At 40.9% G+C, this 72089-nt stretch overlaps 6 gene segments (V, D, J or C); all 6 read left to right on the top strand.

Annotated features, from left to right (window-relative positions):
• The first annotated feature begins 26816 nt into the window (after positions 1 to 26816).
• Positions 26817 to 27321, top strand: LOC136695359 (probable non-functional immunoglobulin kappa variable 6D-41). The segment is given in 2 exon segments: positions 26817 to 26880; positions 26984 to 27321. Coding segments are annotated over 2 exon segments (387 nt in total).
• A 4307-nt stretch (positions 27322 to 31628) lies between these two features.
• Positions 31629 to 32130, top strand: LOC136694940 (probable non-functional immunoglobulin kappa variable 6D-41). The segment is given in 2 exon segments: positions 31629 to 31677; positions 31793 to 32130. Coding segments are annotated over 2 exon segments (387 nt in total).
• A 7654-nt stretch (positions 32131 to 39784) lies between these two features.
• On the top strand, positions 39785 to 40287 carry LOC136694939 (Ig kappa chain V-V region L7-like). The segment is given in 2 exon segments: positions 39785 to 39833; positions 39962 to 40287. Coding segments are annotated over 2 exon segments (375 nt in total).
• Positions 40288 to 44374: 4087 nt separating this feature from the next.
• LOC136694938 (Ig kappa chain V-V region L7-like) lies at positions 44375 to 44971 on the top strand. The segment is given in 2 exon segments: positions 44375 to 44513; positions 44634 to 44971. Coding segments are annotated over 2 exon segments (477 nt in total).
• Positions 44972 to 47671: 2700 nt separating this feature from the next.
• On the top strand, positions 47672 to 48107 carry LOC136694937 (Ig kappa chain V-III region MOPC 63-like). The segment is given in 2 exon segments: positions 47672 to 47720; positions 47836 to 48107. Coding segments are annotated over 2 exon segments (321 nt in total).
• A 17345-nt stretch (positions 48108 to 65452) lies between these two features.
• On the top strand, positions 65453 to 65969 carry LOC136695492 (probable non-functional immunoglobulin kappa variable 6D-41). The segment is given in 2 exon segments: positions 65453 to 65516; positions 65632 to 65969. Coding segments are annotated over 2 exon segments (387 nt in total).
• Positions 65970 to 72089: the final 6120 nt, after the last annotated feature.

Genomic DNA, 72089 nt, shown 5'->3' with positions numbered 1-72089 from the left:
TAGATATTAACAGTATAAAGTAATAATAAATGACAGAGAAAACTAAAGATACTATAAAAAAGATGAAAATGGAAAGTTATCTGTAACTTATGCCTTTTCATGGGGGTCTAAAACAAAATTCAATTCAGAATTTCAGCCCATTTTATTGCTGCCAACAGCCTCACATTTCCACTTCAAAAATACTAGGAACATTAACACATGCAAGATCCACAAAGTCCCATCAAAAGTCCCACAGCTACAGTTACAGCTGAACCTCTTGAACCTGCCCCCTGCTGGCAGTTTACACAGCTGCAGGGCCCTGAAAACAATCCAGTCTCCCTTAAAATCAGTCACCACATTCATCTGGACTACAGAACCCGCTTTGATATTCTGCTGTGTCATGTTTTATGTGAAAATATGGGCCCTCCAAATGAATTAATTGGCTGATACAGGTTCTAGGGGAAGATAACATTGCTGCTGTCCAAAGAAAAACATATATCTCCATTTTCCTTGTATTTCATTTCAATCATTTCAACACATCAGCTGCACTTTACACTGTATGAATTTCATAAAAGATGGATAGATAAAACACGCCAAATGTATTGTTCTGGAGTCTAGACATGCATGATTTATGTAGTTTTTTTGGACAGTGACAATATTTCATGACAAAAATGACTGTGAAAAAAATCTGCTCTTTTAATCAGACATAACATTACAATCTACTCATAATAGAATGTTAAAAAGTGGTGTAAATTGACTATTCGTTGCTATCTGTGTCAATAGCCTGGACTAGGGTTACCAGAACCCCACCCTAGAGCCAGGCCCGATTCTAGACCACTTTGACAGGGAGAGCAAAACATAAAAGGTGGGTTAAATAGTCTTTAGTCACATTTAGAAAGCTAGAACTGTATTCTGGGTTTGATTTGAGAGAGGATGCCAGTTAAATTTAGGGACTGCATACTACATAAAACTTGAAGAAACTGGTGTTCAGCGAAAAACCAGAAGGATGTTTGAATGTCACACATGAAGGCATGATTAAAAGTAATTCAGAGATTTTGGGAAAGAAGACAACAGGATGAAAATGTATCAGTTTTATTTATGACTTGCTTCATGAACAGCTGTTTTACAGATTTAAAAAATGAAATACACTTTTCACCATGATTAACATGAGGCTAATTTTTATTACCACAAGCCTGTCAGACCATTATTAGCCAAGCTTCAAAATATCTCTGGATTATATTGAGCTTCTACTTCAAACAATTCAGCACAAAACAATTCAGTTTTGCGTCACACCTTTATCACGTCATCTTAATCATTGTTGTGAAAAAACACATTTTTAAGCTATGAAGAGATTGTTAAGCTTGTGGATCAAATGACTGTTCCCTTTAGAAGTGAACCTGGGCTGTTTTGGAATTGAAAATGTTTCAGAGATACCTTTACTCTTGGTTCATACACACCCCAAAATGAATGGGAGAGCATTAGGAGCCACACTCAAATGGTCACCCCTTTGGTGGACGGCACAGGTGAGGGTGGCTGGCAAGTGGATTGCAGCTTTGGATGTCTCCAAGCAAAAATTCAGACGTGAGAGAGTTTGACGAGGACAAGGTAAACAACTTTCAGTCAGTTCAAGAAGATTCTCTCACATGTTCATGAGCTTTGGCTGAAATGTGTTTCCTCCCCAGGGTGTCTGGAGTCTCCTTTGGAGGTAAGGTAAGAAACTCTGTAGGCTGCAACAGGGGTAGGGGTGGGATGACAAAGGAAGTGTGTGTGTGTTGTGTGTGTGTGGGGGGGGGGGGGGGGGGGTGAATCGTAAAGGCAGATGGGATGGGATGATAAAGGGAGGGGTGGGATGATAAAATAGGGGTTGGGATGATGTGTAGAGAGGATAAGAGAGAATGAAAATAGCATGGAGGGCTGTGTCTAAATGGGTGTACTGCTGTCAATCAATGCAGTGTTTAGAGGGAAGGAGGAGCCTTTCTTTTCCATCATTTCAAATAGGACCATCTTGGCAAGCAGTGTAGGCGAACTAGTGCCCTGGTGATATGCATAAGTAACTCATGAGGCTGGTTGCCGTGGGAGAAGCAGGAGAGCAGAGCACTGATCCAGAACGGGAAAGACAGCAGAGCATAGAACATTCAAAGCAGTTTGCAGGCGCGACAATAGCCGAACATAACAAATACCAGGCAGTCCCATAGTTGTTTAGCTGGAGAATGGGAAAAACAGGAGGCTTGGTGGGCTTGATAATGGCCGAACATGTCTCCAAATATGGGGATCAGCATAAATGACCCAGCATGGAGGATTGAGCTGACGTAGTGAAGCAGTCGAGTCGAGATCCATCTCCTGAACTAAATGAAGCAAGTTTATCCGGGGAAATGATGTGAATTTGTGGGGTGTGGTGAAGATGTTGGGTGTATCAATAACTGGCAGAGGTACAGTCACTGCAGAGTAAGTTTATCTTTTTGTTTTATTGGGTGAGATTACCAAAACAAAGAGAAAAAGAGGGAAAAAAACATCAAAAGAAACCACAAATTTCTTGAGCTATCTTGGGTGCAGCCTCTCCTCAAGCTGGCCCACTCCATCTCAACTTTCGTCCTCACACCCCATGCTTAAATACCTTCCCCTCATTAACCCTACCTGGGATATACCATCCATGAAGGTATGGTAAGCCAGGAACATGCAGTTCCTAAAGAAACAAAACTCACTTTTCATCACTTTAAAATAACACCAAGCACCCAAATACAACACATTATTCATATTATTGAACTGAGAAATTAAACATGCACAATGTAAATACCACCGTCATGTTAGAGATAAATTACACCCCTCCTTCTAAAACCGACATCTTCCACCCCGGAACCTCCAATAAAGGGTCATTGAGCGCAGCGCGCGTGTTCCAACCCGGTCCCTAATAATGGATGTGGAAGTGGGAAACGCCCGCATCAGTGTGGGTGCAAGTTTTAACAGCGGTATTTTAAAACATGTTTCCATCGTTTAAATGGAGCGTGTGGTAGTGGGTACCTCACTAGCCACTCGTCCACCTATCAACATACAGAAAACTGCATTATGAAAACAAATGGCCACACGCTGAACTGACACCCGATGTTAATGAAAACTCTGATTCATATAGCATGGCGAAAACTGAAGCGACCAAGAGACCAACGCGCCCCGTGAGGAACAATGTGAGTTTTAGCAGGCACTTACCCAGATATTATTAAACAAAGTGACATTTATATATGAAATGTGTGTGTGTAAATAGTGTTTCATCTCTCACAAGCACATGTCCAGGCTCATGGGGCTGTGAGCCAGTGAGAGGGGTTTATTCACCCCTTTCACGGGTGTATAGTGTAGTGGAAATAGTTATGCATACGTTGCAGTGGCATAAGCACTACATAGTGGATTCAATGATAATGTCACGGGGGTGTGATGAGTGGAATTTACGGAAGCAGACACACTCGCTACAACACAGACCATTTAATAAAGAGAAAACACAACAAACAAACTTGACAAGAAACACGAAATAGCATGACTAATAAACATAGGAAAGAGCAGGAAACAGGGCAAGCTAGAGACCGAAGGCGAAACGAGAAAACAAGCTAGAGAAACAAACACTACAAAACACAAACGAACTAGAGGGTAAACACGAATGAGGCATGAAAGGAGTAAGAGAGACGGGCAAGAACAAGGATATAACAACTAGGAAACAGAACGAAACATAACACAAACACAATACAAACGACAAACGAAAAAAAAAACTAACGAAAACAAAATGACCGATACCAGGAAGTGAGGGAAGAGGACTTAAATATACGAACTAATGAGAAACACCTGACACAGAGGCGGAACAAAAGGTGGAGCTAGAGTGAAACGAGGGCGGAGATAGGAATAACAAACAGACAGAGCCACATGGAAGGGGAAAATAAACAAGAAAGTGCCAGGGTGTGACAGATAATTAATTATTATTTTATTAATAATTAATTATTTAATTCAGTTTGATAAGCTCCATGTTTGGGAGTCATTAAATTATATGTAGTGTCTTTACCTGTCCAATTTTAGCTTAGACAAGTAGGTCATCTTCACATATTATACAGCAGAATTAGCTAGAATTAATTATTATTAATGAATTATGCTCATTGACTCGCCGTGGGTTCTTGATTCTGAAATTGAATCTGAACTAGAAGTAATAATTCTATACAAGAAAGGTGCACACACAAATAACCAAGGATTGGTTTTCTCACACAACTTGTTTATTAATTGTAATATCAAATAAAATCAAATAAACGAATATTGATTATACATTCATATAATGAAATGGATTAGAGCGATATATGAGGGAACAGGGAGATTAATATATGGGGGAATTTCTATATGATAATTACTCTAAATTCTAGGAAAGACTATTGTTTATCCCAGCAAGCATTCAGCACCAACCCTGAGCAATGAAAGAAATGAGACCATGTGACCTTACGTATCCGTATTACGTATCCGACCTCTTCATCGGAGCTGGTGGCATTCTCCAGCATCGCTGATCCACTTGCCTTGTGAGAGACAGTCCAAGCAGGTCTCTCCTGAGCCCCATCTCAGAAGGTCATTCTGAGGGTGTGTGTGGCCGCCTTCATCGTTGCTGGTCCGGAAGCTTTGTCAGAGGTCTCCTTCATGCTCTGAGTGTGGCGTTGAATTCTTGCTAGAATATCTATGGCCCTGTTTACTATAGTTCTCTATTAGGGACAAAATTAATGTATTAATCTGTCTATTTGGACAATGTTTGAGGGGCCCAAGACTGTTTAAGAAAGCCATGAGTCTGACGCCTGCAGAGGAGCCTGCAGACTCATTTCAAAACCTGAGTCATTTTCCTCTTTAGCCTAGAAAAAGGCTAAAAGAGAAAAAGTGCGAAGTGAAGTGAAGAAGCATAGAGAAGAAGCAGAGGGGAAGAAGAGAAGAGTGTATCATTTGGCACCACTGGGTTTTAACCAGAGATTAGAAGACCTGCCTTTAATACCAATTGGATAAGATTGGAGCCTCTCTTGCTCCTGATTGGCTGCTTCCTGTACCTTGGTAGTGACATCATATACAATTTATGACCCTTGACAAGACAAAGGCTTGAAGACCATCTCCTTTGAATGAATCTCAGACTTCTGAATCATACTTTGCAATATTAAAGATTATATGTTAACACAAAGACATAATTCTTAAACACATAACACACATAGTACGTGGCTACCTTGGTTCTACATAAATTCATATAAAACAAAAATGACTTTAAACACATGTAAATTAATCCCACCCATTTTGATTGTCCAAATGGAAATAAATTCAAACAGTTGTGCACATATGTAACTTCAAATTGTTTTAAACAAATGGGAATTAAGGTTTAATTAAGGTTAAACTGATCCTCAGGAGTGTCTCTCTGCATTCTGCATTTGAGAAGAGTTCCATGATTCCCCAAGATCCCCAAGTAAACTTTCCTTGAAAGAGCCTATAGTGTCAGTTTTATGACTCTCTGACACAGATAGCCAGGCACCAATTTGGGGCCAGTTCTTTCTGAAAAGCTTATCTCAAATTCCAATCTTGGTTTGGAGATGTCTCTGAAAAATAGTGAAAGCTTGGGTATTTAAAATCACATCTTCAGCAAGTCAAAATTTCTTATTAGAAATTAATACACATTCATCATATCACACTACAATAGAGGGCTGAGAGGGGGAGTTCGGGTGTGGTCCTACTCCCAAAATTGTGTTATTACACAACTTCAATATTTGAAAAACGTTGGATCTAGTTTTTGCCAAAATGCCAAAAACTCTAGAGCAGGGGTGGGCAAAATACGGCCCGTTAGGCTATTTTATCCTACCCTCTGAGTACAAACCGGATTCCAAAAAAGTTGGGACACTAAACAAATTGTGAATAAAAACTGAATGCAATGATGTGGAGATGGCAAATGTCAATATTTTATTCGTAATAGAACATAGATGACAGTAGTGATGGGAATTTCGGCTCTTTTTGGGGAGCCAGCTCTTTTGGCTCGGCTCTTCATAAAGAACCGGCTCTTTCGGCTCCTAAATGAATCTTTGTTTTACCACTTATTTCCACTGGTACAGAAAAATATTACCTACATTTTACAAAACTATATGGACAAAATATTATTGTTTTTTTTAAAATAATAAATAGTGTTGCAATGGCCAATTTTTTATGGCTGTCTTGTAATAACTCACTGATTGCACTCACACATTCAATTGTATAAATAACTAGATTTTTATTTAAACACCTTAATAAAAAATCACTTGTAAACTCTGAAATATAGCCAATGGAACCCAAAAGGTGGGTATTACAAATTAGCTTATTAAATTAAATAATCATCCATTTCTGGGTAATAAAATAAACAAATACAAAGTGCAAAACAGCAGCATTCAAAGGTACAACCACAAAAACAACCACAACTGTCAATAAACATTTAACTGATTTAACATTTTCTTCAACTATTTTTTGGAAGGCAGATTGGCATTCAGGAAAACCAAGTGTCTCAGCTTGAAGGGTTGGAGGGTTGGAGCTTGCTTGTTGTTCTCTGATTGGTTGAATGACAAGCCTTAGAAAAAAATGGCTCGGTCTTAGACAGGAACCGGCTCTCATCGTTCACTTACAAGAGCCAGCTCTTTGAACCGGTTCGTTCGCGACCGACACATCCCTAGATGACAGAGCAAAAGTTTAATCTGAGTAACTGTAACATTTTAAAGGAAAAATATGTTCACTAAATTTCACAGTGTCAACAAATCTCAAAAAAGTTGGGACAAGTAGCAATAAGTGGCTGGAAAAAGGAAATTGAGCATATAACGAACAGCTGGAAGACCATTTGACACTAATTAGGTCAATTGACAACATGATTGGGTATAAAAAGAGCTTCTCAGAGTGTCAGTGTCTCTCTGAAGCCAAGATGGTAAGAGGATCATCAATTCCATCATTGTTGCGCAGAAAGATAGTGCAGCAATACCAGAATGGTATTACCCAATGAAAAATAGCAAAGACTTTTAAGTTATCATCATCAACCATGCATAACATCATCAAAAGTTTCAGAGAATCAAGGCCGTAAAACTCTACTGGATGCTCGTGATCTCCGGACCCTTAAACGTCACTGCACCTCAAACAGGAATGCCACTGTCAAGGAAATAACAGAATGGGCTCAGGAATACTTCTAGAAAGCATTGTCCGCTATTGCCAGCTGAAACTCTACAGTGCAAAGAGGAAGCCATTTCTAAGCAAGCTCCACAAGCTCAGACGTTTGCACTGGGCCAGGGGTCTTTTAAAATGGAGTGTGGCAAAATGGAAGACTGTTCTATGGTCAGATGAGTCACGATTTGAAGTTCTTTATGGAACACTGGGACGCCATGTCATCCGGACCAGAGAGGACAAGGATAACCCAAGTTGTTATCAATGCTCTGTTCAGAAGCCTGCATCACTGATGGGATGGGGTTGCATGAGTGCTTGTGGCATGGGCAGCTTGCATGTCTGGAAAGACACCATTAATGCAGAGAACTATGTTCAGGTTCTAGAACAACATATGCTCCCATCTAGACGTCATCTCTTTCAGGGAAGACCCTGCATTTTTCAACAAGATAATGCCAGACCACATTCTGCAGCAATCACAACATCATGGCTACGTAGGAGAAGGATCCGGGTACTGAAATGGCAGCCTGCAGTCCAGATCTTTCACCTATAGAGAACATTTGGCGCATCAAAAAGAGGAAGGTGTGACAAAGAAGGCCCAAGACGATTGAACAGTTAGAGGCCTGTATTAGACATGAATGGGAGAGCATTCCTATTTCTAAACTTGAGAAACTGGTCTCCTCTGTCCCCAGACGTCTGTTGAGTGTTGTAAGAAGAAGGGGGGATGCCACACAGTGGTAAAAATGGCCTTGTCCCAACTTTTTTGGGATTTGTTGACGCCATGAAATTTTGAAACAACATATTTTTCCCTTAAAATGATACATTCTCTCAGTTTTTTGATCTGTGATTTGTGTTCTATTCTGAATATAATATTAGACGTTGGCACCTCCACATCATTGCATTCAGTTTTTATTCACAATTTGTTTAGTGTCCCAAATTTTTTGGAATCCGATTTGTAAAACATTGTCCCAAAACTGCATTAATTTCACCTTTTTCTTGCAATACCCTGCATTCAACTAGATGGTGCACTAAAGCCATGTCTATTAGGTATACACATATTTGCCATTACCCCTCTGGATTCACCGATCACAGCAGTGTGATCTAACCCACTGGTTTAAGACATCACACATGAACATTTAACTTTTGTTGAATGTGCTGCTTTGAGCATGGTATTTGTTTTGTTTAGACTGCGATACACCAAGCAGAAATAAATATAAGACAAATATAAAACACATACATTACAAAATCAAATTCTCCCATAAACATTCACATAATTAAATGTGTCTGGCATTTAATTTATATTAAAATATTAGAAAAATATAAAATATATATTAAGGTAGGTATAACATTTAAATATACATGTAATTTATGTATATTAGTTCCCATTCCCCATAACCCCCACCTTGGCCTTCCTTTTAAATCACAGTGTAGGCCTTGAACTGGAAAGTTTCCCCATCCCTGCTCTAGAGTCTAAAACACAGATCCTCTACTGAAACAACTGATTAACAGAACGAAACAAAAAGGACAAACTCGTACTAGTCTTTTGATGTTTGTCTTATTTGTGTGGCATCTGGTTCACATAATGTACCAGATACAATTGTAAAGAAAATTAGATAAAAAAGTAGAGAACAGGTTCCAGATATCTGTACTGTACAAAATACTACGTAACTTAAATGTTCATCTATTTTTGCAATATATAGTGAATGAAACATAATATAAAAAAGTGAGATTTCTGGTGAAGTTCTGTTCTGAAGGTGTTTTGCATCGACAGAGGACACGCTGCACTGAGTGCTCCATGCTTCAGTGCTCTGGGAGTGTTTATAGTCCTGAATTTATATTGACTTTACATTTTTAAATTTAATTATTGTGACAACCAGTGTCAAGAAGAATGTCCAGCATCATAGCTGCCTTTAACACTTCTTATTAAAACTCTCTGAAAATTACATAAAGGAATAAGCAACAAGCAGCATTTGACTGAGGCTGGTAAAGAGACTCAGCCGGACCCTTACCAATGCTGCAGTTTCACCCTGAGGGTGAGGGCTCAGACAAAACACAGTTCTCACTACAATGAAAGACCTAATAGGTCCAAACAACAATAAACAACCGAACCTAAAAGCAGCATATATATTATTCCCACCCTCACAGCACAAAATAATGAAAATAAAACCTCAAAATGTAATTTAAAAACTCTTAAAATCACAAAGCTTTATTTGATAAGTTAATGATAAGTTAAGGTAAGGGACAGAAATGTTGTCATGACTTATTGCTTAACAGATGTTTTAAAGTGCACCATCTCTTTCATGGTAGAACATAGATCTTTACAGTTCCACCTTCAGTAACTTCAGCTCAATTTTCCTGACTTTGCCAGTAGCCACAATGAAATGTTTTGATGACCCATGAAGTGGGTGGTTAGTTTTTACTTAGCTATCTCTGACTAACACCCCTTCACCTCCTCTGAACCCTTGTACACTTCTGATGTTACAAATCTGCCCGGAGGTGGAGAAGGATGAGGCTTCTGGGTCAGGATCTTTGCTGAGGCTTTATGGCATCTGCCATAAAGTTTGGGAGAACCTCATGAGTGAGCCTGGAGGAGTTGTTTAGTACCAGCATGAAAACTAAAATCCACTGTGAAAACACAATCATTCTTATATAATCATTCACCATATGGGAAGTATGAGGCTCCTTGAAAACCTATGTGCAGCCTTTTTCACTGAGGTACCTGGACACCTTCCTGAAGTTACTGCCACAGTGTGAACAAATCTGTTGAACAGGTCCATTAAGAAAAAAAGAAGCTCAATAGGGCATTGATAAAACTGGAAGTATCTACTGACTCAGTCAGCTCTATATGCACTGCACAGATGCTGAGACATGTGAAAAGGACTGCCCATCTGCAGTGGGTAGACACCTTCCAGGGAACAAATTTGTCCAGACCCACATTTAAGAAGGGCACTGTTACAGCCTGTCTAGGTAAACTGCAAAAAAAAAAAAAGTCTCCCCCAACTCCTCCCACTTCTATCCCACCAGACTAAGAAAACCACACAATGTCACAAGATTCAAGTCTCAAGATGTTTTATTGACTGTACTGCTATAATGGAAGTAAAACGTAAGGAGTGATCTAGTCCCAAAATAATCAAAACCCCTTTCCACCCAACATATATAACTTAACCTAACCAAAAACAATTAAGAAAGAAAATACAAAAACATACAAAACAGTAACAGTAACAGTAAACAGTAAACAGTAACAATTCAACCCCTTTAAGGCAAAGAAACAAGGCTACACCCCCTACAGCTTCCAATTTAGTAGGATAACTACTGAATTAACCCTACATTAAGTAGTTGAATTACACACAATAGCAGGTCACCATACACACAATCCTTAGTCTGACAGGAAGAAGCGATGGTTAGGGTGAAGAGGAGAGGCCCCTTTTAGCCAACCACCAGGGCTTTATATCTGTTCCGCCTTAATCCTGTCAGCCAACCAGAGCACTGTTCCAGCAGTAAGTCAGCAGCAGCACCTGAGGTATTTACTGAGAGAGGAGAGAAACACAAAAATACACAAATACGTCACTAGACACAACAGACACTTCAGTACTTAAGCAGTCAGCCATTTTTTACTCAGCAGTTATGTAATTTTGTATTAGGAATTATGTAACCAGGGTGCTTCACTCCAGCGTGGTAATGGTGTATGAGAAGAGAAACAACATGACTATATCATGTTTGACCTGTTGAATCCAACCTCAAATTCTAAGCAGAAAAGCTTCATCCAAGAAGGGACTAAAATAACTACTTTTAGGAATGACCTTACTGTTTTCCAAGCTGCTGTACTCCAACTTGTAGGTTTCTCTTTGCACACACTGAATGGTAACAGCTTTTGCTTGAGCTATGACATCACTTGGGTATGATTTATGGCAGTGTTACAAACCACTACCTTCCTTCTGCTGATTATCTGCAAAAATCACCGACATCTGAATTGCCCTTGAGCAAGGCATCTTACCCATAAACTTCCCCCGGGCAGTGAGATGGGTGGCAGTGTGATGCTCCGGTTTTGTGTGCGTTTACTACCAAATACGACTTCACTCTATTCAGGTCCTGAAGATCCGTCCCACTATACTCAGATAACACTGAGATTCATAATATAGTCGTCCTACTTCTTCTCTGTTTAGTGAAAAAACACAACCTCCCCCCCAAAGATTCTGTGGAACATCTGTTCAGGTGCCCTTTACATCATGCTTTATTTTGCTGCAAATGTGATCTTAGTGAGTGAAAGGACAGAGGATTTACACAGCTGTTGGAGTCACGAATTACAAAAGTTTAACAGACAGTGTTTCTGCCATCATAATCCAATGACATCAGCCTCTGTCCAGCAACTAACTTGTGAATCCCAGAACAGCCCTGAGAATGTGCAGACACCTCTTTCATTTCTGATGCAGTTGAACATAAAAAATGAACATCCCAAAAGCAGGTGGTTAACAGGTTTTTCAGTTCCCAAGTAAACATTTCTTGAACAGTTCAGTAAAAGTTACATGAAATATTTTTTAAATGTCATGTAAGTTAGATTTTACAGTGTACTGTAATCCCTCGCTACTTCGCGGTTCATCTTTCGCGGATTCACTACTATGCGGCTTTTTTCAAGGGGGCTTATGACCGCTATATCGTGGATATTGAAGGAAAATCTAGGAAAACCGTGAAAGATGAATAGCCAAAATATTTCATTAATATTTACATGTATTAGACTAGGCCTGTAGGTGACAAAATATATCATTTACAAGTATTTCTTACATACAGTACATGTATTGTTCATGTCCACATCTGAGTGAAATTTACTTATGCTAAATAACAGCTTAGGAATTACTCTATTAAAGAAACTGGTGGGATATCACATGTAGTTCCAGCTGAAAAACATTATATAATGACTGTTTAATACAAAGGGTGGGTTTTTAACAGCACAGGGAGGGTTTTAAAAGTCCAAATACTCGTTAAATACTTAAAAAAATATATCTTTCCTCTACTTCGTGGAAATTCGTTTTTCCGAGGCATCGGAAACGAGGAACAACCGGAATCGGAACAATCGGAAACAAACGAGGGATCACTGTAATACCAATATTAACAGCTAATATCCATTTTTCTGTTTATGATTGTAGAGGATTCTGTTAGTATAACAGGTGGGAGGTGCAGGCGAAGTGCCCCTGGCGTAGAGTTTTCTTCACAGGCGCGAGTGAGCTCTCCTCACAGGCACGTGCGAGCACATTTACTCACCAGCGCAAGTGAACACATTTCACCGGCAATTAAAACACGTTCTCCCTCAGTTGGGAGTGTGGAGAAACCAGGAACAAACGCGACTGAGTGAGCCTTGGAGAGCTGAGCAGCAGTGAACTTGGGCTCTCCCTTGGTGGGATTATATGGTTATCTTGAATAAGTAGATTGCTTTGCTGCCAAAGAATATACTTATCTTGCTTGCCTGCTTAGGAAAGGTCAATTCTTATATCAAAAGGACATGAACTCAGTCACAGGATAACAGGGCATGAACCCAGTCACAAGGTGAAAATAGGAAACTCCTGAAGGCCACCGTTTAACCATAAAGATTATGTCCAAACGGGTGGCAACAATGCAAAACAGGAACAACGTCCTGAGTAGAAAATATGCTTACATCATTAACTAAAGTATTGAAAATGACAGCTTATCAATAGAGGAAGTCAAGGGAGGATAAATATGTGTGTGTAACAACTGCCTGTCAGATCTCACTCGTACTGCGCTGTGAAGTGACATCTCTGTCACAGAGATCTCTGTCCATTAAAGGTTTGAAGAGTGCACCCACTATCTCCGGTCTTTCTTCCACGCATCAAAAAGAATACGGTCCTGAACTTAAGTAAATGCCCTGGATGGAAACAACACACTGCCACTGTTCAGAGTCCTGTTGGAATCTTCTAGCAGTACTTTTTGTTCTCCAAACCGGAAAAGCCAGTCTAGTGTTGACACATCTTGTCTCACTCTGTAGCAGAGTTATGACACGGAATGGGTGCTAGTCCTTCACAGTGTGACACACACGTTCCCTCACACCTAGGGACACTAATATTTGTTTCAGTCACCAATCCACCTACCAACATGTGTTTGGACCGCAGGAGGAAACTGGAGCACCTGGAGGAAACCCATGCAGACAGGGGGAGAACACACCCAATTCCTCACAGTCACCTAGAACAGGCCTCGAACCCACAACCCCAGGTCATATTAGTATCACTTCATTAGTGATAGTCTAATGCAGATGTTCCCAATCCCAGTCCTGGAGATCCCGCACTGTGCACATTCTTCCTGCATTGTCTGACTGAGCACAACCAAGTAACAAATGAACAAGCTCCTCACGGGCTGGGTCAATCGTGTAGAGCTGGGAAAACACAACAACATGTTGCAACACATAAAGTGTTGCATGTCAACAGCAATAATCTGGTTAGTTCAGTCACTGTTTAGCTTCATTAGTAATAGTGTAATGCAGATGTTCCCAATCCCAGTCCTGGAGATCCCACACTGTGCACATTATTCACACATTATTGTCTCATTGAGCACAACCCAGTAACAAATGAACAAGCTCCACATGGGCTGGGTCAGCTGTGTAGAGCTGGGAAAACACAACAACATGATGCAACACATAAGGTCTCTAGGACCAGGACTGGGCCCACTGAACTAATGAACCATCCACAGGCCAAACAGAGTCACAACTAAACAACATGAAATACCCCTGCTGGCAGGTCACTTCTGTTGTGTCATGTTTATGGTTTTCAGTTCAGTTTTCAAGAAGAATAAATAGAGCAGGGGCGGCACGGTGGCGTAGCAGGTAGTGTCACAGTCACACAGCTCCAGGGACCTGGAGGTTGTGGGTTCGATTCCCGCTCCAGGTGACTGTCTGTGAGGAGTTGGTGTGTTCTCCCCGTGTCCGCATGGGTTTCCTCCGGGTGCTCCGGTTTCCTCCCACAGTCCAAAAACACACGTTGCAGGTGGATTGGTGACTCAAAAAGTGTCCTTAGGTGTGAATGTGTGTGTGTCTGTGTTGCCCTGTGAAGGACTGGCGCCCCCTCCAGGGTGTATTCCCAGCTTGCACCCAATGATTCCAGGTAGGCTCTGGACCCCCCGCGACCCTAAAATTGGATAAGCGGTTACAGATAATGAATAAATAGAGCAGACAATGCCATATTTTTTAAAAGAATGATCCCCATTCAGATGAGATAAGAAACTGTGTTCAGATAAAGATCTATAAAGCACATTTATTATATGCAAACAGATAAACTCAGAGATCAAGAAACTTTGTGAACAGACACACATCCTTCATTAACATCTTTCCTCTATTTCTCAGTCTAATCACACAGAGGTATTTACTGCAGCGCTTTTCTCACTGCAGGTTTGTTGGGTTCTTTCAACATCCCCCAATAAATTTAACCGCTGATATTTTCCATTGTCAAGCCCTTCACTTTGGCTTCAGACACAAAATAGGTACGTAAACCATTTAAAAGCACAGATGTGATTAATATGGATCAACACTACAATTGTACATACACCACAAATAATGAACATGTAAATAATCAAAACAAACAAACAAAGGTTTAGTAAAAGAATGAATCACTTTATTAAATCCTCACTACACTAATAACCCACCACAAACTTCATAGTCCTTTAGTGTCCTGCTCCATAATACTTGTTTACAATACATTGTTATAAAATACACTTATATTGTCAGAGTTCTCTAAACTTTGTCTTGCGTCCCACAATGGCTCTATTACAGTACAATACCATACACAACACATTAAACAAACAATACAAATTTCATTTAATTACATATATCACAATCAAAAACACTAAAACACCATCTCCATTCATCATATATTTGCTATCTTGTTCTTAGTTTCCCTCCATGTGTATATAGTCAGTTTTGTCTTTAAAGTTTTGTTTCTTTTTGATTTCTTGGTGTCTCAGTGTTTTTCATCTGGTCTTTGTTAGTGTCTTGTGTTATTATATTTCTAATGCACCTTCCTCCATCTCTGTTCTTAGTCCCTTGACCCTACCCCTACATGCCAGTAAACAGCTCGGTACAACTTAAATTTAAAAACTTTCATAATTACAGAACCTCACACATGGTTCTGGCCCTCATACATCTCTCTCACTCTCTTTCTTTCTTTATTTTCGCTGAAATAATTAGTACAGTGTTGTGACTTTCAATTTGTTCTTTTTTTCAATGACTCAATAATATAAGCAAACAACTGATCCCAGCACAGTTCTAAAATATAAATGACAGTATTACAGACTAGGCATTTATTTTCCCTCCTATTAGTTTGGATTCGATTGGATGATTGAAAATGTAAGAAACAAGATATATTGGCAATTTAACAAATTATTCATTTAACAAACACAAGCCTCAGTAGCGTGTGGAAGAACCATACACAGCCACAACAGCCTTACACCACCTCCTCATACTGGTCACCAGCCTGGTCACACACTGCTGCGGGATGGAATCCCATTCTTCAACCAGCATTTGTCGCAAGTCAGTCGACGTGGCTGTGTTGGTCACTCTGGCACAAACAGTATGCCCAAGCTGATCCCACAAGTGTTCAATGGGTTCAGGTCAGGACACTGGAAGGCCATTCCATCCTCTCCTCTCCCAAATTTTGGAGGTAGTCTCTGATATACACTGCTCTGGGGGGCAAGCGTTGTCATCTTTGAGCTATTGAGACTTTGAGCATAGTTATAACAAAGAAATAAACACAAATTTCTTAAAAAAAAAAAAAAATATATATATATATATATATATACACACACACACACACACGAACTGGAGTTCAGAATCAGAGAACAATTTATGAAACCCCTTTTTTAAATAGACATAATGTAATATATAGTTATCACAGGTTACACACGCATTTATAAGTGAATTATAGTTAAGACATTATAGGGCATCAGTCATTGTGATGTCAAAGAAGCTAGGTCCATTATATCTCCTGTTATGAAATCACAGCTGAACGTCTTGTCATGGCTTGAACTAGCTTGTAATCAGACACAGCGATGCTATTCAAGTTTTTAACACGGTGTCCACTCACTGTCCACTCTTTTAGAAACTCCTACCTTGCTGGTCCACTATGTAGATGTAAAGTCAGACACAGTAGCTTATCTGTTGCTGCAGTTTGTGTTGACCAGGATGGATACAGGATGCTTTTGGCTGGATATTTTTGGTTGGTGGGCTATTGTCAGTCCACTCGTACCACCACAACACGCAATAACACCACATCAGCGTCACTGCAGCACTGAGATTGATCCACCACACAAATCTCACCTGCTTTGTGGGGGTCCTCACTATTAAAAACAGGTCTAAAGAGGCTTGGTAACTGTAGAACTATAGAGTTCAACTGTATGGTCTGAAAATGTATGGTTTTTCAAAAAAGCTGAAAAAGTGGTCAATGTCTATAGAACCAAGTAGGTCATGGTTTGGCTGATCAGGGTTTGTAGTGAATAGAAAGGTAAAATAGATGATTAAGAGAAGTGAAATATCTGGTGAAGTTCTTTTGTTTTGCATCGACAGAGGATACGCTGCACTGAGTGCTCCATGCTTCAGTGCTCTGGGAGTGTTTATAGTCCTGAGTTTAACACTTCATCACTGAGAGCTGATCCAGAAACAACTTCACCCACAGCAGCCATGACTTTAATCCCCATCTTCATCTGGACCCTGATCTTCTGGACTCCAGGTCAGACTCTGTTTCAGATTCAGTTTGGAGCAAGTCCTAAAAAGGGATCTTTAAAATATAATTTATATGATTTTATTTACTGTGTAAAATAGTTTTTCTTTATGTCTGTTTTCCAGAGTCTGCTGGTCAGGTGACTGTGACTCAGACTCCTGCAGTGAAATCTGTTCTTCCAGGAGACACAGTCACTATCAGCTGTAGGTTCAGTCAGGCAGTGCACTATTACAGCTCATATGGTCACTACTTACACTGGTATCAGCAGAAACCTGGAGAAGTTCCTAAACTCCTGATTAAACTCGCGAATCAGCTCCAGTCTGGTTTTCCAGCTCGTTTCAGTGGCAGTGGATCTGGAACTGACTTCACTCTGACCATCAGTGGAGTCCAGTCTGAAGATGAAGGAGATTATTACTGTCAGAGTTACCACACTAGTTATGTGTTCACACAGTGAAACAGAGCCGTACAAAAACCCTCTTCACTCAGAGACTACACTGCTGCAGTCAAACATACTGCAGGTGCTAAGTTGAGGATGTGAAACTGCACAGTCACACACTAACAGATGAAATTAGGAAAGTTATTATAAGATAATAGGGTGGCATAGTGGTGCAGCAGATAGTGTCACAGATCGTCGCTCCAGGTGTCTGTGAGGAGTTTGGTGTGTTCTCCCTGTGTCCATGTGGGTTTCGTGGCATTCTCCCGTTTCCTCCCACAGCCCAAAAACACATATTTGTAGGGGGATTGGTTATGAAAAAGTGTCCATAGATGTTAATGTGTGTGTGAATCTGTGAGTGTGTCACCCTGCAAAGGACTGTCACTCCATCCAGGGTGTGTTCCTACCTTGCGTCCAGTGATTCTGGGTAGGTTACGGACCCATGCCACCCTGAATTGGATAACCGTTTACAGACAATAAACGCATGAATGAATTACTGGGTAGTTACCTATTACAAAGATCTACAATGTTTTTTCAGTGAAATAATCTAGTAACTGCTTTAGCTTCATTAGTGATGGATTAATGCAGACGTTCCCAATCCCAGTCCTGGAGATCCCACACTGTGCACATTCTTCCTGCATTGTCTCATTGAGCACAACTTAGTAACAAATGAATAAGCTCCTCATGGGCTGGGTCAGCTGTGTAGAGCTGGGAAAACATGAGGCAGGACCTAGAGGCTCCAGGGCCAGGACTGGGCTCCAGTGAACTAAGACCTCTCTCAAGTACCATTATATGAGATAAGGAAGTGTCTTGGTGAGATAAAGATCTTTGAACACAGTTATTACCTGGTAACTCAATAAAATCAGTATCACAGTGTAGCCACTGGTCTGTTTGTGCTCTCACTCCAACCACGAGAAACAGACCTTGTCCTTAAGTGACGGAGCACCATTTGCCCCTGTATATGAACTGTTCTGGACTGAATTGTAGACTAATGCTCTACCACCTGAACACACCCAGTTCACACAGAACTTCTTTAATGCTGATGCTTGTCTTCAGAGATTGTGTGATCAGGTTCTGCAGGTTGTGAGAAGCTCCCTCACTTAAGATCAAGGCCACACTGCTCCTCCATTTTGAATTTGCCTTCGCCAGAGGAGTCCTTCTGAGTTTCAGAGCTCCTCTGAGTCCAGGGCGCTGCATCTGTGATGACAAACTGAACTTTTAGGATAGAAACACATTCATTCAGAGACAAAGTTCATTCAGTTCTCAGTTTAATCATTCAGAGGTATTTACTGCCAGCACTGTCTTCACTGCAGGTTTGTTTGGAATTCGACTAAAGGCTGTCCATCTGAGAGAGGGAGGATTGTTTAGACATCACAGTTACTAAGAATTCAATCATGCCATCACATAAGCACAATTTTGTGACATCACAATGGCTGAATTTCAAAGTATGACATGCTAGCTTGTTCACCCAAGATGACTTCACAGAGTCTGCAGTATGACAACACAGTAGTTGAATATCTTAATATGACATGAGTTTAATCTCTAATTATGACATCACAGTATCTGAATCTCCCATTATGACATTGCAGTAGCTAAGTATTCCATTATGACATCACATTAGCCAAGTCAAATTTTATGATACCCTAGTAGCTGAATCTCCTATAATGACACAGTAGCATAATCTCTAACAAACATAAAACTGTCTGAATTATAACAGTACTTAGTAGTCACTCCTCAAACTCTTAAGATTTTTCTCTCTTTCTTCACATGATGGAAGAGTCAACTACTGAGTAAATGACACTGAATCAATGACAACTAATATTACACAAATTAGCATAATATTAAAGCCAGCTACATTCTCTGTCCAACATGTCAGCTGCATGGGCCGCATATGTGCATATGTTATTTCTACAATAATGCCTGTAGTGCATATGTTGCTCTGCACACATTTTGTGCCAACTTTCTCCTTTTGCTGCAATGGTCGGGAGCAAATAATTGCAGATACGATTTGGGTAGTGTATCATTCTCAAAGCTGCAGTGACATGGTCGTGGTCATGTAATGTGTGCTGTGCTGGTATGAGTGGATCAGACACAGCAGTGCTGCTGGTCAGAGATTGTAGACATGAGAAATAAATTTATAATAATAATAATAATGTTTACTAAGAAGAGCACCTATAAGCTGTTAACCGCTTCTTCATCAAATTTAATCCGGCTGATCAGTGAATAAAGTAAAAAGAAAGGAAAGAATAAGGAAATGTTATTTACAGAAGTGAAATATCTGCTGTAATTTCTGTTGTGTCCTGAAGCGCCACACGGTGGAATACAATAGATTTGAGCAGGAACACAACTTGGAGGGGGTGCGTGTAATTCACAGGGCAACACACACATTCACACCTAAGGATACTTGTTTTGTTGGAGTCACGATCCACCTACCAACCTAGAATAGATCAGATCTTTGTGCAGATGTTCAGTATTCCCCCTAAACACACAGTCACTTACTGAAAGAAGTCTATGCAGTGTTCTATTAATTTATCACGCTTTCATTTAAGCCCAACTGGTAACCAATTAATTACTACATACATGTTAAATAAACACATATGCATTTTGTTGTAATTTAATAAAATTACAGAGAGTTTGGTTCCTCCACCAAAAGTGTACCACAGTGATATAAAGTCATTCACAGGCTGTACAAAAACCTCCTGCTTAAAAACACTGCTGTCTTCACACCCCATTGAAGAAACAAATAACATTTCTATCTGTCAGGTGTGAAACATATCAAATGTATCATATACATAAAAACTATGCCCAAAATTATCACCTGAATGTCACTTGAAAGTTGACAAAGTTCCTCAGATTTTGCAAATGATAGCTATTTAAGTAGATATTAACAGTATAAATTAATGACAGAGAAAACTAAAGATACTACAAAAAAGAAGAAAACTGAAAATATTCTGTAACTTATGCCTTTTCATGGGGGTCTAAAACAAAATTCCATTCAAAATTTCAGCCTCGCATTTCCACTTCGAAAATACTAGGAACATTAACACATGCAAGATCCACAAAGTACCATCAAAAACCAACCACAGCTACAGTTTCAGCTGAACCTCATGAACCTGCCCCCTGCTGGCAGTTTACACAGCTGCAGGACCCTGCAAAACTGTTCAGTCTCCCTTAAAATCAGTCACCACATTCATCTGGACTACAGAAGCCGCTTTGATACTTTCTACTGTGTCATGTTTTATGTGAAAATATGGGCCCTCCAAATGGATTAATTGGCTGATACAGGTCCTAGGGGAAGATAACATTGCTGCTGTCCAAAGAAAAACATGTATCTCCATTTTCCTTGTATTTCATTTCCTTTGTTTCAACACATCAGCTGCACTTTACACTGTATGAAAATGTCACAAAAGATGGACAGATAATACACTCCAAATGTATTGTTCTGGAGCCTAGACATGCATGGTTTTATTTATTTATTTATTTATTGGACAGTGACAATATTTCATGACAAAAATGACTGTGAAATAATTTTCTGTTTTAATCAGACATAACATTAAAATCTACTCATAATGGAATGCTAAAATGCGGTGTAAATTGAATATCCATTGCTATCTCCGTCAATAGCCTGGGCTAGGTTTACCAGAACCCCACCTTAGAGCCAGGCTCGACTCTAGACCGCTGTGACGGGGACAGCAAAACATAATAGGTGGGTTAAATAGTCTTTAGTCACATTTAGAAAGCTAGAACTGTATTCTGGGTTTGATTTGAGAGGGGATGCCAGTTACATTTAGGGACTGCATACTACATAAACATGAAGGCATGATTAAAAGTAATTCAGAGATTTTGGGAAAGACGACAACAGGACGAATTAAAAGTAGTTATAAAAAGAAGAGCAGCAGATGTTTGCCATGTAATCAGTTTTATTCATGAGTTGCTTCATGAACAGCTGTTTTACAGATGTATAAAATGAGGCTGCTTTTTATTCCCACAAGCCTGTCAGACCATTATTAGCTGAGCTTCAAAATAGCTCTGGATTATACTGAGATTCTACTTCAAACAATTCAGTAGTGTTTTGTGTCACAGCTTTATCACGTCATCTTCAGCATTGTTGTAAAAAAAAACAAAATGTTCAAGCTATGAAGAGATTGTTAAGCTGGTGGATCAATTGACTGTTCTCTTTAGAAGTGAACCTTGGTTGTTGTGGAATTGAAAGTGGCTCGGAGATTGCTTTACTATTGGTTCAAAGACACCCCAAAATGAATGGAAGAGCATGGTCACACTCAAATGGTCACCCCGTTGGTGGACAGCCAAGGTGAGGGTAGCTGGTATGTGAATTGATTCTGATTTTATAATTTTAATTTGTTGGTCACTTATGTAAATGACCACAACTAAGTGCAACCAATGGTAATTTTCCACTACATGGTACTTACCCTGCCCTGTGAAGGACTGGCGCCCCCTCCAGGGTGTATTCCCGCCTTGAGCCCAATGATTACAGGTAGGCTCTGGACACACGGTGACCCTGAATTGGATAAGTGGTTACAGATAATGAATGAATGGTACTTACCCTGCTAGACTCGGCTATTTGCTTTTCCATTACACGTGGACGTCATTAGACCTGTTTTAGGAGGTTATAGCTCCACTAAATGTCCTTTAGCACCCCCAGTTATGTCAGAAATGTTTTTCTGTCTCCAGACAACCATTGGCTTTTGGTCTGTATTGCTGTCTTGGCAGAATATGCACACCGTCCCTTAAAATAAGGAATCATCCCATATTCAGACACTAACAGGTGCGTTCCGTTTTGAACCGATACGGGACATGATTTGTTCCATATATTTGAGGTCACACTTATGGCAATAGACAGAAACACACAGCTATCTCTCAGCCAGAGCAAGGGGCAGATTATCCATGGTGACCTTTATTTATCTAATCAGCAGCCAGGATTATCCATCATTCAGATCAGCAGCCAGTGGAGTTAGTCTCTCCTACAGTGGGTTGTTTTGCAGCTGCGCCGAGAGCAGCAGGTCAGTGCTGAAACACTGAGAACAATATGGAGCTATATTAGGGTCAAAAGTTTTGTTAATTGGAAAAAAAAAAAAAAATCTGAAAATGAAAGTTCAAATCTTGAGATTGAAATTTGAAAAATACAACACTGAATTTCTTTATTCAAAGAAATGTAATAATTCAATCAATGTTCTATTTAAACTGAAAAAAATCATCATACAATTTTAATTTTGAATACATTGTATTTTTCAAAGCTCAATATCAAGATTTGACCGTTCAGTTTCTGATTTTTCTTCAAATGAGCAAACTTTTCACCCTAATGAAGCACCATATAGTTCTCAGTGTTGCAGCACTGACCTTAGTCAGTAATTTGAGTATTTAGATGCCGCAGCGGTAAAGGGGTAATAATTGCAAAATACAAGAGTCAGAGTTGGTCTTAAGATTGCCAAGATCATTGCGTCAGCGAAACTCAAATTGATTAACTACTACTCGAATTTTAAAATATCACCAGCTAAATGTCATTAAGCTACAGTGTAACAATAATAGTGACGTTAATCTGAGGCCACCATGATAGTGCATCAGACTGGGTGCATTGGACAGAGTGTTGCTAAGTCCAATTTCTACTTCAGTGTAATTGGTGGTGGATGTGTAATAGTGAAATGTCTGAGGCTGGCAACAATAGGTGGAAAATGGATTAGTAGCAGTCAAATACTACAAAGGGGCAGCATTAATAAAGCAATATGTCCTTCATTGGCAGGTGTGCCATGGTGGTGCTTTTCCAATGAGGGAATTGAAAATGGAAGTGTGATCTAGAGGGATGACAGATGAGGCCAAATAAGAAGCCCAAAAAGGGTCAGAACTGCAGGAATAGCGAGAAGGCAGTTTGTCACACAGCAGAAAACACTGAAAGAGACCAAATCCAAAAGTGCTGAGGAGCTCAAGCAAGGGGGCAAGGTAGAAAGATGACTCAAAAATAGCGAATATGCTTAGATGGTGAAGAAAAACAGGTGCCAGAGAAGAGGCAGCATGTAAGAAGGCGAATTGAATTTGAGGGGATATCAAGTGCGTGAGTGCTGGGTAGGGGGCTGGTCCAAGGCAACGCGCTGGAATTTAGGGGCTCAGAGCAGTGTGATTGCAAAGAGGAGAGGTCAGGTTGAAGGCCCACAGAAATCAGTGTGATCAGTACCATAACAGGCAGCGTGACGTGCAGTCACTAGCAGAGAGATGAAAGATGAAGGTCCTTGGTGGCACAAGCTGGAAAGTTAGAAGCTGAGAGCAACGTGGCTTCAAAGAGGAGAGAATGGGATGAAGGTCCATGACAGTACCTGATAGAGTAAAATAGGCTGAAATAAGATAGGAGCAGTGTAATCGGAAAGGAGAGAGGCTGGGCCAAAGGTCTGTGGTAGGAGAAAGCACGAGCTGCAAAGCTAGGGCTGGGAGAAGCTTAGCTGCAAGCAGAGAGGCAGAAAGTAAGATCCAGCAGGAGCGAGTGCAAGCCATACAGTGGACGCAGGGCACTGTTTGTGAAGGGGAAGGCATAGGGATGAGCGTCCACAGCAGCTTCTGATGAGAGAGCACAAGCTGCGAAGTTGGAGGCAGGCGGTGTGGCCACAAAGCTAGGTATTGGGACGAAGGTCCGCGGCATCAGAGAGGATGGCTGTAAAGGAAGAGGCAGGATTTAGCGAAACCGCAAAGAGAAGGGGATTAGGATGAAGGTCCACATAAGGAGAGACTTTGTGCTGTAAAGGAAGAGGCAGGGTGTGGGACAGCCGCAAAGGGGAGAGGATTAGGACATGGTCCATAACAGCACCTGAGAAGATGATACGCTGGAAAGTTAGAGACTGGGAGAAGTGCAGCAGCAAAAAAGTGGGGGATGAAGGTCCACGGAAGCACTTGAAAACAGAGCATGAGCTAGAAGCTGTAGAGTGTGAGCAGCAAGGCAGCACAGGGGAGGGTCCGGTACAATAGTCCCCAGCAGCATCTGAAAACAGAGCTGGAGGGTGGGAGCAGCACAGCCGCAGAGGAGTCAGGATGGCTGTGGAGGGTCTGCAGCAGCACTTGAATAGAAAAGTGAGAATTGTAAAGTTAGAGGCAGGGTATGGCACGGCCGCAAATTGAAGAGGTTGGGATGAGCGTCCATGAAGTACACAAGCTGCTGATGAAGAGGCTGTGGGAATGAGACGATAGGATGAGAGCAAATCTAGAATGAGGAAGCTGTGCAACAAGGAGACTGCATTGAGTGCCCAGAGGGCCGGGCAGGAGACAGGCCCGCAACAGCAACCTGTAGAGGGGGTGCGAGCTGGAAAGTTTGATTCATAGAGCGACAGCTGCCGTGGAGTAAAGGGTGGGATGAAAGTGAATCAACAACAAGAAAGCCATGCAGTGAGGAGACTGCATAGAGTGCCCCCAGCACAGGCCTATGGAGGGGTGCAAGCTAGAAGGTGTGAGGCATGTAGCTGCAGCTGCAACAGGGTAGGGGTGGGATGATGCGTAGAGACAGATGTAGAGGAAGAGAAAGGGAGGGGTGGGGATGATGTGTAGAGACAGATGTAGAGGAAGAGAAAGGGAGGGGTGGGGATGATCTGTAGAGACAGATGTAGAGAGGAGGAGCAAGGAGGGGTTGAGAGGATAAGAGAGAACGAAATGAGCATGGAGGGCTGCGTCAAAACGGGTGTAATGCTGTCAATCAAGGCACTGTTCAGAGGGAAGGAGGCGCCGATTCAGAATGAAGGCTTAAACATGCTGCCTGCTTTCGTTTCCAACATAGGACCATCTTGGCAAACAGTGTAGGTGAACTAGTACCCTGTGATGTGCATAAATAATGCAGATTGCAAGCCATTATGCAATGCAGCTCAGGTCATTATATCATTATCAAAACAGCCCTCTATGGCACCGACTTCTGAGACAGCAAAGACTATAAGACATTGAGGCTAATGCCTCCAGCTTAGACACAACCAGGAAGGGTAACAGGAAGACGAAAAATGCTCTAGTAGGGGGGGTTGAGTCGGAGATAGGATTGTGACGTCATCGCATTGCTGCGCTGGGTCTCCGTACACTGGCAGATGGGTTTCTCTGTTTAGCTGAGTGAGTGAAAGGGAAGCCATTGTTTCAGAGCATGTTACTGGAACATTGAGTCTGCTGGAGAGGAGGAAATGGGAGTCTCAAGGCGCTGCAGACCTCGTAGCAGTGGAGCAGCATCCATGACGACGGTAGATTCTCGTTCCCCAAACATGAGGCCATCCCGTAGCAGCATAGACAGAGATGAAGGTAAGGGGAGGCTCAAAGCCGTGCGCCAGTGTTGGAGACAGATGTGGGGGATCACTCAGGAGGCTGGTTGCAGTGGGAGAAGAAGCCGGAGAGCAGAGCACTGATCTGGAGCAGGAAATACCGCAGAGCATAGAACAGTCGAAGCGGTTTGCAGGTGCGACAATGGCCAAACATAACTTCAAATACCAGGCAGTCCCATAGCAGTTTAGCCAGAGAAAGGGAAAAACAGGAGGCTCGGTGGGCTTGATAATGGCTGAACACGGATCCAAATATGAGGATCAGCGGAAATTACCTAGCGCGGAGGAGCGAGATGAGGTAGTGAAGTAGTCGAGTCAAGGTCTGTTTCGTGAACTAAATGAAGCAAGTTTGTCCGATGCTGAAATGACGTGAATTTGCGGGGTATGTAGAGGCCTGAGAGGAGGAGTTCGGGCCTGGTCCTACTCCTGCAATACACTGCATTCAACTAGATGGCGCACTAAAGCCATGTCTATTAGGTCTACAAATATTTGCCATTACCCCTCTGGATTCATCGATCACGGCAGTGTGATCTAACCACTCGATTTGTTTAAGACGTCACACATGGACCATTACCTTTTGTGGAATGTGCTGCTTTAAACACGGTATTTGTTAGACTGTGATACACCAAACAGAAACAACAATAAAAATAAAACATACATTACAAAATCAAATTCCCTCTTAAATATTCATATAATTAAATGAATCTGGCATTTCACTTATATTCAAAAATAAGATCTGTAGAAAATATATATTAAGGTAGAAATAATCTTTAAATATACATGTAATTTATGTATATTAGTTCCCACTCCCCATAACCCCCACCTTGCCCTGCCTGTTAAGTCCCAGTGTAGCCCTTGAGCTGAAAAGACCCTTGAGTACTGAAACAACTGCTTAACAGGAAACAACAAAAAGGACAAACTCATACTAGTTTTTTGATGTTTATCCTATTTGTGTTGCAACTGGTTCGCATAATATGTCAGATAAAATTGTAAAATAAATCGATAAAAAAAGTAGAGAACAGATTCCAGATCTGTACTTTTCAAAATACTATGTAAAATAATTGGTCTTCTAATTTTGTAATATATAGTGAATGAAAGATAATATAAAAAAAAGTGAGATTTCTGGTGAAGTTCTGTTCTGAAGGTGTTTTGCATCAACAGAGGACACGCTGCACTGAGTGCTCCATGCTTCAGTGCTCTGGGAGTGTTTATAGTCCTGAGTTTAACACTTCATCACTGAGAGCTGATCCAGAAACTTCTTCACCCACAGCAGCCATGACTTTAATCCCCATCTTCATCTGGACACTGATCTTCTGGACTCCAGGTCAGACTCTGTTTCAGATTTGTTTTTAAAAGAGTAATATCATTAATATATTGTTATTTTATTGTTTTCATGTTCAAACTTATATGGTCTTATTCTTTTCCAGAGTCTGCTGGTCAGGTGACTGTGACTCAGACTCCTGCAGTGAAATCTGTTCTTCCAGGAGACACAGTCACTATCAGCTGTAGGGTCAGTCAGGCAGTGTACTATCACAGCTCAAATGGTCACTACTTACACTGGTATCAGCAGAAACCTGGAGAAGCTCCTAAACTCCTGATTAAACTCGCAAATCAGCTCCAGTCTGGTTTTCCAGCTCGTTTCAGTGGCAGTGGATCTGGAACTGACTTCACTCTGACCATCAGTGGAGTCCAGTCTGAAGATGATGGAGATTATTACTGTAAGAGTTACCATTATATCAACAGCAAGGACGTGTTCACACAGTGAAACAGAGCCGTACAAAAACCTCCTTCACTCCAGCTGCACAACTCAAACATCATCAGTTCAGTGAAGTCGCCCCCTGCTGGTCGTTCACTAGAAACTGATATTTCTTGTAACTCCTGTTGTCCATGAAGTGCTGGACAGTGTAGAGATGACCACAGATGAGAAGAGTAGTCCAGGCCTGCTTAAAGAAGTCAGGTTATAAAATGTAAGATAAAGCACAGTGTTATTTTAATTTCTAACGTCTGCTTCCTCTCAGAGTTCCAGTTCACTTTCACAGACTGCATCTGTTTAAACGTGTGAGTGATCTCCTCTTCCTCTGACTCCAGCTCAGTGTTTAAAGTCTTTAGGTCACACACAGCTGCTCTGTTTGATCAGTTCTCAGACCTGAACCCAGAGGTTTCCATTTTAAACAGATTTAGGTGTTTAGGTTTTCAGCACTTGTAAAAAATAACAGTGTTACAATAATGAAGCACAATACCACCTGCTTAATGTGTTGTTGAGGAAGGGGGCATGTGTCAAACTGACATTTACATCAATGTCCACATCCAGTGTCCTCCAGCAGAATATCACCCAGAACACACTCCCTTCTGTGGCTTCTTCTCACAATACATTCAGTCTGAGGTCACCCCCAATGTGCAGAATACACCTGGAGTTTATGACAGCACACTTTCTGCACCAGTGCATTCACCACACATCTCTATTAGGTAAAGAGGTACGACAGACAGGGACTGAGCCAGGTTTCTCAGAAGGGGATGATTAAGAGGACAGAAGTGACCAAAGTTGCAGATTTAAACTTCAGCGTGTTGCAATTTCTTTTTTTACTTTTTTAATTTAAATTGTACCATTTCTCATGACATTTGGACTGGTTTGGAGGTCAAAAGGTTCCCTAACCTTACCTCTTTTAATTAGCTCTGTCACGACTGGACAGAGAGCAGACAATTGTGGGTCACAGTCAAAATAATGTATTTAACAAAATCAAAAAGGGGAAGACAAAAACAAGCAAGTGTCCAATACAGGAAGCAAACAGTACCTCAGAGATGAGCCAAAAGAGTAGTCAAAAACAGGCAGCATCCAAGGACCGGAGAATATTAACAAATCCAAAGGAGCACGACAAAAGACAAGAACTGTAAAGACGAGCAAGAGGTTGGCAACAGGATATCAGTATACTCAGGTTTCTAGAGACCGCTTTGTGTGCAAGAATAAATCACGACAATAATGAGCAAGGACTTGTACGTGAATGAGGTTTATATAAGGGGACAAACAGGCGCGCGTGATTAGAATTCCGGTGAGTGAGACCAGTGTAGAGTCATGTGACTGTCTGGTGCATTCTGGGATATGTAGTCTTGGGAGACAGGCGTGACAAGCTGTTAGACAAACATGGTTAATTTTATGACAGTACACCAGGATCTCAGATGATGTTTATATATGGAGGTATATTTGGTGCAAAACCCCTGAGCACCTGTGACAGTGAGATTTGTAGTTGTAGAAAATAGTCACACGTGTATCAGTAAATTTGAAGTCACAGAGAAAGTCAATTCAGGAGTTGCAAACCTGTAGATTTTTTTACTCTCCCACAAGTACAGCTTAACATTTACACAAGTACAAAAATATCATACGCTCACAGTTTTGCTTCATTTGTAGCGGTATATATGGTGCATAACATATTCGTACACTTGTATAAAACTTGCACATTCGCAAACCAACATCTTCTTCACTCACATGTGACTACTTCCGCGCGCTCTCACATTTGCACCAAGTATATCAGATGGAGCGTGGTGCAGAAATAATCTGTATCTGCAGAACTGGGAGGCGGGCACTGTTCGGGGAATAACCCTTCTGACCAATCAGAGGAGTTTGTTTGTGTGTCCCTTGGCGCCAAATATAGAGGGGAAAAAAATCATTCGGCATTGCTGCTGAAACCTACGACGGGGTTTTAGGGCCACGGAATTGATAATAATAATAACAATAATAATAATAAGATTCAGAGAATAAAGTCAGAATTCTGAGAAAAATCTTGGAATTATTGAGTAAAAAAGGTCTGTATCATTCAGAGAATATAGTCAGAATATTTAGAGAAACGCATTCATTATCTATAACCACTTATCCAATTCAGGGTCGTGGTGGGTCCAGAGCCTACCTGGAATCATTGGGCGCAAGGCAGGAATACACCCTGGAGGGGGTGCCAGTCCACAGGGCAACACAGACATACACTTTTGAGTCACCAATCCACGTGTGTATTTGGACTGTGGGAGGAAACTGGAGCACCCGGAGGAAACCCACGCGGACAACACACCAACTCCTCACAGACAGTCACCCGGAGCGGGAATCGAACCCACAACTTCCAGGTCCCTAGAGCTGTGTGACTGCGACACTACCTGCTGCGCCACTGTACCACCTCTTAGAGAAACACAGTTTTGGTTTATTATTATTTATTATAATGTGTAAACAGACAGACTCATTGTCTGTGCGCCATGAGTGAGTTGTGAAAAAAGCAGTCAGTGAAGTGAACAGAATTATTTATTAAATGCATTCACACGACATGACGACTAACCCCAATCAGTGCAGCCCCTGACTGTGATGCATAAGGCTTAGTATATTGTACGAGTCCGAGCCGAAACGTGATGGAGCCTCATGGGCACGCTGGAGTTCCACTCGCTCTGGAGCTATCATTTTCGTGATCATTAATTGTATCATGTGAAACTACATGCCCTCTTATGAATAAACGGGTTTGTGCACCAATTCAGGGTTTAAGTACTAATCACAATCTGGTCCTGATGTGGAAGAGAACTGAGTGTTTATTCCTGAAATCTGTACCATAGTATGACTTCAGCAACACACTGAATTCCTCTGTTACACTAAATGCACTACGTGCAGCGAATAATTCCGAGATTTTTCTCAGAATTCTCGGAATCGTATTATTATTATTATTATTATTTTCAATGTCTTGGCCGTAAAACCCCGTCGTAGGTTTCAGCAGCAATGCCGAATGATTTTTTTTCCCCCTTTGTATTTGGTGCCAAGGGACATGCGCACAAACAAACTCCTCTGATTGGTCAGAAGGGTTAGTGCAAGCCTCCCAGTTCTACAGGTACAGGTTAGTTCTGCACCACGCTGCATCTGATATATTTGGTGCAAATGTGAGAGTGCGCGGAAGTAGTCACATGTGAGTGAAGAAGAGAGCATTTGAGACTTGTAGCTGCAGCTTCGAGCAGGTGCAGTCACTGACTTGTGTTTGTGCAAGAGAAATATCACCCCCCTCCCCCCCAACCAACAGATTCACATGTTGGTTTGCGAATGTGCAAGTTTTATACGACTGTGCGAATGTGTTTTGCACAATATTTACCGCTACAAACGGAGCAAAACTGTGAGCGTATGATATTTTTGTACTTGTGTGTGTAGATTTGTGCAGCTGCAGTGAAGAGTTTGTGAAGGTGTAACTCTTAAGCTGTTCTTGGGGGAGAGGAAAAAAATCTACAGGTTTGCTATAATTATGACATCACAATATCTAAATCTCTCATTAGGACATAGCAGTAGCTACGTATCCCATTATGATTTTGGCATTAGCTAAGTCAAATATTATGACATCACATTTGCTTCAACAAAGTAGTTGTGGCTCCTATTTTGACACAGTAGCACAATCTGTAAAAACATACCACAGACTTCATATAACACCACAGTAGTTCCCTCCTGTCAAGAAAGAAAAAGTTTAAGAGTTTGAGGAGTGGTTACTGAGTAAAGAAACTGAATTAATGACAAGTTAACAAATGACATAGTGAATTATACACAAATCAGCCATAATATTAAAATCACCTACATTCACTGTCCATTTCATCAGCTGCACGGCCAAATATGTGCACATAGTATTTCTATATTTAAAGACTGTAGTCGATCTGTTGCTTTATACACATTGTTTGCCAACTTTCACCCTGTTCTTTAATGGTCAGAAGCAAATGATCACAGATGTGATTTGGGTGGTGGATCATTCTCATACTGCAGGGACACTGATGTGGTGATGATGTGTTAGTGTGTGTTGTGCTGGTATGAGTGGATCAGACACAGCAGTGCTGCAGGTAAAAGAGTGTAGAAACGAGAAGGTCATTTTTAATGTTTTGGCTGATTACTGATTATAATAAATGAAGCATGATTAAGAGAAGTTTTCTGGTGAAATTCTGATCTGAAGGTGTTTTGCATCCACAGAGACACGCTGCACTGAGTGCTCCATGCTTCAGTGCACTGGGAGTGTTTATAGTCCTGAGTTTAACACTTCATCACTGAGAGCTGATCCAGAAACTTCTTTACCCACAGCAGCCATGACTTTAATCCCCATCTTCATATGGACCCTGATCGTCTGGACTCCAGGTCAGACTCTGTTTCAGATTCAGTTTGGAGAAAGTTCTCAAGAGGTTCTTTTATATATTGTTTATAAGATTTATATAATTGTGTAAAATAGTTCTCTTTCATGTGTGTTTTCCAGAGTCCGCTGGTCAAGTGACTGTGACTCAGACTCCTGCAGTGAAATCTGTTCTTCCAGGAGACACAGTCACTGTCAGATGTAGGGTCAGTCAGGCAGTGTACTATCACAGCTCAAATGGTCACTACTTCTACTGGTTTCAGCAGAAACCTGGAGAAACTCCTAAACTCCTGATTAAATATACGAATCAGCTCCAGTCTGGTTTTCCAGCTCGTTTCAGTGGCAGTGGCTCTGCAACTGACTTCACTCTGACCATCAGTGGAGTCCAGTCTGAAGATGCAGGAGATTATTACTGTCAGAGTTACCATTATATCAACGGCAGGCGTGTGTTGCCACAGTGAAACAGAGCCATACAAAAACCTCCTTCACTCCAGCTGCACAACTCAAAATCATCAGTTCAGTGAAGTCGCCCCCTGCTAGTCGTTCAGTAGACACTGATATTTCTTGTAACTCCTGTTGTCCATGAAGTGCTGGACAGTGCAGAAATGACCACAGCTGAGAAGAGTAGTCCAGACCTGCTTAAAGAAGTCAGGTTATAAAATGTAAGATAAAGCACAGTGTTATTTTAATTTCTAACGTCTGCTTCCTCTCAGAGTTCCAGTTCACTTTCACAGACTGCATCTGTTTAAACATGTGAGTGATCTCCACTTCCTCTGACTCCAGCTCAGTGTTTAAAGACTTTAGGTCACACACAGCTGCTCTGTTTGATCAGTTCTCAGGCCTGAACCCAGAGGTTTACATTTTAAACAGATTTAGGTGTTTAGGCATCAGAGGCGATTGCTCTAAGACTGCAAGGGAAGCTTAGCTTCCCCTAAAATGTTAAAAAATAAGTGATCAAATATATACTGTTGTGTGTACATGTCATTGAATAAATATGCACTACAACGCGATCAACTTTTGTTCAGGTAAAGACACGGCTTTCCTCTCAATCATTCCCGCAGCTACACAGTGCTTTAAACAGTGTGGACGCTGAGCGTCCACAGAGTTCAATAGCGAAGCAGCGGAGTGCAGCAAAACGAGATGAGTCATTGGATAAATGCTGGGCTTTGTCCCGCCCATCGGACGCTCAGCGTCTCTGGGGGTCTATGGGGCAGTGGGCTGGCCCGGACGCTCAGCTTCTGCATGATGATTTTGGATGATCTGTCTGAGGCTGAATCCCTTTTTGATTGACAGCGAAATGAGCGAATTAGCGATACGTTGGTGTAAAGATCTGTGGGAGCATTACATTTTCATTCTGTTTTGAGTTGAACCAGAGAATTAATCCACTTAGCGGCATTTTCTTTGTTAAAAACGACAAGTGACAAATCAAGCTTCTATTTCTGGTGGGGGTTTTTGTAGCTGCTTGTGTTTGAAGACTGACTTCTATCACTCTTTCTGACTTCTACCGCAGTTTCTGTCCAGCAGGTGCTGCTGAACCCCTCCACCGTCACAAAGCACAGGCGGAAACACTTCACATGAGCCAAGGCCGTTTAAGCAGCCTAGCTCTGCTGGCCATTGAGAGGACACTAGTCAAGTCCCTGGAAAAGACGCCTTGTTAGTACGACAGGGTCACAGATCATTTTCTTGAAAAGGAACGGAGGGTAGAATTTATGTATAAATAAACTGACACATTTTATGATGAAGGCCAAAACGGAGCTTCCCCTACTTGAAAGACCAGCATCCGCCTCTGTTAGGCATCTACTTCCAGCTTAAATGGTACCTCAAAATTTGTTGCAGTAAGGACTGGAGAATTACACAAAACAGATTTGACAAAGTCAAAAGCTAACTTACACTCTGGAGACCACACAAATAGCTGACCCGTTTGAAGCAGGTCAGTAAGAGGAGACACTAGATTAGAAAAGTTTCTACAAAATGCACAGTAAAAACCAGCCACTCCTAAAAATCTCCTTAACTCATGCCGGTTAGTGGGGGCAGGAAAGTCCAAAATAGCAGAAATTTTAGCATGTACAGGCCGGACATGACTTTGGCCAACCTCTCGACCCAAGTAAGTAACTACAGCTTTAGCAAATTCACATTTTGCTAAATTTAATGTAAGGGAGGCATTCTGCAACCGAATGAAAACATATAAAAGAGTTTGCAAATGGTCAGCCCACCTAGATGAATTAATGACAATATCATCCAAATTCTAACAACACTGTTACACTAATCAAATCAAATGTTATTTATATAGTGCATTTCACAACAAAAAATCATCACAAAGCAGCTTTACAGAGATCCAGGTCCAAGCCTCCTATGAGTAAGCCAGGGGTAACAGTGGCAAGGAAAACTCCCTCAGCGCACGAGGAAAAAACCTTGGAAGGAACCAAGACTCATACGGGGAAGCCATCCTCCTTGGGTCGACACCGGAGACACAACAGAGAACAGAACAGAAGTAAAAGTGAACTGATGACAGATGGATGGGTTATAGTAATGTGAACGTAAAATATTAGTGATGTGTGAGTCTGAGGAAGGAGAAGGTGATCAGTGATTCTGTGTGAGTTAAAAGTAGAGTTAATTTGAAATAAAACACCATGGCCAAGCGAGATAGTGTAGATGGTGTAGACAAGGCCAGGTTCTTGTACAGGATACACAGGGGCTGGACCAGGGCAACACCTGGAGAGCAGCAGGACATCTCAAAGCAGGAGAGAGACAGGAGATAGAAAACCAGACAAAGAGAACAAATAAAAATACAGAGGTTAGTAGGGTCATGGTAAAGAACGGGCAAAATTGTCATGCAAAAAAGCTTCCACGGGTCAGGCAAGAGAACCCAGCAACAGACAGCATGTTAGTGGTAACCAGAAAGATAACTAAAAAAACCTGTAGCTACGGTAGTATGACAGGGTTAATACAGAGCAGTGATAATATGAAAACCAGCTCTAACACCAATAGAGAAGGAGTAACCTGAAAGTGAATTATTAAACAAAAGCTTGTTTGAAAAGGTAGGTTTTTAATCTAGATTTAAAGATTGAGAGTGTGTCTGAGCCCCGAACAGTAACCAGAGGCTATTCCAGAGCTGAGGAGCTTTGTAAGAAAACGCTCTTCCTCCTGCAGTGTCATCCTGTGAATGAAGTGTACGCGACGGACGGAAGGAATGAGAAGTTCAGTAAGCGGGCCTAAACCATTTAGAGATTTATAATCTAAGAGGAGTATTTTATGTCAATGCGAAATTTTACAGGTAGCCAGTGTAAGGAAGAGAGAACTGGGGTTATATGGATGAATTTTCTAGCTCCTGCCAGGAGCGCATTGCAGTAGCCCAGATGTCATCATCATCATCATCATTTTCTTTTCCGCTTCTCCATTTCAGGGTCGCGGTGGCAACAGGGTGAGCAAAGAAGCCCAGACATCTCTGTCCCTTGCAACATCCACCAATTCCTCCTGGGGGATCCCAAGGCGTTCCCAGGACAGCCGGGAGATATAATCCCTCCAGTGTGTTCTGGGTCTACCCCGGGGCCTCCTTCCAGTTGGACGTGCCTGGTATACGTCCAGTGGGAGGCGTCCAGGAGGCATCCTGATCAAAAGCTCCTCCCTAGTCACTGAGCTCCTCACTCGATCACGGAGAGTACGCCCAGCGACCCGTCGGAGAAAGCTCATTTCAGCCGCTTGTATCTGCGATCTTGTGCTTTCGGTCATTACCCAGAGCTCATGACCATAGGTGAGAGTGGGGAAGTAGACTGACCGGTAAATTGAGAGCTTTGCTTTATGGCTCAGCTCTCTCTTCACCACAATGTTGCGGTACAGTGAACGCATTACTGCAGACGCTGCACCTATCCTACGGTCAATCTCACCGTCCCTCTTCCCATCACTCATGAACAAGAACCCGAGATACTTGAACTCCTTCACTTGGGGCAGGTTCTCACCCCTTACCTGAAGGGAGCATGCCATCTGTTTCTGGGAGATAACAATGGCCTCAAACTTGGATGTGCTTATCCGCATACCGACCGCTTCACACTCAGCTGCAAACTGCTCAAGTGAACGCTGGAGGCCTCCGTGCGAAGAAGCCAGAAGAACAAGATCGTCTGCAAAAAGCAAAGATGCCACCTCCTGAGCTCCTGACGGAAGTTCTCCTGCCCCAGGCTACACCGCGCCACCCTGTCCATGAATATCAGGAACAGGAGTGGAGATAGACACAGACCTGACGGAGTCCAATGCCCACACTGAACAAGCTTGACTTACTACCAAGGATGCAAACACAACTCAAATTCTGAGAGTAAAAGGACCGTACAGCTCGCCGGAGCAACCCTGGCATCCCATACTCCCGGAGCACCTCCCACAGAATCTCTCGGGGAACACGGTCATATGCCTTCTCCAAATCCACAAAGCATGTGTAGAGTGGAGTAGCAAATTCCCACGCCCCCTCAATTATCTGTGCAAAAGTAAAGAGTTGGTCCATAGTTCCACGACCAGGACGAAATCTGCATTGTTCCTCCAAAATCCTAGGTTCGACTATTGGACGGATTCTCCTTTCCAGCATCTTGGCATAGACTTTCCCTGGGAGGCTGAGAAGAGTAATGCCACGATAATTGCCACACTTTCTCCGGTCCCCTTTTTTGAAAATAGGAACCACCACCCCGGTTTGCCAATCCAAAGGCACCGTTCCTGAGGTCCATGTAATATTGTATAGTCGTGTCATTTAAGATAGCCCCACAGTATCGAGTGCCTTCAGTAACTCTGGGCGAATCTCATCCACTCCTGGAGCTTTGCCACTGCAAAGCTTTTTCACCACCTCAGTGACTTCAGCCAAGGAAATGGAATCTGACCCCCCAGACACTTCTGGCCCTACCTCCTGCACAGGAGGCATATCTCTTGGGTTAAGGAGTTCCTCAAAGTGCTCCTTCCAACGCCCAACAATACGCTCAGTCGAGTTCAGAGTTTCACCATCCTTGCTGAGCACAGCTTGGACAGTGTCCCCCCTCCCTCTCCTGAGCTGTTGGAGTCTTTTCCAGAACCTCTTTGAGGCCGCCCGGAAGTCATTCTCCATGGCCTCTCCAAACTCCTCCCATGCTCTGGATTTTGCTTCAGCAACTGCCACAGCTGCAACCTTTTTTGCCTGCCGGTACCCATCCGCAGAATCGGAAGTTCCCCAAGCTAGCCAATCTCGAAAAGCCTGCTTCTTCCGCTTGACAGCTTCCCTCACCCCCTGTGTCCACCAACGGGTTCTTGGGTTGCTGCCATAACAGGCACCGACAAGCTTTTGACCACAGCTACATGCAGCCGCTTCCATGATGGAGGTCCGGAACAGTGTCGATTCAGACTCCATTCCCCCTACCTCCTCCGGAACATATGAGAAGTTCTCTCGGAGGTGAGAGTTGAAATCCATCTGGACAGAGTCATCTGACAGCTTTTCCCAGCACACCCTCACTATACGTTTGGGTTTACCTACGTCTGTCCGGCAGCTTTCCCCGCCATCGGATCCAACTCACCACCAGATGGTGACCGGTTGACAGCTCAGCCCCTCTCTTTACCCGAGTGTCCAAAATATACGGCCTCAGGTCAGAAGACACAACCACAAAGTCGATCGTTGACCTTTGGCCTAGAGTGAGAGTGCTCTTCTAAAATCTTAGCAATAAAAGGTAGGTTTGATATTGGCCTGTAGTTTGCGAGCACAGGAGGGTCATGATTGTTTTTTTTTTAATAATTGGTTTGATTACAGCTAGTTTCAGGCTAGTTACAGCTAGTTTACATATCCAATGTTGAGGGATAAGTTTATTATTGTGAGCAATGGTCTAATGACTTTAGGTAAGATTTGTTTAAATAATTGTGTTGGTATAGGATCCAGTAAGCATGAAGATGATTTAGATGAGCTAATTAAACTAAGCAAGTCATTTTCACGGACAAAATTGAAGTAGTCTAAGTGCACCTCAGAGCTGATGACAAGAGTGATAACAAGCTTTGCGGGGAACAGACACAGTCTAAATGCTGAAGAATTTAATCAGAGTGGGTGATATGGACATGCTACTCATCATAGTAACAGCAGAGAGATGGTAAGGTGGAACATGAGGAACTTTAATATTACATACCTGACTGATGTGACTGGGGAGGACCAGTCAGTTCTGCCGCAGTTCTCATAGAGAACTATGGATCCTAGGCGGCTCGGATGAAGCCCATCCCAACAATACAGGGCCGGACGCTCACGAAAGCACTCCCAGTTGTCGACGTAATCCACGCAGACAGTGCCGCACCAATCCAGGAGCCAGGGGTGGAGCCCGAAGAGCCTGTTAAACGCCTCGCATCCTCAATGGTATATGGGCATGGGGCCAGAGACAATGATCCTAGCGTCCATCTTCTTCCAAGCGGTATTCAAAAGTGAACGGTAGTGCTCCTTTAAGACCTTGCTGCGGCAGGCAGACATATTGTTCATTCCCAAGTGGAGAACGATGGTGCTGAAGTCCTCACGCTGCCAAAGCACTGAGGGAAGCCTCCAGGCAATGTCCAGGACATGTGTGCCAGGGAAACAAGACACAGTTCCATTCCTTTTTGTGCCCGGCATTTTTAAATGTCTAACTGTTGAATCTCCAATAATAAGAACACCGTCCTGTTTAGTCTTCGGTGCTGGAGCAGGTGCAGGTGAAGGCCAGGAGCTGAGCACCTTAAACCGATTGGCAGAAGTGAAGACTGGCTGTGGTGGAGGGGTGGACGGCCTCGGCTTCCCACGCCCACGGTGACATTCCCATCCCAGTGCAGGTGTGTAGATAGGTACCCCTATGTACCCCTATGTATGTGGCGAACTGCCACGGCAGAGGAGCCGGAGTGGCTATGGCCATGTAGGAGGCATCACGGGCTGACTCAGGCTTGTCTTCTCCTGCTGGAGCTCCGTCTGCTTCTCCAGGAGACACTGAATCCGGCGACCCAGCTGCTCGAGCTCTGCGACCTGACCTTTTATGGGTATGGTCTGTACTAGCAAAAGAGCATCCATGCATAATGCATAGCCTACAGGTGTTGTACTCATGTGTCATGAAATAAGTGCAATTTATGCAATTTGATAATATTTGAGTTATTTGATTAGATGTGTAATGATTGTCTTAACAAAAATGTATATGTAATTTAAATATACTACTTTTTTAATTATTTTATGAATTAATTTGGTGATGGGTGCCCTCTTTTTGGCTTAAAACCTGCCCCCAAAAATATCGTTGCACGTGCCAGGAGGAGAGAGATATGTGAGGAGATTGAGGAGTGATTAATGAGCAAAGTCAGGAATCACTGATTTATGATCTTGTGAATAATACATCAATCAGCCATAACATTAAAGCCACCTCCATGTTCCTGCCTGACTGTACACAGGCACTGGTAGATCCATAGTTACAGACTGCAGTCCATCTGTTGCTCTCTATGTGCTGTTTGCCCCATTTCACCCTGTTCTTCAATGGTCAGGACCCAAAATGTCAGATATGATTTGGGTGGTGGATCATTCTCAGCAGCAGTGACCAGAGGTGATTGCTCTAAGACTGCAAGGGAAGCTAAGCTTCCCCTAAAATGTCAAAACATAAGTGATCAAATATATATACTGTTGTGTGTACATGTCATTGAATAAATATGCACTACAACGCGATCAACTTTTGTTCAGAATCAGCTTCTTATCACTGGTAAAGACGCAGCGTTCCTCTCAAGATCATTTTCTTGAAAAGGAACGGAGGGTAGAATTTATGTATAAACAAATCGACACATTTTATCATGTAGGCCCCCTCCTTGAAAGACCAGCATCTGCCTCTGGCAGTGACATTTATGTGGTGATGATGTGTTAGTGTGTGTTGTGCTGGTATGAGTGCTGCAAGTAAAAGAGTGTAGAAACAAGCAGGTCATTTTTAATGTTTTGCCTGATTAGCGTTTATAATAAATGAAGGATGATTAAGAGAAGTGAAATTTCTGGTGAAGTTCGGTTCTGAAGGTGTTTTGCATCGACAGAGGACACGCTGCACTGAGTGCTCCATGCTTCAGTGCTCTGGGAGTGTTTATAGTCGTGAGTTTAACACATCATCACTGAGAGCTGCTCCAGAAACTTCTTCACCCACAGCAGCCATGACTTTAATCCCCATCTTCATCTGGACCCTGATCTTCTGGACTCCAGGTCAGACTCTGTTTCAGATTTGTTTTTAAAGAGTAATCTGTTTTAATAACACATGAGAGGAAATATCCCTAAATTATTGTTATTTTATTGTTTTTTATTCATACTTATATTGTCTTATTCTTTTCCAGAGTCTGCTGGTCAGGTGACTGTGACTCAAACTCCTGCAGTGAAATCTGTTCTTCCAGGAGACACAGTCACTATCAGCTGTAGGTTCAGTCAGGCAGTGTACTATCACAGCTCATATGGTCACTACTTACACTGGTATCAGCAGAAACTTGGAGAAACTCCTAAACTCTTGATTATACTCGCGAATCAGCTACAGTCGGGTTTTCCAGTTCATTTCAGTGGCAGTGGATCTGGAACTGACTTCACTCTGACCATCAGTGGAGTCCAGTCTGAAGATGCAGGAGATTATTACTGTCAAAGTTACCACAGTGGTGTGTTCACACAGTGAAACAGAGCCGTACAAAAACCTTATTCAGTCAGAAACTGTACTGCTGCAGTGAAACTTACCACAGGTGCTGAGTTGAGGATATGATACTACACAGTCACACACTAACAGATGAAATTAGCTACATTATTATAGGTTAGTTACATTTTACAAAGATCTACAATGTGTTTTCAGTGAAATAATCTGGTCAGTTCATTCACTGCTTTAGCTTCATTAGTGATGTACTAATGCAGACGTTCCCAATCCCAATCCTGGAGATCCCACACTGTGCACATTCTTCCTGCATTGTCTCATTTAACACAACCCAGTAACAAATGAACAAGCTCCTCATGGGCTGGCTCCATTATGTAGCAATGGGAAAACACAACAACATGACAGCACATAAGGTCTCCAGGACCAGGACTGGGCTCCACTGAACTAATGAATGGATATTGAAATACTTTAATTGTTACATTGTGTAACATGTCATTTTTAAAATTTTTGATTTAGAGATTTCTGGAAAGCACTCTCAGGTGCAATTTTGTATTAAAGTTGCTAAACAAATATATTAGTAGTAGTAGTAGTAGCATTTTCATTATTATTGTAAAACAACCTTCTTATTTCGACAGTCTTTTGACCCGCAGCACTGCTGTGTCTATGTGAAGGTCACCACATCAGTTTCACTGCAGCACTGAAAATGATCCAACACTGAAATCATACCTGCTCTGAGGGGGTCCTGATAATTGAGAATAAAGGTGAAATTTAACATAAAAATGTATATAGATCAAAAGACGACAACTGTCTGTAATTGTGCACATGTGGCCTGTGCATCTGATACAATGGACAGTGAATGTAGAAACATGGAGCTGGCTTTAATGTTATGGGTGATTGTTGTTAAATTAAGAAAATAATTTGTTGATTTTTCAATTGATTCTGTGTTTTTACTCCATAATCACTCATCAGACTCTTAAAGTTTATCTCATTCTTGAATGGATGAAATTGTTTAGACATCAAAGATCAGTTCTACAACTTTCAGCTGAGCTACTGTGATATCATAATAGTACATAAAGCTACTATGAATTTTTATTTATTATATTTTTTTTAAATTGTGATTAAGCTACTATGCATTGTGATATGTGTGTTAGAGATTAGGCAACTGTGTCACAATGTGAAATTCAGCCACTGGGATGTCATAAAATCTGACTTAGTTAATGTGAAGCCATAATGGAATGCTTAGCTACTGAAATGTCATAATGGGATATTCAGATACTGTGATGTCATCATAGATTAAGAACAAGGCCACTCTGTTTCCCCTGGTTGGAATGAGAACACAAGCAGAACATTGTAACACTGATTTTGTTGATTTACCATCTAATAAATGTGCTTAAAAAACACTGCCTTATCTCATATAATGATTTTCCTCATATAAAGATTTTTTTGATATTGATATAATGAATGAATGATGCCACATGAAAAATGATAAAATGACATGTCAGACTATGTAACATTTAAAGTATCACAATCAGAAAAGATATGATAAATAATGATTGGAAATTATCATAGAGCAAAACAAATAAATAATTAAAAGAATATTAAATGATTAGGAGAAGTATTATTCTCAAGTCTGGAGTCTCCCTGCACCCCAAGTAAAGAACAGCACCTTGAAGCTGTTAACCAATTCTTAATGTATTTTAATGTTTGCATGATCAGTGAATAAATTAAAAGAAACATAATGCAGACAAGTGAAATTTCTGGTGACGTTCTGTCCTGAAGGTGATTTGCATCGACAGAGGACACGCTGCACTGAGTGCTCCATGCTTCAGTGCTCTGGGAGTGTTAAGTGATAGTCACGCTGTTCCAGTGGAAGCTCTCAAAAAACTAAGCTATAAAAATAACTCACACCACACTACCTTTAGCTCCCTAGACTCACAGCTCTACAGTGAAATTAAATACCTCTGCAAACACTACTAAATTCAATCAGCGTCTCCACTGGACAGCGTCCCACCAACGGCACATTGGACAGAAAAGCACAACATTAGTAGAAACAAGCATAAAGTATAAAACTTGCAATTTTTTATTCTATTTAAAACACTACTCTGTCCTATTTCTACAACACATGAAACGGAAAAAATAAATAAATAAAATAAACATCCAAGGTTCTTACAGCGACACAAGGGACCAGGCACTTCTCCCAATTACCTGTCCCCACCTGTAAGCATAGAGGAGCAGAATAGCAGAGCAATAACAAACCAAAAACAAAACAGTGACTGGTGACAAGGTGACAACCTACAGCAATGGAATGAAAAAGACAAAGTTAGCGTACATCAATCCCATTGCTTCTTACTTGCAGATTTAGGCTCTCACACATGCTCACACACCCCTCCATTACCTTCAACCACTCAAAGGTGAACCTGCAAAGTTTTCACTGGGGCTGGTCTGCTTCCACACATGCTATGCCTCCCTCCACAAAATTCCTGAATCTAATAAAAACACAAATCATACTGACGTAAAGAACCCTACACTTTACTACAGTTATGCCCCTAAAATTCCCAGCTTACTAATTAAAATTAGTGCTTTCGCCTAAGAACCTTTATTTTATAATAATAATAAAGCTAAACATCCATTAAAACATGACTGAATACAAATGTACATAATACATCGGACACCATTTTCCCTCTTATATAACTGGAACAAAATTCATGTAATGGCATAAAGTGAAACAATTACTACAATTCTGACCCCGCCTTGAAGGTCGAACATCACTATTTTGGCTCCTCAGCACACAATATCTCTTGCTGCCACACCACACCAAGCACACATCGTATTTCCGGGGCCCTCAGGCACTGCCTTGAGTCTCTAAGGTGTTAAACCAGTGTGTCAGGTACCTGTACATAATTTCATTAATGCTACCAAATCACTAAGTGTATACTTACATCGCGAAAATCCCAACACGCTGCCCAACTTATGCAACTGGTGTCCACCATACCAAACAAACGCCAGTGCACAAGACCGGTTAAATATTATTACCCAGCCAATCCGTGCATTACACCACCACCACTATACTACACAAGACCAAATCAATTATGTTGCCTTAGCGGTGAGCACTTCACTATCTGCCTCACTGGTGCCACCATAAGAAGGGAAGGGACACCAAACACAGGTCGACAAGTCCTCCATATCACATATAAATAAGTTTTTGTTCATTCATTGTCTGTAAGCACTTATCCTGTTCATGGTAGGGTTGAGTCCGGAGCATACCTAGAATCACTGGCCTCAAGGGCACACCCTGGAGGGGTAGTCAGTGCTTTGCAGGGTGGCACACTCACACATTCTCACCTAGGGGCAATTTTGAGTCACCAATCAACCTACCAACATGTGTTTTTGGACCATGGGAGGAAACTGAAGCACCCAGAGGAAACTCATGCAGACATGGGGAGAACACAATGAACTCCTTACAGACTGTCACTTGGAGCAGAGCTTGAACCCAAAAACACCAGCCTAAGCACCCTGGAGCTGTGTTACATCGACACTACCTGCTGTGCCACCAAGTATTTTCATGTAAGGTATAATTGCAATCATTTGATGCACAGTAAAACAACAAATAACATTCAAGTATTAATACATTACTCTCAATGAAGAAGCTCCTCATTGGAGCTTGAATATTAAATCAGCCATAATATTAAAACCACCTACATTCACTACATTCATTTTATCAGCTGCACGCCCACGTATGTGCAAATGGTATTTCTATATTTAAAGACTGTAGTTAATCTGATGGACACATTGTACACATTGTTTGACAACTTTCACCCTGTTTTCCAGTGGTCAGAAGCAAATAATTGCAGATGAGATTTTAGGTGGTGGATCATTCTCAAAGCTGCAGTGACACTGACGTGGTGATAATGTGTTAGTGTGTGTTGTGCTGCTATGAGTGGATCAGACACAGCAGTTCTGCAGGTAAAAGAGTGTAGAAACAAGGAAGTGCTTTTAATATTTTGTCTGATTAGTGTTTATAATAAAGGAAGGATGATTAAGAGAAGTGAGATTTTAGGTGAAGGTCTGTTCTGAAGGTGTTTTGCATCAACAGAGGACACGCTGCACTGAGTGCACCATGCTTCAGTGCTCTGGGAGTGTTTATAGTCCTGAGTTTAACACTTCATCACTGAGAGCTGATCCAGAAACTTCTTCACCCACAGCAGCCATGACTTTAATCCCCATCTTCATCTGGACCCTGATCTTCTGGACTCCAGGTCAGACTCTGTTTCAGATTTGTTTTTAAAGAGTAATTATGACCTGACAGAAAATATCCCTACTATATTGTTATTTTATTGTTTTTATATTCAAACTTATATTGTTTTATTCTTTTCCAGAGTCTGCTGGTCAGGTGACTGTGACTCAGACTCCTGCAGTGAAATCTGTTCTTCCAGGAGACACAGTCACTATCAGCTGTAGGGTCAGTCAGGCAGTGTACTATTCCAGCTCATATGGTCACTACTTACACTGGTATCAGCAGAAACCTGGAGAAACTCCTAAACTCCTGATTAAATTTGCGAATCAGCTCCAGTCTGGTTTTCCAGCTCGTTTCAGTGGCAGTGGATCTGGAACTGACTTCACTCTGACCATCAGTGGAGTCCAGTCTGAAGATGATGGAGATTATTACTGTCAGAGTTTCCATTATATCAACAGCAAGTATATGTCCGCACAGTGAAACAGAGCAGTACAAAAACCTCCTTCACTCCAGCTGCACAACTCAAACATCATCAGTTCAGTGAAGTCGCCCCCTGCTGGTCGTTCAGTAGAAACTGATACTTGTTGTAGCTCCTGTTGTCCATGAAGTGCTGGACAGTGTAGAGATGACCACAGAAAAGTAGTCCAGACCTGCTTAAAGAAGTCAGGTTATAAAATGTAAGATAAAGCACAGTGTTATTTTAATTTCTAGAGTCTCCTTTAGGTCACACACAGCTGCTCTGTTTGATCAGTTCTCAGACCTGAACCCAGAGGTTTCCATTTTAAACAGATTTAGGTGTTTAGGTTTTCAGCACTGGGCGTTATTTCTTACAACAGTGTTACACTAATGAAGCACAACATTAAGACCACCTGCCTAATGTGCTGTTTGAAGAAAAGGGGCATGTGTCAAACCGACATTTATATCAATGTCCACATCCAGTGTCCTCCAGCAGAATATCACCCAGAACACACTCCCTTTTGTGGCTTCTTCTCACAATACATTCAGTCTGAGGTCACCCCCAATGTGCAGAATACACCTGGAGTTTATGACAGCACACCTTCTGCACCAGTGCGTTCACTATGAGGTAGAGGGGGTGGGGGGGGGCATAATTGACAACAGTCGCAGATTTAAACCTTCTAAATTTAAAACCGTTCTAAATTGTTTTTCTTTTATTTGAATTGTACCATTTCTCCTGGCATTTGGACTGGTTTGGAGATCACAGGTTCCCTAACTTACCTCATCTAATTAGCTCAGTCTCTTAGACAAACATGGTTAATTTTATGACAGCGTACAAGGATCTCAGATGATATTTATGACCTAGGTTGTTTATAACTTGTTTTACAACAGTGCTGTTACGTCTCGTGTTATTTTGGAGTGTTTGTTTTTCTTTCTCTTCTTTTTTGGAGATGTTAGGTGAATGCTCTTGGGGCTGATTTGCTGCCTGTTGCTCCACCCACATGCTTTACTTCTCATTGGCTGGCTCTGATGGCGGGAGATTTAAAAAGGACCATTGTCCTTGAGTTGTGGAGCTGCTCCGTTTCTTCTATCAGGCCGATCCCTTGCTTCAGCTGGCTGCCCAACAGTGTCAGACCAAAGTTGTGTTGATTTTGTAATTTGTGGTTGTTGTACTTAAACCGGATTTGCAGCAGAGACCTGACATTTTGTTTATGTGTTTGGCCCTGTTTTTGGTGTGAATAGACAAGGTAGCTATTTGTATTTTCTTTTCTGTAAGTTTAGTTAGTGGAATTGGTTTATATATATATATATATATATATATATATATTTTTTTTTTTTTAATCATTGTTTGTTATTTTGGCTTGTGGACACCCTGAAGCTTTATCCTGTTTTCTAAAAATCTTTTAAAGCTGTCATGTAGGCAATACTGAACGCTAAAGTCAATAAATTATTGCCTTCAGTATCTGTTTTTTTTTTTTTTTGTAATTTTATTTAAGAGTTATTTTGGTCTGAGGCTGAGTAGGCAAGTTTTTTTATATATATAATTATATATAATTTATAACCTTTAATTTCATTATGTCCTACCCCTAGTGGACGTAATAATGCCCAGTGATGTATTACGAAAGTTCATCCTGTTTCAGATATTGTTCAGGTAATGATCGATCCATGTGTATAATGCGGTAATAATGTGTTCCTCTCACAGACCATTAGATCAGTCTGAGACCATCAAACTTCATCCTGGAACCAGAGCACTCAATAAACAATCTTATCTCCAGGCTGGTCTCAACTCTTCAATTTGAAACCACCAGAAGACAAGTTTAATCCCCATCTTCATCTGGACCCTAATCTTCTGGACTCCAGATCAGATTACACTCAGTGTGCTCTTAAACATGGACATTACACTCTCTATGTCTAAATGTTTACAGGCACCTGTCCATCCACGGCTTATTCTGAAATCAAGAGCATTAACATAGAGTTTAGCTCCCTTTACTGTAGTAATAGACTCTACACTAGATATTGGTTCATTGCTGAGTATTTGATTGTATTCAGCCACAGGAGTATTAGAGCACTAAAGCTGTAGTCGCTGAAATTTATCAGGGGTTGGATGTTGGATGATTAGTTCTAATCCACTCCAACGCATCCCAAACGTATTGTACTGAACTCCACTGCTCCACAAAGTTATACACCTCTGTCATACACTTGGTTTAGAGCGTGGAGACTTTAAGCTCATGTGTGACTCCTCCTTTTAGAGATGATGCAGAGTTGAATATTTCTACCATTAATGTTTTTATATTTCTCTCTATTTGTGAATATTTCTAGGATCCACTGGTCAAGTGAGTGTGACTCATACTCCAGCAGTTAAATCTGATCTTCCAGGAGACACATTCATTGTTTGCTGTAGAACAAACCCAGCAGTGTATCAGAGCTGGGGCTACCTGCCTTTGTCTTAGTATCTGCAGAAACCTGGAGAAGCCCCAAAACTCCTGATCAGAAAAGCAAATGAGTTAATGTTAATATCTGACATTCCCACTCGTTTCAGTGGCAGTGGATCTGGAACTCACTTCAGTCCAGTCTGAGGATTCAGGAGATTATTACTGTCAGAATTTCCATTATATCAACAGTAAGAATTTATTCACACAGTGAAAGAGTCATACAAAAACATGATTCAGAAACTGCACTGCTGCAGTGAAACCTGCTCCAGAAACTTCTTCACCCACAGCAGCCATGACTTTAATCCCCATCTTCATCTGGACCCTGATCTTCTGGACTCCAAGTCAGACTCTACTTTAGATTCAGTTTGGAGAAAGTCCTCAAGGGGTTCTTTAAATTATTATTTATATGATTTTTATAATTGTGCAAAATAGTTCTCCTTCGTGTCTGTTTTCCAGAGTCTGTGACTCAGACTCCTGCAGTGAAATCTGTTCTTCCAGGTGACACAATCAGCTGTAGGGTCAGTCAGGCAGTGTACTATCACAGCTCATATGGTCACTACTTACACTGGTATCAGCAGAAACCTGGAGAAGCTACTAAACTCCTGATTAAACTTGTGAATCAGCTCCAGTCAGGTTTTTCAGCTCGTTTCAGTGGCAGTGGATCTGGAACTGACTTCCCTCTGACCATCACTGTCAGAGTCCAGTCTGAAGATGCTGGAGATTATTAATGTCAGAGTTACCACAGTAGTGGTAATGTGTTCACACAGTGAAACAGAGTCATACAAAAACCTCCTTCAGTCAGAGACAGCACTGCTGCAGTGAAACATACTGCAGGTGCTGAGTTGAGGATGTGAAACTGCACAGTCACACACTAACAGATGAAATTTGGAAAGTTATTATAGGGTAGTAGGGTGGCACGGAGGTGCAACAGATATTTTCGCAGTCACACAGCTCCAGGGTCCTGGATTTGTGGGGTTGATCCCTGCTCCAGGTGACTGTGAGGAGTTTGGTGTGTTCTTCCCGTGTCAATGTGTGTTTCATCAGCGTTCTCTGTTTTTTTCCCACAGTCCAAAAAAACACATTTGTAGGTGGATTACCTATGAAAAAGTGTCTATAGACATGAATGTGTGTGTGCATTTGTAAATGTGTCACGCTGCAAAGGACTTGCGCACCATCCAGGGTGTGTTCCTGTCTTGCGTCTAGTGATTCCGGGTAAGTTCTGTACCCACATGCCCCTGAATTAGATGAGCGTTTACAGACAATAAACGCATGAACGAATTACTAGGTAGTTACCTATTACAAAGATCTACAATTTGATACAATTTCTACAAGATACAAATGTTTTCAGCTAAATAATCTGTTCAGTTCAGTCACAACTTTAGCTTCATTAGTGATGGATTAATGCAGACGTTCCCAATCCCAGTCCTGGAGATCCCACACTGTGCACATTCTTCCTGCATTGTCTCATTGAGCACAACTCAGTAACACATGAATAAGCTCCTCATGTGCTGGGTCAGCTGTGTAGAGCTGGGATAACATGATGCAGCACATAGAGGCTCCAGGGCCAGGACTGGGCTCCAGTGAACTAAGACTCTCAAGTGCAATTATATGAGATAAGTAAGTTTCTTGGTGAGATGAAGGTCTTTGAACATGGTTATTACCTGGTAACTCAGTAAAATCAGTGTCACAGTGTAGCCACGGGTCTGTTTGTGCTCTCACTCCAACCACGAGAAACAGGAGCACCATTCCCCCCTGTATATGAACTGTTCTGGACTGAATCATAGACTAATGCTCTACCACCTGAACACACCCAGTTCACACAGAACTTCTTTAAAGCTGATGCTTGTCTTCAGGGATTGTGTGATCATGTTCTGCAGGGTGTGAGAAGTTCCCTTACGTAAGATCAAGGCCACACTGCTCCTCCATGTTGAATTTGCCTTCGCCAGAGGAGTCCTTCTGAGTTTCAGAGCTCCTCTGAGTCCAGGGTGCTGCATCTGTGATGACAAACTGAACTTTTAGGATAGAAACACATTCATTCAGTGACAAATTTCATTCAGTTCTCAGTCTAATCATTCAGACTTATTTACTGCCAGCAATGTTCTCACTGCAGGTTTGTTTGGAGTTCGACTGAAGGCTGTCCTTAGTCTGAGAGAGGGAGGATTCTTTAGACATCACAGTATCTAAGAATTCCATTATGCCATCACATTAGCATAATTTTGTGACATCACAGTGGCTGAATTTCAAAGAATGACATGCTTGTTCACCCAAGATGACTTCACAGTGGCAAACTCTGCAAAATGACAACACAGTAGATCAATATCCTATTATGACATGAGTTTAATCTCTAATTATGACATCACAGTATCTGAATCTCCCATTATAACATTGCAGTAGCTAAGTATTCCATTATGACTTCACATTAGCCAAGTCAAATTTTATGACATCCTAGTAGCTGAATCTCCCATAATGACACAGTAGCACAATCTCTAACAAACATAACACAGTCTGAATTATAACACCAGAGTAGTTAGTAGTTGACTCTTCCATGTGAATAAAGAGAGAAAAACCTTAAGAGTTTTAGGAGTGATTACTGAGTAAATGGCACTGAATCAATGACAACTAATGTTACACAAATTAGCATAATATTAAAGCCAGCTACATTCTCTGTCCAACATATCAGCTGCATGGGCCACATATGTGCATATGTTATTTCTACAATATTGCCTGTAGTCCATATGTTGCTCTGCACACATTTTGTGCCAAATTTCACCTTGTTCTGCAATGGTCAGGAGCAAATAATTGCAGATATGTTTTGGGTAGTGTATCATTCTCAAAGCTGCAGTGACACTAACATGGTCGGGGTCATGTAATGTGTGCAGTGCTGGTTATGAGTGGATCAGACACAGCAGTGCTGCTGGTCAGAGATTGTAGACATGAGAAATAAATGTATAATAATAATAATGATGATTAGGAAGAGCACCTATAAGATGTTAACATCTTCTATTCAAATTTAATCTTTGGCTGATCAGTGAATATAGTACAAAGAAAGGAAAGAATAAGGAAAGAATATTTACAGAAGTGAAATATCTGCTGAAATTGTGTTCTGAAGTGCCACACGGTGGCTTAATTCTTTTGACACTGGCACATTTTGTCACAGTTTAAACTAAAATAAAAATCCAAAATTACCCTAAGTTCCAAATTATTAAAAATCTCTTGAGGCCTATTCACCTCAGGTAGGACTTTTTTCAGAAGAATAAAGCAAATGTGAGACTTCCACTTACACTCGTGTCCATCCTTTAACCTCAATATGCATTTTAAATTTAAATATTCATATATGAGACCCAGTGTAAACTGACACTTAGCCTAAGAGGTTGAGAGGTGTGCCAGTTGTTATTTACTTCACAGTGTGTGTGTGTGTGTGTGTGTGTGTGTGTGTGTGTGAGAGAGAGAGAGAGAGAGAGAGAGAGAGGGAGAAACTTGGATTTGCATGGGTGGTTTCACACTCCTAGAATAGATCAGATCTTTGTGCAGATGTTCAGTATCCCCCCTAAACTCACAGTCACTTTACAGGAACTACTCAGTGTTTCCTCCACTTCAGTTTGAGTTCATAAACCACTGACCCTCATTACAACTTTACATTACCACTCTCAGGCTTTTCAAAATATATTTTATACCTCTTAAAAAGTACCATATAACATGATTTCATAATCATAAACGAAACACCCTCTTCACAGCTCCTCCGTGTGATCTGGAGGTGCAGGTGCCCCATGTTTTGTAGATTAAGATCATGAGATCAGTAATCCAGGAGAATGTATGATCATAAATCAAATCACTGAAGCCCTCCATAAACAACAACAGACAGTGAATGTGAGGAAGATATTTTATTTATTGATTGGTTCAACAATTCATAAACAGATTCCATAAAGCAGACTGGGACATATGTGCTCTAACACTTGGTCAGTGTTTTGCTGACCGTTGCGTGTGAGTCCTTGCTGGCCTCACAGATGACTGTGCTCTGGAGCCACTGCTGCTGGGTGAGGGTCAGTGTGCTGCTCCAGCTGTAGGAACCCCCATCCTTCTGCAAAAGCGCAGGACTGTTACTGACCCCTGAGCTCTGAACGGCACCGCCCACCTTCCAGCTCAGCGTCCAGTCTGAGGGGAAGCCCTCGGAGCCCACACACAGCAGAGTCACCTTCTCATCCACAGCTGCACTGGAGGGGGGCAGCACTGTGAGGGTAGGTGCTTTGTCACCTACATGACACACACACACACACACACACACACACACACACACACACACACACACACACACAGTGGGAGAGAGAGTGTCTTCACAGTTATCCAACAGTCACTATTTCGTACAATGGAAGTTCAGGGGCACTACAGAACCGTAATATACTTTAATATGCGTTAAAATAAAATACACATTCTTTTGGCCATGGTCTATTAAATTATCACTATTACAGAGCATTTATTTAATATCTAGAGTGTTAATTTAAGCCCAACTGGGAAAACATTAATCACAGAACATATTAAATAAATACTGGTATTGCACTTTAGAATAATAAAATGTATGTGATAAAAATGTAAATTCATATTCTGAATAAAAACTCTCCAAAAATGTAACTTTGCTGCAGCAGAAGAAACAATGTTAATTTTCAATGTGTAGAAATATGAAAATATACATATTTCAATTGACTTTTGGCCATTTCTATTGCACTGCGTTTTTTCATCACAAAAAAAATCTCACACTGTAAAGAGTAGCCAGTGTTTTCAAATTAATTACAAGAATTAAAAGTATTAAAAATGGAGATACAAGGTTTTGTTATGAGAGTGACAAAATAACATGGTTTGACATTGAACTTTTCCTGTTATAAACACCCTGAAAGGTTTTTCCGTTTTTCAACAATCTGCCACAATTACATTTCCATAACTTTTCTGCAGATAAATAAAAAAGTAATTATTATCAAAGCATATTTAATTAGACGGGCAAAGAGTGGTTTACATAACAAAACTCCTATCAGAATTAAATTAATTTAAAGTAAAATTATTAAGAAATTCCACAAGAAAATAGGTAGCAAAAAATCAAAAAGGTAACCAGAAAGTTTAATATGAATAAAAAATGCGACTAATACATGTTATTTAAAAATTATATTTACATTACACTTCATCAAGAAGACTATGATTATTGGTGGCAAGAATTACTATATTTCATATATGTAATTTCATAAGGAGGAATATATATAAATGTATTCATTATTTTGATAAGAATTAAATAATTACTAGTTTTATTTTTAAATACTTACAAATAATGAATAATTACATTTACCAGAAAATATACCAAAAATATATATTTCTTTGCAATTTTTAATTTACTAATATGTAGCGTGTGAAAGTTTTTAGTGGTCCAATAATTTATAACCCATTCATTTAAGCCCAACTGGTAACCAATTGATTACTATATACATGTTAAATATAATAGTATAATAAATAATATAACATGCAGTTTAGATACTTTTTTCTTTTTTTTTTAACAGGAATTGAAATTCGTAAAATAAAAACACTATGTTGTAATTTCATGAAATTAAAATCTACTCACGTCCTACAGAGAGTTTGGTTCCTCCACCAAAAGTGTACCACAGTGATACAAACTCATTCACAGGCTGTACAAAAACCTCCTGCTCAAAAACACTGCTGTCTTCACACACCAGTGAAGAAACTTAACAATAACATTTCTATCTGTCAGGTGTGAAATATATCAAATGTATCATATACATAAAAACTATGCCCAAAATTATCACCTGAATGTCACCTGAAAGTTGACAAAATTCCTCAGATTTTGCAAATGATAGCTTTTAAAGTAGATATTAACAGTATAAAGTAATAATAAATGACAGAGAAAACTAAAGATACTATAAAAAAGATGAAAACTGAAAGTTATCTGTAACTTATGCCTTTTCATGGGGGTCTAAAACAAAATTCAATTCAGAATTTCAGCCCATTTTATTGCTGCCAACAGCCTCACATTTCCACTTCGAAAATACTAGGAACATTAACACATGCAAGATCCACAAAGTCCCATCAAAAGTCCCACAGCTACAGTTACAGTTGAACCTCTTGAACCTGCCCCCTGCTGGCAGTTTACACAGCTGCAGGGCCCTGAAAACAATCCAGTCTCCCTTAAAATCAGTCACCACATTCATCTGGACTACAGAACCCGCTTTGATATTCTGCTGTGTCATGTTTTATGTGAAAATATGGGCCCTCCAAATGAATTAATTGGCTGATACAGGTTCTAGGGGAAGATAACATTGCTGCTGTCCAAAGAAAAACATATATCTCCATTTTCCTTGTATTTCATTTCAATCATTTCAACACATCAGCTGCACTTTACACTGTATGAATTTCATAAAAGATGGATAGATAAAACACGCCAAATGTATTGTTCTGGAGTCTAGACATGCATGATTTATGTAGTTTTTTTGGACAGTGACAATATTTCATGACAAAGATGACTGTGAAAAAAATTTGCTCTTTTAATCAGACATAACATTACAATCTACTCATAATAGAATGTTAAAATATGGTGTAAATTGACTATTCGTTGCTATCTGTGTCAATAGCCTGGACTAGGGTTACCAGAACCCCACCCTAGAGCCAGGCCCGATTCTAGACTACTTTGACAGGGAGAGCAAAACATAAAAGGTGGGTTAAATAGTCTTTAGTCACATTTAGAAAGCTAGAACTGTATTCTGGGTTTGATTTGAGAGAAGATGCCAGTTAAATTTAGGGACTGCACATTACATAAAACTTGAAGAAACTGGTGTTCAGCGAAAAACCAGAAGGATGTTTGAATGTCACACATGAAGGCATGATTAAAAGTAATTCAGAGATTTTGGGAAAGAAGACAACAGGATGAAAATGTATCAGTTTTATTTATGACTTGCTTCATGAACAGCTGTTTTACAGATGTAAAAAATGAAATACACTTTTCACCATGATTAACATGAGGCTAATTTTTATTACCACAAGCCTGTCAGACCATTATTAGCCAAGCTTCAAAATATCTCTGGATTATACTGAGCTTCTACTTCAAACAATTCAGCTCAAAACAATTCAGTTTTGCGTCACACCTTTATCACGTCATCTTAATCATTGTTGTGAAAAAAACAAATTTTTAAGCTATGAAGAGATTGTTAAGCTTGTGGATCAAATGACTGTTCCCTTTAGAAGTGAACCTGGGCTGTTTTGGAATTGAAAATGTTTCAGAGATACCTTTACTCTTGGTTCATACACACCCCAAAATGAATGGGAGAGCATTAGGAGCCACACTCAAATGGTCACCCCGTTGGTGGACGGCACAGGTGAGGGTGGCTGGCAAGTGGATTGCAGCTTTGGATGTCTCCAAGCAAAAATTCAGACGTGAGAGAGTTTGACGAGGACAAGGTAAACAACTTTCAGTCAGTTCAAGAAGATTCTCTCACATGTTCATGAGCTTTGGCTGAAATGTGTTTCCTCCCCAGGGTGTCTGGAGTCTCCTTCGGAGGTAAGGTAAGAAACTCTGTAGGCTGCAACAGGGGTAGGGGTGGGATGACAAAGGAAGTGTGTGTGTGTGGGAGGGGGGGGGGGGGTGAATCGTAAAGGCAGATGTAGAGGAAGAGAAAGGGCTGGGTTGGGATGATAAAGGGAGGGGTGGGATGATAAAATAGGGGTTGGGATGATGTGTAGAGAGGATAAGAGAGAATGAAAATAGCATGGAGGGCTGTGTCTAAATGGGTGTACTGCTGTCAATCAATGCAGTGTTTAGAGGGAAGGAGGAGCCTTTCTTTTCCATCATTTCAAATAGGACCATCTTGGCAAGCAGTGTAGGCGAACTAGTGCCCTGGTGATATGCATAAGTAACTCATGAGGCTGGTTGCAGTGGGAGAAGCAGGAGAGCAGAGCACTGATCCAGAACGGGAAAGACAGCAGAGCATAGAACATTCAAAGCAGTTTGCAGGCGCGACAATAGCCGAACATAACAAATACCAGGCTGTCCCATAGTTGTTTAGCTGGAGAATGGGAAAAACAGGAGGCTTGGTGGGCTTGATAATGGCCGAACATGTCTCCAAATATGGGGATCAGCAGAAATGACCCAGCATGGAGGATTGAGCTGACGTAGTGAAGCAGTCGAGTCGAGATCCATCTCCTGAACTAAATGAAGCAAGTTTATCCGGGGAAATGATGTGAATTTGTGGGGTGTGGTGAAGATGTTGGGTGTATCAATAACTGGCAGAGGTACAGTCACTGCAGAGTAAGTTTATCTTTTTGTTTTATTGGGTGAGATTACCAAAACAAAGAGAAAAAGAGGGAAAAAAACATCAAAAGAAACCACAAATTTCTTGAGCTATCCTGGGTGCAGCCTCTCCTCAAGCTGGCCCACTCCATCTCAACTTTCGTCCTCACACCCCATGCTTAAATACCTTCCCCTCATTAACCCTACCTGGGATATACCATCCATGAAGGTATGGTAAGCCAGGAACATGCAGTTCCTAAAGAAACAAAACTCACTTTTCATCACTTTAAAATAACACCAGGCACCCATATACAACACATTATTCATATTATTGAACTGAGAAATTAAACATGCACAATGTAAATACCACCGTCATGTTAGAGATAAATTACACCCCCCATCTTCCACCCCGGAACCTCCAATAAAGGGCCATTAAGAGCAGCGCGCGTGTTCCAACCCGGTTCCTAATAATGGATGTGGAAGTGGGAAACGCCCGCATCAGTGTGGGTGAAAGTTTTAACAGCGGTATTTTAAAACATGTTTCCATCGTTTAAATGGAGCGTGTGGTAGTGGGTACCTCACTAGCCACTCGTCCACCTATCAACATACAGAAAACTGCATTATGAAAACAAATGGCCACACGCTGAACGGACACCCGATGTTAATGAAAACTCTGATTCATATAGCATGGCGAAAACTGAAGCGACCAAGAGACCAACGCGCCCCGTGAGGAACAATGTGAGTTTTAGCAGGCACTTACCCAGATATTATTAAACAAAGTGACATTTATATATGAAATGTGTGTGTGTAAATAGTGTTTCATCTTTCACAAGCACATGTCCAGGCTCATGGGGCTGTGAGCCAGTGAGAGGGGTTTTTTCACCCCTTTCACAGGTGTATAGTGTAGTGGAAATAGTTATGCATACGTTGCAGTGGCATAAGCACTACATAGTGGATTCAATGATAATTAATTATTATTTTATTAATAATTAATTATTTAATTCAGTTTGATAAGCTCCATGTTTGGGAGTCATTAAATTATATGTAGTGTCTTTACCTGTCCAATTTTAGCTTGGACAATAGGTCATCTTCACATATTATACAGCAGAATTAGCTAGAATTAATTATTATTAATGAATTATGCTCATTGACTCGCCGTGGGTTCTTGATTCTGAAATTGAATCTGAACTAGAAGTAATAATTCTATACAAGAAAGGTGCACACACAAATAACCAAGGATTGGTTTTCTCACACAACTTGTTTATTTATTGTAATATCAAATAAAATCAAATAAATGAATATTGATTATACATTCATATGATGAAAAGGATTAGAGTGATACATGAGGGAACAGGGAGATTAATATATGGGGGAATTTCTATAGGATAATTAATCTAAATTCTAGGAAAGACTATTGTTTATCCCAGCAAGCATTCAGCACCAACCCTGAGCAATGAACGAAATGAGACCACGTGACCTTACGTATCCGTATTACGTATCCGACCTCTCCATTGGAGCTGGCGGCATACTCAAGTTCTCTGTGGGGATTCTCCGGCATCGCTGATCCACTTGCCTTGTGAGAGACAGTCCAAGCAAGTCTCTCCTGAGCCCCATCTCAGAAGGTCATTCTGAGGGTGTGTGTGGCCGTCTTCATCGTTGCTGGTCCGGAAGCTTTGTCAGAGGTCTCCTTCGTGCTCTGAGCGTGGCGTTGAATTCTTGCTGGAATAACTACGGCCCTGTTTACTATAGTTCTCTATTAGGGACAAAATTAATGTATTAATCTGTCTATTTGGACAACGTTTGAGGGGCCCAAGACTGTTTAAGAAAGCCATGAGTCTGACGCCTGCAGAGGAGCCTGCAGACTCATTTCAAAACCTGAGTCATTTTCCTCTTTAGCCTAGAAAAAGGCTAAAAGAGAAAAAGTGCGAAGTGAAGCGAAGAAGCATAGAGAAGAAGCAGAGGGGAAGAAGAGAAGGGTGTATCATTTGGCGCTACTGGGTTTTAACCAGAGATTAGAAGACCTGACTTTAATACAAACTGGATAAGATTAGAGCCTCTCTTGCTCCTGATTGGCTGCTTCCTGTACCTTGGTAGTGACATCATATACAATTTATGACCCTTGACAAGACAAAGGCTTGAAGACCATCTCCTTTGAATGAATCTCAGACTTCTGAATCATACTTTGCAATATTAAAGATTATATGTTAACACAAATACATAATTCTTAAACACATAACACACATAGTACGTGGCTACCTTGGTTCTACATAAATTCATATGAAACAAAAATGACTTTAAACACATGTAAATTAATCCCACCCATTTTAATTGTCCAAATGGAATTAAATTCAAACAGTTGTGCACATATGTAACTTCAAATTGTTTTAAACAAATGGGAATTAAGGTTTAATTAAGGTTAAACTGATCCTCAGGAGTGTCTCTCTGCATTCTGCATTTGAGAAGAGTTCCATGATTCCCCAAGACCCTGTCGTAAACTTTCCTTCAAAGAGCCTATAGTGTCAGTTTTATGACTCTCTGACACAGACAGCCAGGCACCAATTTGGGGCCAGTTCTTTCTGAAAAGCTTATCTCAAATTCCAATCTTGGTTTGGAGATGTCTCTGAAAAATAGTGAAAGCTTGGGTATTTAAAATCACATCTTCAGTAAGTCAAAATTTCTTATTAGAAATTAATACACATTCATCATATCACACTGCAATAGAGGGCTGAGAGGGGGAGTTCGGGTGTGGTCCTACTCCCAAAGTTGTGTTATTACACAACTTCAATATTTAAAAAACGTTGGATCTAGTTTTTGCCAAAATGCCAAAAACTCTAGAGCAGGGGTGGGCAAAATACGGCCCGTTAGGCTATTTTATCCTACCCTCTGAGTACAAACCGGATTCCAAAAAAGTTGGGACACTAAACAAATTGTGAATAAAAACTGAATGCAATGATGTGGAGATGGCAAATGTCAATATTTTATTCGTAATAGAACATAGATGACAGTAGTGATGGGAATTTCGGCTCTTTTTGGGGAGCCAGCTCTTTTGGCTCGGCTCTTCATAAAGAACCGACTCTTTCGGCTCCTAAATGAATCTTTGTTTTACCACTTATTTCCACTGGTACAGAAAAATATTACCTACATTTTACAAAACTATATGGACAAAATATTATTGTTTTTTTAAAAATAATAAATAGTGTTGCAATGGCCAATTTTTTATGGCTGTCTTGTAATAACTCACTGATTGCACTCACACATTCAATTGTATAAATAACTAGATTTTTATTTAAACACCTTAATAAAAAATCACTTGTAAACTCTGAAATATAGCCAATGGAACCCAAAAGGTGGGTATTACAAATTAGCTTATTAAATTAAATAATCATCCATTTCTGGGTAATAAAATAAACAAATACAAAGTGCAAAACAGCAGCATTCAAAGGTACAACCACAAAAACAACCACAACTGTCAATAAACATTTAACTGATTTAACATTTTCTTCAACTATTTTTTGGAAGGCAGATTGGCATTCAGGAAAACCAAGTGTCTCAGCTTGAAGGGTTGGAGGGTTGGAGCTTGCTTGTTGTTCTCTGATTGGTTGAATGACAAGCTTTAGAAAAAAATGGCTCGGTCTTAGACAGGAACCGGCTCTCATCGTTCACTTACAAGAGCCAGCTCTTTGAACCGGTTCGTTCGCGACCGACACATCCCTAGATGACAGAGCAAAAGTTTAATCTGAGTAACTGTAACATTTTAAAGGAAAAATATGTTCACTAAATTTCACAGTGTCAACAAATCTCAAAAAAGTTGGGACAAGTAGCAATAAGTGGCTGGAAAAAGGAAATTGAGCATATAACGAACAGCTGGAAGACCATTTGACACTAATTAGGTCAATTGACAACATGATTGGGTATAAAAAGAGCTTCTCAGAGTGTCAGTGTCTCTCTGAAGCCAAGATGGTAAGAGGATCATCAATTCCACCATTGTTGCGCAGAAAGATAGTGCAGCAATACCAGAATGGTATTACCCAATGAAAAATAGCAAAGACCTTTAAGTTATCATCATCAACCGTGCATAACATCATCAAAAGTTTCAGAGAATCTGGAACAATTGCTGTGTGTAAGGGTCAAGGCCGTAAAACTCTACTTGATGCTCGTGATCTCCGGACCCTTAAACGTCACTGCACTTCAAACAGGAATGCCACTGTCAAGGAAATAACAGAATGGGCTCAGGAATACTTCTAGAAAGCATTGACCGCTATTGCCAGCTGAAACTCTACAGTGCAAAGAGGAAGCCATTTCTAAGCAAGCTCCACAAGCTCAGACGTTTGCACTTGGCCAGGGGTCTTTTAAAATGGAGTGTGGCAAAATGGAAGACTGTTCTATGGTCAGATGAGTCACGATTTGAAGTTCTTTATGGAACACTGGGACGCCATGTCATCCGGACCAGAGAGGACAAGGATAACCCAAGTTGTTATCAATGCTCTGTTCAGAAGCCTGCATCACTGATGGGATGGGGTTGCATGAGTGCTTGTGGCATGGGCAGCTTGCATGTCTGGAAAGACACCATTAATGCAGAGAACTATGTTCAGGTTCTAGAACAACATATGCTCCCATCTAGACGTCATCTCTTTCAGGGAAGACTCTGCATTTTTCAACAAGATAATGCCAGACCACATTCTGCAGTAATCACAACATCATGGCTACGTAGGAGAAGGATCCGGGTACTGAAATGGCAGCCTGCAGTCCAGATCTTTCACCTATAGAGAACATTTGGCACATCAAAAAGAGGAAGGTGTGACAAAGAAGGCCCAAGACGATTGAACAGTTAGAGGCCTGTATTAGACATGAATGGGAGAGCATTCCTATTTCTAAACTTGAGAAACTGGTCTCCTCTGTCCCCAGACGTCTGTTGAGTGTTGTAAGAAGAAGGGGGGATGCCACACAGTGGTAAAAATGGCCTTGCCCCAACTTTTTTGGGATTTGTTGACGCCATGAAATTTTGAAACAACATATTTTTCCCTTAAAATGATACATTCTCTCAGTTTTTTGATCTGTGATTTGTGTTCTATTCTGAATAAAATATTAGACGTTGGCACCTCCACATCATTGCATTCAGTTTTTATTCACAATTTGTTTAGTGTCCCAAATTTTTTGGAATCCGATTTGTAAAACATTGTCCCAAAACTGCATTAATTTCACCTTTTTCTTGCAATACCCTGCATTCAACTAGATGGTGCACTAAAGCCATGTCTATTAGGTATACACATATTTGCCATTACCCCTCTGGATTCACCGATCACAGCAGTGTGATCTAACCCACTGGTTTAAGACATCACACATGAACAGTTAACTTTTGTTGAATGTGCTGCTTTGAGCATGGTATTTGTTTTGTTTAGACTGCGATACACCAAGCAGAAATAAATATAAGACAAATATAAAACACATACATTACAAAATCAAATTCTCCCATAAACATTCACATAATTAAATGTGTCTGCCCGTGAGGAGCCAAATACGACTTCACTCTATTCAGGTCCTGAAGATCCGTCCCACTATACTCAGATAACACTGAGATTCATAATATAGTCGTCCTACTTCTTCTCTGTTTAGTGAAAAAACACAACCTCCCCCCCAAAGATTCTGTGGAACATCTGTTCAGGTGCCCTTTACAGCATGCTTTATTTTGCTGCAAATGTGATCTTAGTGAGTGAAAGGACAGAGGATTTACACAGCTGTTGGAGTCACGAATTACAAAAGTTTAACAGACAGTGTTTCTGCCGTCATAATCCAATGACATCAGCCTCTGTCCAGCAACTAACTTGTTAATCCCAGAACAGCCCTGAGAATGTGCAGACACCTCTTTCATTTCTGATGCAGTTGAACATAAAAAATGAACATCCCAAAAGCAGGTGGTTAACAGGTTTTTCAGTTCCCAAGTAAACATTTCTTGAACAGTTCAGTAAAAGTTACATGAAATATTTATTAAATGTCATGTAAGTTAGATTTTACAGTGTACTGTAATCCCTCGCTACTTCGCGGTTCATCTTTCGCGGATTCACTACTATGCGGCTTTTTTCAAGGGGGCTTATGACCGCTATATCGTGGATATTGAAGGAAAATCTAGGAAAACCGTGAAAGATGAATAGCCAAAATATTTCATTAATATTTACATGTATTAGACTAGGCCTGTAGGTGACAAAATATGTCATTTACAAGTATTTCTTACATACAGTACATGTATTGTTCATGTCCACATCTGAGTGAAATTTACTTATGCTAAATAACAGCTTAGGAATTACTCTATTAAAGAAACTGGTGGGATATCACATGTAGTTCCAGCTGAAAAACATTATAGAATGACTGTTTAATACAAAGGGTGGGTTTTTAACAGCACAGGGAGGGTTTTTAAAAGTCCAAATACTCGTTAAATACTTAAAAATTTATATCTTTCCTCTACTTCATGGAAATTCGTTTTTCCGAGTCATCGGAAATGAGGAACAACCGGAATCGGAACAATCGGAAACAAACGAGGGATCACTGTAATACCAATATTAACAGCTAATATCCATTTTTCTGTTATGATTGTAGAGGATTCTGTTAGTATTACAGGTGGGAGGTGCAGGCGAAGTGCCCCTGGCGTAGAGTTTTCTTCACAGGCGCGAGTGAGCTCTCCTCACAGGCACGTACGAGCACATTTACTCACCAGCGCAAGTGAACACATTTCACCGGCGATTAAAACATGTTCTCCCTCAGTTGGGAGTGTGGAGAAACCAGGAACAAACGCGACTGAGTGAGCCTTGGAGCAGCAGTGAACTTGGGCTCCCCCTTGGTGGGATTATATGGTTATCTTGAATAAGTAGATTGCTTTGCTGCCAAAGAATATACATATCTTGCTTGCCTGCTTAGGAAAGGTCAATTCTTATATCAAAAAGACATGAACTCAGTCACATGATAACAGGGCATGAACCCAGTCACAAGGTGAAAACAGGAAACTCCTGAAGGCCAACATTTAACCATAAAGATTATGTTCAAACACTTGTGGTTTAATTTAAAGCTCAGTTTGTTGTAAATTGTTTTTCCTTTATTTGAATTGTACCATTTCTCCTGGCATTTGGACTGGTTTGAAGATCCACAGGCCAAACAAAGTCACTGGCTGGCAGGTCACTTCTGTTCAGTCATGTTGGTGGTTTTCGGTTTAGTTTTCAAGAAGGATAAATAGAGCAGACAATGCCGCATTTTTAAAAAGAATGATCCCCATTCAGATGAGATAAGAAACTGTGTTCAGATAAAGATCTATAAACCACATTTATTATCTGCAAAACTCAGAGATCAACAAAAACTGAACTTTTTGAACAGAAACACATCCATCATTAACATCTTTCCTCTATTTCTCAGTCTAATCACACAGAGGTATTTATTGCAGTGCTTTTCTCACTGCAGGTTTGTTGGGTTCTTTCAACATTCCCCAATAAATTTAACCGCTGGTATTCCCCACTGTCAAGCCCTTCACTTTGGCTTCAGACACAAAATAGGTACGTAAAACATTTAAAAGCACAGATGTGATTAATATGGATCAACACTACAACTGTGTATACACCACAAATAATGACCATGTAAATAATCAAAACAAACAAACAAAGGTTTAGTAAAAGAATGAATCACTTTATTAAATCCTCACTACACTAATAACCCACTACACACTCGATAGTCCTTTAGTGTCCTGCTCTGTAATACTTGTTTACAATACATTGTTATAAAATACACATATATTGTCAGAGTTCTCTGAAAATGTCTTGCGTCCCACAATGGCTCCATTACAGTACAATACCATACACAACACATTAAACAAACAACACAAATTTCATTTAATTACATATATCACAATCAAAAACACTAATATACCATCTCCATTCATCATATATGTCATTTACCCAAATGAAACTTCCACACGTGTCCTATCCATTGACTGACACTCTTGATTAAGCAGCAGTTCAACAGTTCAGCTGAGATGAGTATCATTTTAATTAGCAACTAGTCTAGAAAATAGCAGGCAGGAAACTTCTTGAGCTTCGGGGAGGAAAAAACCTACCTATCGAGCAAGTAAATTAATATGTGTCTAGTTTTGTGTTCTGTTTTGTATTGTTTCTTGTTCGTGCTCCACTCGTCATGTGACTGTTTCCCATCTTGTGCCTGGTTCTAGATTGTTTCCTAGATTCTAGATTTTCTAGATTCTCAGTGTTTTTCATCTGGACTTTGTTAGTGTCTTGTGTTATTCATTAAGTATTTCTCATGCACCTACCTCCATCTCTGTTCTTAGTCCCTTGACCCTACCCCTATGTGCCAGTAAACAGCTCGGTATGACTTAAAACTATTTGATGTCCTAACAGACCAGTTAAGCCAAGGCTCTTGAGTGAAGAACTTTCATAATTACAGAACCTCACACATGATTCTGGCCCTCGTACATCTCTCGCTGAAATAATTAGTACAGTGTTGTGACTTTCAATTTGTTCTTTTTTCCAACGACTCAATAATATATTAGCAAACAACTGAGCACCCTTCTAAAATATAAAGGACTGTATTACAGACTAGGCATTTATTTTCCCTCCTATTAGTTTGGATTAGATTGGATGATCAAAATTTGAAGAAACAAAATATATTGGCACTTTAACAATTTATCCATTTAACTAAAAGGAGGCTCAGTAGCCTGTGGAAGAACCATACACAGCCACAACAGCTTGACACCTCCTTCTCATGCTGGTCACCAGCCTGGTAACATACTGCTGTGGTATGGCATCCCATTCTTCAACCAGCATTTGTCGCAAGTCAGCAGATGTGGTTGTGTTGGTCACTCTGGCACAAACAGTACGCCCAAGCTGATCTCACAAGTGTTCAATGGGGTTCAGGTCATGATGCTGGCAGGCCATTCCATCCTCTCCACTTCCACATTTTGGAGGTATTCTCTGATATACACTGCTCTAGGGGGCAAGCGTTGTCATTTTTGAGGATAGAGTTTGGTTCCAGACTGTGGAGATAGGGGATTGCCCCTGGTGGTAGAATTTCATTTCAATATCTCTCTGCATTGAGATTGCCTCCAATGATGACAAGTCTCATTTTTCCAGTGAGGCAGATACCGCCCCACACCATCACAGAAAATAAGCTGTTTGACATTGGCAGAGAGGATTAGGCAAAATTTTCATGGGCACAAGTCAAATACTGAACTCTACTGCACCTCCCACAAATTCATGTTCCTAACAAATGTGGCACCATTTAAAAGGGAAATCAACAGGCTTATAGTTATAACAAAGTAATAAACACAAATTTCAATTTTCTGTGTTGCTTCTTTTTATTGTTTTGTGTTCCTTGCTTAGTCCTTTGCTTAGTTCTTAGTCCCTTGACCCTACCCCTATATGCCAGTAAACAGCTCGGCATGACTTAAATCTGGTACACTCCCAAATCTCACCTGCTGTGTGGTGGCCCTCACTATTAAAAAACAGGTGTAAAGGGGCTAGGTAATTGTAGAACTAAAGAGTTCAACTGTATGGTCAGTAGAGCTGAAAAAATGGTCAATGTCTATAGAACCAAGGAGGTCATGGTTTGGCTGATCAGGGTTTGTAGTGAATAGAAGGATAAAATAGATGATTATGAGAAGTGAGATTTCTGGTGAAGTTCTGTTCTGAAGGTGTTTTGCATCGACAGAGGACACGCTGAACTGAGTGCTCCATGCTTCAGTGCTCTGGGAGTGTTTATAGTTCTGAGTTTAACACTTCATCACTGAGAGCTGATCCAGAAACTTCCTCACCCACAGCAGCCATGACTTTAATCCCCATCTTCATCTGGACCCTGATCTTATGGACTCCAGGTCAGACTCTGTTTCAGATTCAGTTTGGAGAAAGTCCTCAAGAGGTTCTTTTAAATATTATTTATATGATTTATATAACTGTGTAAAAGAGTTCTCCTTCATGTCTGTTTTCCAGAGTCTGCTGGTCAGGTGACTGTGACTCAGACTCCTGCAGTGAAATCTGTTCTTCCAGGAGATACAGTCACTATCAGCTGTAGGGTCAGTCAGGCAGTGTACTATCACAGCTCATATGGTCACTACTTACACTGGTATCAGCAGAAACCTGGAGAAGCTCCTAAACTCCTGATTAAACTTGCGAATCAGCTCCAGTCTGGTTTTCCAGCTCGTTTCAGTGGCAGTGGATCTGGAACTGACTTCACTCTGACCATCAGTGGAGTCCTGTCTGAAGATGCAGGAGATTATTACTGTCAGAGTTACCATTATATCAACAGCAAGTATATGTTCCCACAGTGAAACAGAGCCATACAAAAACCTCCTTCACTTCAGCTGCACAACTCAAACATCATCAGTTCAGTGAAGTCGCCCCCTGCTGGTCGTTCAGTAGAAACATATTCTTGTTGTAGCTCCTGTTGTCCATGAAGTGCTGGACAGTGTAGAGATGACCACAGCTGAGAAGAGTAGTCCAGACCTGCTTAAAGAAGTCAGGTTATAAAATGTAAGATAAAGCACAGTGTTATTTTCATTTCTAACGTCTCCCTCCTCTTAGAGTTCGAATTCACCTTCACAGACTGCATCTGTTTAAATGAGTGATCTCCTTATCTTCTGACTCCAGCTCAGTGTTTAAAGCCTTTAGGTCACACACAGCTGCTCTGTTTTATCAGTTCTCAGACCTGAATGTTTCCATTTTAAACAGATTTAGGTGTTTAGGTTTTCAGCACTGGGCTTTATTTCTTACAACAGTGTTACACAATAGAATTGGTACTTGAGGCACTTGAAGCACAAGCATTATGTATGTATGTGTGTCAGAGGTGAACAGTAGTGAGTGTCTGTCTAGTCAAAAGTGAATGAATGCTGAGTGAGTAAAGAAAACTTTACATAGTAAGTCTAAATATTCCAGTCGATCCACATTAATATCTCTGTAGATCCACTTTAATATCTCTGAAATTCCACATTAATATCTCTGTAGTTTCATCTTAATATCACTGTAGTTCCACCTTGCCTCTGCAGTGTCTGGACGAGTCCAGTCTGAAGACGCAGGAGATTATTACTGTCAAAGTGTTCACTGCCACAGTAGCTGCATGTTCACACAGTGAGTCGTACAAAAACCTCCTTCAGTGAAAGAGACTGCACTGCTGCAGCTGCTGAGTTGAGGATGTGAAACTGCTCTTACACATCCCTTAGAAATGAAAAAAGCCAAGTTGTCCTTAATGCCTCTTTTAGTTTCTCCTGGAGAACCCTGTAGAGCATTGTTTTTCAAATTTCTAGATCAAGTACCATCCATTATCAAAACAATACCTCTAAGTACCACCTATGAACCTTATGGTAATGTGTAACGTAGGAATGTAAAGCTGGCTTGGAGGGGTGTGGGTCTGGGACGGTAGAATTCACTGCTGAGCCTTTTGGAGGTGTTGTGGGCTTAATTCAGTGAAACACAGATGAGGAGAGATACCTACCTGATGATCCCTGTGAAGAGAGGATGATACAGTGGCTGGATGGTACTCATGGGCTGGGCTCAATGAGTAACCGTTGTTGTTAAGGACAGCAGGTTTTTGAACGGTTCACAAACAGCCACAGCAACCTTAGTGTTGAGGTGCAGGATTCCAACAACAAAAATTTTTGACCCCCACACCTGTGTCGGCATGGGTTTCCTCTGGGTGCTCCGGTTTCCTCCCACTGTCCAAAAAACACACGTTGGTAGACGGATTGGCGACTCAAAAGCATGCAAAGGTGTGAGTGTGGGAGTGAATGTGTGAGTGTGTGTTGCCCTGTGAAAGACTGATGCCCCTCCAGAGTGTGTTCCTTCCTTGCGGCCAGTAATTCCAGGTAGACTCCAGACCCACCATGATCCAGAACTGGATAAGCGCTTACAGACAATGAATGAATGAGTGAATGAATAATGATTAGTCTTCTTAGATCTTTAAAATGAAACAATATTGAAATACTGAAAACTCTAATCTTCATGAACAGGACAGCTATTACTGTTCCTTTGGGACCAACGTGAGCTGCAGTTCTCTGTTCTGAAGGGTTCTAAAGGTCTTTTTTTAAGTAAGATTAGAGATTTTCTGACTAAACCAGCAATAATTTTAAAACCACCAACATTCATTCATTATCTGTAAGCGCTTATCCAGTTTAGGGTTACGGAGGGTCCAGAGCCTACCTGGAATCATTGGGTGCGAGGCAGGAATACACCCTGGAGGGGGCGCCAGTCCTTCACAGGGCAACACAGACACACATCCACGGACACTTTTGAGTCGCCAATCCACCTATCAATGTGTATTTATGGACTGTGGGAGAAAACCGGAGCACCCGGAGGAAACCCACGCGGACACGGGGAGAACCCACCAACTCCTCACAGACAGTCACCCGGAGTGGGAATCAAACCCACAACCTCCAGGTCCCTGGAGCTGTGTGACTGCGACAATCTGCTGCGCCACCGTGACGCCCGCCACCAACATTCACTGTCCATTTTATCAGCTGCATGGCCACATATGTGCACATATGCTATTTCTACAGTTAGAGACTGTAGTTGATCTCTTGCTCTGCACACATTGTTTGCCAACTTTCACCTTGTTCTTCAATGTTCAGAAGCAAATAATCACTGATATGATTTTGGGTGGTGGATCCTTCTCAAAGCTGCAGTGACACTGATATGGTGATGATGAGTTAGTGTGTGTTGTGCTGGTATGAGTGGATCAGACACAGCAGTGCTGCAGGTCAAAGAGTGTAGAAACAAGGAGGTCGTTTGTAAAGTTTTGGCTGATTAGTGTTTATAATAAATGAAGGATGATTAAGAGAAGAGAGATTTCTGGTGAAGTTGATGGTCACCACGTCAGTCTCACTGCAGTGCTGACAATGATCCAATACTGAAATCAAACCTGCTCTGAGAGTGTCCTGATAATTCAGAATAAAGGTCAAATTTAGCATAAAAATGTATATAGAGCAAAAAACGACAACTGTCTGTAATTGTGCACATGTGGCCTGCGCAGCTGATACAGTGACTGTAGAAACATGGAGGTGGCTTTAATGTTGTTGATGATTGTTGTTTAAATCAGAAATCAGAAGTCTTTTGTTGATTTTTCATTGATTCAGTGTTTTTACTCCGTAATCACTCATCATACTCTTAAAGTTTATCTCATTCTTGAATGGGCGAAATTGTCTAGACCACACAGAGCCTTTCTACATCTCTGAGCTGAGCTACTGTGATATCATAATCAGAGATATGTTATGTCATAATAGTCCATAAAGCTACTATGTAAATTATATTTATTTATTTTTTATTGTGATAAAGCTACTATGCATTGTGATATATGTGTTAGAGATTAGGTTATTGTGTCACAATGTGAGATTCAGCCACTGAGATGTCGTAAAATAGGACTTAGCTAATGTGAAGCCATAATGGAATGCTTAGCTACTCAAATGTCATAATGAGATATTCAGATACTGTGATGTCATAATAGATTAAGCTATAATGTTATGAAGGGAGATTAAGTCGAACACCTCCATACAATCCTGCAGTGAGAACAGAGCTGGCAGTAAATACCTCTGAATGATTAGACTGACAAATGGAGGAAAGTTGTCTCTGAATTAATGTGCCCCTAGTGAGGGCAACTTCAAACTGGAGGAGCAGGTCAGCCTTGACCTGAAGGCGAAGGAGCATCTCACACCCTGCAAAAACTGACAACACAATCTCTAAAGACAACCATCATCTGTCCAGAAGTGGTGTGTGAACTGGGTTTGTTCAGTTGGTAGAGCATCAGTCTGTGATTCAGTCCAGACCCTTCACACATACAGGGGGGCAAGTGCACCCTCACTTAAGAACAAGGCTGCTATGTTTCTCCTAGTTGGAATGAGAACACAAGCAGATCAGAGGCTATAGTGTAACACTGATTTTGTTGAGTTACCATGTAATAAATTTGCTTCAAAATATTATGTTTTCAGGACACTCACTTCTTTATCTCATATAATGATTTGAAATAGCTACATCAAAAAAAAAAAAAAAAAAAAAAAAAAAGACGTTAGACAATGTAACAATTAAAATATTGCAATGAGAACATGGTTAATAATGTTTTAAAATTATTATAGAAAAATTTATATAAACAATAAAAACATATGTTAAAAGATTATGAGAAGTATTATACTCAAGTCTGAAGTCTCCCTGCACTCCAAGTAAAAAACAGCACCTTGAAGCCATTAACCACTTCTTAATGGATTTCAATGTTTGTCTGATCAGTGAATACATTAAAAGAAAGATGATTAAGAGAAGTGAGATTTCTGGTGAAGGTCTGTTCTGAAGGTGTTTTGCATTGACAGAGGACACGCTGCACTGAGTGCTCCATGCTTCAGTGCTCTGGGAGTGTTTATAGTCCTGAGTTTAACACTTCATCACTGAGAGCTGAACCAGAAACCTGTTCACCCACAGCAGCCATGACTTTAATCCCCATCTTCATCTGGACCCTGATCTTCTGGACTCCAGGTCAGACTCTGTTTCAGATTCAGTTTGGAGAAAGTCCTCAAGAGGTTCTTTAAAATATTATTTATATTATTTTTTATAATTGTGTAAAATAGTTCTCCTTCATGTCTGTTTTCCAGAGTCTGCTGGTCAAGTGACTGTGACTCAGACTCCTGCAGTGAAATCTGTTCTTCCAGGAGACACAGTCACTCTCAGCTGTAGGGTCAGTCAGGCAGTGCACTATTCCAGCTCATATGGTCACTACTTACACTGGTATCAGCAGGTCTCATCTGACCAAAGCACATAGTCCCAGTTAAAATCCCAGTAGCACTTGGCAAACTCCACCCATTTAAGCTTATGAGTATAACTCAGAAAAGGCTTTCTCCGTGCATGCCTCCCAAACAGTTTGCTGGCATGTAGAAAGCACCTGATGGTTGTTTGGGAGACCTCGTAACCCCAAGATGCTACCATTTGATTAAATTCTCTTACAGTGAGCTTTGGAGAACTTTTTACTTCTCTTACCATCCTTCTCACTGTGCGTGGTGGCAAGATACACTTGCGTCCTCTCCCAGATGTTTTTAACTTTTTGATGATTGTTCTGACTGTAGTTAAAGGCATCTGCAGGTGAGTGGCTATTTTCTTGTAGCCATTGCCTGATTTATGAAGGTTGACACACATTACTTGAATAGTGTGTTCTCTAGTCTTTCCCATGTTTAAGAGTGAGTAAGAGAAATAGGCCTCTGTGTAACGCCATAGTTATACCCCAGGGAAACAGGAAGTGATGAATTACTAATTTAAGGTTCCTAGATACTTTGATCCACTTTATACACTACAGTAGAAATGACATAAATTTTTCAAATACATTTATTTAAAAGAAATTGTTAATGGTGCCCGTAATTGTGGAACAGGTCATTTTATGGGAAATAATTATTTCTTCGTCTGGATTTTTTCTTTCTTCTATTTTCACTTGAGTTGAAGGTTGGTTTTTTCTACATTTATAAGAAGAGAGCAGGCACATGCACAGATCGACCCCTAGTGGTGCTTAAGCACCTGGTCATTTGCCCTGGAAAAGAAGAGTGCCATTTCTGCTGAAGCCCAATTTTTTTCTTCATTCATCAATAAATAAAAATAAAAGTTACCCTCTCTGTCATCAACTCCCCCCAAAAATGTTTTGATATCTGATGGGCATTTATTTGAGTTCTTGTGAGAATTCTGCCTAGATCTGGTCCACGGCACACACAAGCTCCCACCTTGCCCCTCCCTCCTCCTCCTCAGGTTAGCACTCATGCAGTGCTGAGCTCCAGGCCAAACTGCTACACACTCCTATCACCTACAGCATCAGACAGACAGGTAATGACAGTGTCTGTGCATTCCCTGACATTGTTTGATGCAAAATTAACCACAAAACTAAACATTATAGCGCCACTGAACACTTTACGTGGCTATTTGCCCAACGTATCTTTCCGCGTTGAACAAACTTACTCCCACCCCCACCCCGTCTCCACCCTTTTCTCGTATTCATTTCTTCAACGGAGGTTCGGCTTCATACGCATTCATAAGCCACCCTCAAATCCTCCTCAAAGCCTTGTGAGTTCACCTCCCTGTTCCAGCCTCTACAGGTGTGGTCTGTACTAGCAAAAGAGGATTCATGCATTATGCATAGCCAACAGGTGTTGTACTCATGTGTCATAAAATAAGTGCAATTTATGCAATTTGATCATTTGAATTATTTGACTAGATGTGTAATGATTGTGTTAACAAAAATGTATATATAATTTTGGTGATGGGTGCACTTTTTTGGCTTAAAATTTGCCCCCAAAAAATCTGTGCACTTGCCAGGACGAAAGAGAAATGTGAGCAGTTTGAGGAGTGATTACTGAGTAAAGTCAGGAATCACTGATTTATGATCTTGTGAATAATACTTCAGTCAGCCATAACATTCAAGCCACCTCCATGTTCCTGCC

This window comes from Hoplias malabaricus, chromosome 4 (genome assembly GCF_029633855.1).
Source record: "Hoplias malabaricus isolate fHopMal1 chromosome 4, fHopMal1.hap1, whole genome shotgun sequence".
Classification (NCBI taxonomy): domain Eukaryota; kingdom Metazoa; phylum Chordata; class Actinopteri; order Characiformes; family Erythrinidae; genus Hoplias; species Hoplias malabaricus.
This window is presented reverse-complemented; position numbering and strand designations above follow the sequence as displayed.